General features: G+C 46.6%; 4 protein-coding genes across 4 annotated transcripts; 3 read left to right on the top strand and 1 right to left on the bottom strand.

The window, feature by feature from the left end:
• The first annotated feature begins 6,176 nt into the window (after positions 1-6,176).
• Positions 6,177-6,670, top strand: LOC129715428 (histone H4). The gene has a single exon (XM_055665319.1). The coding sequence runs from the start codon at positions 6,231-6,233 to the stop codon at positions 6,540-6,542; it is 312 nt and encodes a 103-aa protein (XP_055521294.1). The 5' UTR covers positions 6,177-6,230; the 3' UTR covers positions 6,543-6,670.
• Positions 6,671-33,244: 26,574 nt separating this feature from the next.
• LOC129715421 (histone H1-like) lies at positions 33,245-34,018 on the top strand. The gene has a single exon (XM_055665311.1). It carries the CDS (start codon positions 33,332-33,334, stop codon positions 34,001-34,003), a length of 672 nt encoding a protein of 223 aa, XP_055521286.1. The 5' UTR covers positions 33,245-33,331; the 3' UTR covers positions 34,004-34,018.
• Positions 34,019-34,595: 577 nt separating this feature from the next.
• On the top strand, positions 34,596-35,836 carry LOC129715430 (histone H4). The gene has a single exon (XM_055665321.1). It carries the CDS (start codon positions 34,720-34,722, stop codon positions 35,029-35,031), a length of 312 nt encoding a protein of 103 aa, XP_055521296.1. The 5' UTR covers positions 34,596-34,719; the 3' UTR covers positions 35,032-35,836.
• Positions 35,837-44,866: 9,030 nt separating this feature from the next.
• Positions 44,867-45,354, bottom strand: LOC129715425 (late histone H2B.L4-like). Its single transcript, XM_055665315.1, has one exon. The coding sequence runs from the start codon at positions 45,306-45,308 to the stop codon at positions 44,925-44,927; it is 384 nt and encodes a 127-aa protein (XP_055521290.1). The 5' UTR covers positions 45,309-45,354; the 3' UTR covers positions 44,867-44,924.
• Between the last annotated feature and the right edge of the window lie 26,735 nt (positions 45,355-72,089).

The following is a 72,089-nucleotide window of genomic DNA, read 5'->3' on the forward strand; positions in this document are numbered from 1 at the left end:
CAGGTAAAAGAAAGTAGTTTATTTTTATGTATAATAGTGTTTTTTAAGATGTAGTTAATTCTCATTTTAGGTTGTGAAATGGTGATTTTTCCCTCTGAAGAACAGGCAGTGTATTTGCTGCCAATATGGGGGACTAAAGTCACCGTCACCTCAACGTTCCAAATGGTCCCGTTCCAGAAAATCCCACTCGCAAGCTGATTTAAATGGCCATTAATTTACAGGTATTAAACATTAAATTCCTTTCATTTGGCCTATAAACCCATAACAATGAGATTTAAAAATTATGTTATATTGTGAATTCTTGTGTGAATGTTATTTGGACACTTAGGCTATTTAAAAATATTAATCTATTCTTAAGAAATGGATAGATGTTTAGATCTAGTAATTTAATTTTGTAATTAGCTACAATTAGGTAACTAACTAACTATATGCTTTAATTTCAAGTCATCTAAGTAAGATTGTTTCATATTTGTTTCAGAATGCTTCAATCTATAATAACAGAAACATTATTTCAGTTCTCTTAAATTTTAAGAAATTTATGGGCTTTAAAATGTTCTCGATCACAGCTTTTGTGTTAAGTCAATGAAAAAGCAATGGGGAACAAGGTGCCAATTTCCGAGTATGAAAATGGCCATAACCTTTTTAATACTGAAGATATGAAAGTGGATTAGGTGTCAAATTAAACTTCTTTTCATGCTTTTCCAGATGGGATAAATTAAAGACTTGATTTTTAAAATCTCAAAATTTTGTAACATTGCTATAACTACGCACTTCGTCCGAGTACACCATCGCACGCACCATGCAAGCCGTCTTAAATGACTACCTAAACTGTCATTTGGCAACCTAAAAAGCTGCCTAGGCTGCCATCAAAGAAAAAAAGTGAAAGCCCTGAGAACTGTGAACAACCAAAACTAGAGAGGCTTATCATTGGCTGAAATCCCTGTAGAGACTCAGAAGTGTACCAGTGGGACACATTTGCTTTGTACACAATGACAGCAGATAACTGGCACTCACTGTATGACTTACACACTGCACATTGGGCTGCTGTGGAAGTTAGATTACTTGGGATCCACAGGGAACTAGCTGACTGAATAGAGAATTGGTTTCATGGATGGAAGCAGAGGGTGATGGTGAAAGGATATTTAATGGGGCGGGAGGCCTATGATGAGTTGTGCAGAACATTGGCGAGGACGCATTAGAGGTATTGTGTTCAATTATGGTTCCCCTGTAATAGGAAGGATGTTATTCAGCTGGAAAGAGTGGTCAGAGGATTTATGAGTATGTTTCAAGGACATGAGGGCCTGAGCTATTGGGAAAGGTTACGCAGGCTAGGATCTTTATTCCTGAGAGCACAGGAAACTGAGGGATGATCTTATACAAATGTATAAGATCATGAGGAGTATGGACATGGTAAATGCACATTCCACAGAGAAGGGGATACAAGAACCAGGGGACATAGGTTTAAGCTGAGAGTGGACAGAAGTAATCAGAACCAGAGGGGCAACATTTTCCACACAGCGGGTGGTGGGTATATAGCACGAGCTGCCAGAGGAGGTAGTTATGGCAGGTACTATGACAATATTTAAAAAGCATTTGGACACATTCATGGATTGGAAAGATATGGGGCGGCATGGGCTTAACGCGAGCAGATGAAACTACTTCAGTTTAGTTTATTATGGTCACGTACCAGTGAAAAGCCTTTTGTTGCACGCTTTCCAGTCAACGATAAGTGTATAGATGATTACAATCAAGCATCACAGTGTACAGATACAGGATAAAGGGTGTAATGTTTAGTGTAAGATGAAGTCCAGTGTAGATGGGGCATCATAGTCAGCATGGGAAGTTGGGCCTGTTTCAATGCTGTATGATTTTATGAGTCCACTAGACAAAGTGGGACCCGTTGGCCCCATTCCCCCAACCCAATATTCCACCACTCACCCGTTCCCCGAACAAAATATTCCACCACACCCATAGCCCCCAACTGCGCAGGCATGGCTCATTTCCCCTCATCCCCCAACACTCCCTTTCCCTCCTCTTCAACCTCCCTCTTCTCTCCCCTCTCCTCATCCCATCCTCCACCCTCCCTCACCAGAGAGGGAAGGGGTTAGAGAGCGGGTGGTAGAGTGGGGGGGAGGGAGGGTAGAAAGGGAGGAGGGTAGATAGCAAGGGGTGTATTGAGGGGGGGGGGGAGGAGTGTAGAGGGGGGGAATAGACAATAGAAAATAGATAATAGGTGCAGGAGTAGGCCAGTCAGCCCTATGAGCCAGCAGCGCCATTCAATGTGATCATGGCTGATCATCCCCAATCAGTACCCCGTTCCTGCCTTCTCTCCATATCCCATGGATTGGATTGCTGGAGTGAACCTCTCACCCGGAGTTTGCGAGAGGATTGTGGAAAGAAGGTGTAGTGAAGGGGGAGGAGGGAGGATAGAGAGGGGGCGTGAGAAGTAGTGTAGAAGTTTGAGCAACTCTCAGAACCCCCTGCTCTTGCTCAATCCCTTCACTCTCCCTCCTCAAATCTCCAGGAATTGTTTCCTCTCCTCCTCTCCACAAATCCCTCCCGCACCTCTTCGAGTGGAGCCAATGGAGCTGGGCTTAGCGGGCCCGAGCCAATTGGGGCCGCGCCTGCTGGGCCGAGCGGGACGCCAGCGGGGCCGAACAGAGCCGTGCAGGGCCGAGCTGGTTGGAATGCTGTGGAGAGGGAGAGGAGGGGGGTAGAGAGGGAGGTGTGTGTGTGTGTGTGTGTGCACATATTCTAGATAAAAACGATGTGCTAACGGTAATATTGTTACATATTGCGGTAGGGATTTCTCCCATGGTGTCCGAAACTGCCTTATCTGAAAATTTCATGTTTTATTTCTCGAGTTATTAATGAAAATGTTAACAAATCTGAAAATAATTGTGTCTTTCGCTGATGACATCACAATGAGGCTTCGCTTTGTGTTCCACGCGTTGTGATTGAAGAACGAGCGCTCGGGTCCATCTCTGGTCGGGGCCGTCTTCCCCCCCCCACCACCACCCCCCCACATTATACAAATGATGCTCAGGGGTCCTTTTTTCTTGGGGATGGTTTTCTTTCGGCTCCACGGTTGGCTCCTCTCGCCTCCCCGACCTCTATTCCACCACCCCCCCCCCCCCCCCAGCATCCCATACTCCCACCCTCCCCCCTCCTCCCCCCCCCCTCCATTTCCCCCCCTCCATTTTCTCTCTCCCCCCCCCCCCTCCTCCTCTCTCCACCGGCCTCCACCTACCTGCTCCCTCTCTCTCTCTCTCTCTTTCTGCCCTCTCTCCCTCTCCCACCCCCCCCCCCCCCTCCCTCTCCACCCCTCCTCTCCCCCCCCCTCACCCCCCTTTTGCCCCCTCTCCTCTCCACCCTCCCCCTTCTCTCCCCCAGCATCTCTCCTATCTCCCCCCTCTCTCCCCCCCCCCTCTCTCCACCCCCCCCATCTCCACCCCATCTCTGCCTCTGCCCCTCACTCTGTCTCTGCCCTTTCTCTCTCTCTGCCCTCTCTCTCTCTCACTCACTGCCCTCTCTCTTGGTCTCTGCCTCACTCTCTTTCTCTGCCCCCTCTCTCTCTGCCCCCTTTATCTCTGCCCTCTCTCTCTCAAGATGCGAGTTGGGTGATCTGCATGAGTGGATAGGGCAGGGATGGGGTAAAAGGAGCAGATGAATAATATTAATATAATTTCAAGGGGGTGGTTAGTGTGTGTGTGTGTGTGTGTGTGTGTGTGTGTGTGTGTGTGTGTGTGTGACACCACAGGCCGCACCCCCCACAAGGGGTCGCTCTTTGTCTAGTAACTATTAAAACTGATCTTGTATTTGTGTGTGTTTGTGTATAATCACATCTTCTCGAAAAAACGACGCACTAACAGTAAAATGTATACATATTCCGATAGAGACTTATCCCGTGGAGTCCAAAACACCTTATCTGAAAAATTAATGCATTTTTTCTCGAGTTATTAGATTTAAAATTCAAGATAGTTTGGTGTCATGTGTCCCTGACAGGACAATTAAATTCTTGCTTTGCTTCAGCACAACAGAACATAGTAGGCATTGACTACAAAACAGATCAGTGTGTCCATATATCATCACATAAATATATATAAAAATGCACCAAGTTTTGTTCCGATCGGTTGAATGTTGTAAAAGTTAGCGAGGTTTAAAAATCATAAAAAACGTTTGTGCACAGATCAAACTCTTCTCCTGCCAGTCAGCTCCGCACGGATTCGTCTTTCCCCTGTCACTCTCCAGATGGTCCACCCCTTCCTGCTCCATTGCATCTTTACTGGAGCTGAGGATGGCCGGCTGAGGTTTCTAACCGGACACAATTTTCAGAGGGATCCGAAGGGACACTAAGCGACCCCAAGCAGCACAGCCCCAAGCAGCCCAGACCCTAGCAAATCATCGTCAGATACCCTGCCCAGCCCAGTGTCAGAGACCCAGCCCGGAGTCGTAGATGTAGCTGATGTTGCCAAACGGAAAGTGGGGACTCTGATCCCCGTGGAGGACCAGTGACCAGTGCCGACTGTGCATCTCCATCGCACCGCCAATTCCAGCCACGACCCATCTGGTTCCCCCTCGCTGGCTCCTCCCCTCCTCTCCTGTGGTGCCCCCGTGGCTCTTCCCCAAGCTCACTCCACCCCTCACCTGTGAGACGGTTACACTGATGATGAAACCCCGCTAACGACCCAAGCCCAATTCTGGAGGTTCCCCTAATTAGTGGGTTAAGGCGTCTCTAAACTACTGAAATGTTGGAGGAGGACAAAAAATCTGGAGCAAGTGAGGCAGCATCTATGGAGCGAAGGAATAGGCGACGTTTCCAGTCTAGACCCTTCTACAGACCGATGTAGGGGAAGGGGACGGGAAAAAGAAAGGAAGAGGCAGAGACATTAGGCTGTGGGAGAGCAGGGAAGTGGAGGGGAAGGAAGGAGAAAGCAAGGACTACCTGAAATTGAAGAAGCTAATGTTCATACCACTGGGGTGTAAACTACCCAAGCGAAATATGAGGTGCTGTTCCTCCAATTTGTGGTGCGACTCAATCTGGCCATGGAAGAGGCCCTGGACAGAAAGGTCGGATTCGGAATGGGAGGGGGAGAAGTGCTGTGCCAGTTTGTTATTGCGAACTGAGCGAAGGTATTGGGCGAAGCGCTCGCCAAGCCTGCGCTTGGTCTCACAGATGTAGAGCAGTTGACACCTGGAAAAGTGGATGCAATAGATGAGGTTGGAGGAGGTGCATGTGAATCTCTGCCTCTCCTGGAAAAACTGCTTGGGTCCTTGGATGGAGTCGAGAGGGGAGATAAAGGGACAAATGTAGCATTTCCTGTGGTTGCAAGGGAAAGTACCAGGGCAAGGGGTGCTTTGAGTGGGAAGGGACGAATTTGACCATGGAGTTATGGAAGGAACGGTCTCTTTGGAAAACTGAAAGTGGAGGAGATGGGAAGATGTGGCTAGTGGTGGGGTCCCGCAAAATGGCAGAGGATTACATTGTATGCAATGGCTGGTAGGGTGGAAGGCGAGGACAAGGGGTACATTGTCCTTGTTACGAGGAGGGGGATGGGGAGTGAGAGCAGAGCTCCGGGATATTGAGGAGACCCTGGTGTGAGAGCCTCTTCTATATTAGAAGAGGGAATCCCCCGTTTCCCTGAAGAATGAGGACATCTCCGATGCCTTGGTTTGGAACAGCTCATCCTGGGTGCAAATGCAGCGTAGACGGAGAAATTGGGAGCAGGAATTAGAGTGCTTACAGGAAACAGGGTGGGATGTGAAGTGTAGTCCAGTTCACACCATGGAAGTCAGTGGGTTTGTGGTAAATGTCGATCAGTAGCCTGTTACCTGCGATGGAGATAGTGAGGTCTAGGGAGAAGCGGTTTGGGGAAAGGGATCAGGTTCTGGAGATGAATGTGAAGGAGACGAAGTAACGTCACAGTATTTAGGCAGTAATGTTACTGATTGACCTTTAATGTGGAATCCGTGCCTGTGAAAGTTTGCGGGGCGCTGAGTCTCGGGTGTATTGTCAGCAAACCGTTGGAAATTGGCGGTTGCAGAAAACCGGGGGAGGAGCTGGGGGTGAGAGGCCGCTCTCTGCTCTGTCTGTCACTCTGACTCTGTCTCCTCCCCTTCTCGCCTCTCTCTTTCTCTCTGCGTTTCTCGACCAGGTCGGGGCGCTGTGTATAAAAGGAGACAGTAGCATTCGGCATTTTATTGTGCAGCGACTTCAGTGAAGAAACATCATGTCTGGCAGAGGTAAAGGAGGCAAAGGACTGGGCAAAGGCGGAGCCAAACGGCATCGCAAAGTACTTCGCGATAATATCCAAGGCATCACCAAACCAGCTATCCGCCGCCTGGCTCGGCGTGGCGGTGTCAAGCGAATCTCGGGTCTGATCTACGAGGAGACCCGTGGGGTGCTGAAGGTTTTCTTGGAGAATGTGATCAGGGATGCGGTCACCTACACCGAGCACGCCAAGCGTAAGACGGTCACTGCCATGGATGTGGTGTACGCTCTGAAACGCCAGGGCCGCACTCTGTATGGCTTCGGCGGTTAAACGATTCTTCCCGTTATCCAATCGACAAAACAAAGGCTCTTTTAAGAGCCACTCGCCATTTCACTGAGGGAGCAGTGACCGTGAACATGATCACATTATGTACTGGATGAACTTTTATTTATTGCCCGATCGCTGCATGCATTTGATTGATTGAAAAGCTAATCTTAGGCAGATATCCGGAAGGTTTAAACTGAGGAGGGGGTTATAGTAAACTATTCTCCAGGCCGACGATTAGAGGCTATCTCCGTTCTCCCCTTTGCCACTTAACGCTTTGTAAATCCAACAACACTAAGGTCGACTAGAAACTTCCCCGGAAAGCAGTGGTGTATCGCCAGTCTCATGTAGAACTGAATACCGTCAGTTTCCACATCGGGTCTGTAAATTCGCACCGCGTACTCGGACTTTGTGGTTTACGGACGTGATTTAAATTAATTCGAAATTAAGTTGGTTGGTACAAAATAGTGTTGCATTCACAATTACAAGCGAGTATTTACCTCGGTTCCCGCTTGCTGTTAAATTGGCGGGCAATTTGAAATTGAACCAGTAGCCAACCACACGACAGTGTGCCTGCCCTCACTGGTTGTCTGAGCTCCGCCCGCCGCTCACAAATCTCTGTATTTGGTCACAAATAATATTTTCCCCGCCGGCCTCAGACCTGAAACTGGCGGCCAGTTGCTGACTGAGCTGCTGCCAATCGCAGCGCGGGAACGACATGTTTGCATCTGTACTACAGCCAATCTCACGCTGTGGGCCGGCCCTTCACCAAGGCTTTAAAAGTCGGCTCCAGAGCCGGCTCCGTCATTCCAGTGCCTCTATTTCACGCTGTAATACAAGTATTGAAGCACAATGGCCCGGACCAAGCAGACAGCGCGCAAATCGACCGGAGGGAAAGCTCCTCGCAAACAACTGGCGACCAAAGCGGCGCGGAAGAGCGCTCCAGCCACGGGCGGAGTGAAGAAGCCTCACCGCTACCGGCCCGGCACCGTGGCTTTGCGGGAGATCCGGCGCTACCAGAAATCCACCGAGCTGCTCATCCGTAAACTGCCCTTCCAGCGCCTGGTGCGTGAGATCGCTCAGGACTTCAAGACAGACCTGCGCTTCCAGAGCTCGGCCGTCATGGCCCTGCAGGAGGCCAGCGAGGCTTACCTGGTGGGGCTCTTTGAGGACACCAACCTGTGCGCCATCCACGCCAAGCGAGTCACCATCATGCCCAAAGACATCCAGCTGGCCCGCCGCATCCGCGGGGAGCGCGCTTAAACTCGGAACCAAGGACAACAAAAGGCTCTTTTAAGAGCCACCAACCCGGCTGTGGAAAGAGCTGTGTCCTCCTGTTCATTGTCCTCTTACATTACGGTCCCGGCTTTTCTTACCACTACTGGCACCGCAGTCACAGCTGCCGAGCGGAGTCTGACCCCACGGGCTCCAGTGTCCCGGGCGGACCCGGTTACCATGTGAATCCCCTTGTGACGCGTTCTGACCTCAATAAAACGCCTTTATTGCGCCTTTTCCGCGGGTTCGGCGCTTCACAAAAACAGCGAGTGGCTCTGAAAGAGTCTGTGGGTCACTGGGTTGTATTGTCCTTCACTTGCTTTTCCCAGCTGTTTCTTATCCCTTCACAGCGGAGGCCCGGGCTATCAGCGGGACTATTTAGGAATGTTCCGCGCCCGCTGTTGCTGAACGGAATCACACGCCGCTGATCCAACGTCTCGGGTAGATCTATTTATGTTATAAATCTCATAACGACTCACAATGTGTGTGCACGACCCAAGCAAACCCCGCCAGCTGATTGCTCTTCGGCCCCATTATGAAGCCCTCTGCTTTCTTTCACCGGCACCATTAAAGCGCGAAAAATAACTCGGCCCCGCAGATATTGCACCAACACACTCAATTTTAAATAATGCAACATCGAAATTCATAAACAAGGATAACACTTTTTATTTCTGTCATTAATGGTAAGATTTATATAATTTAGGAGTTATGTGAAACACTGCAATCCCTGGATATCAGCTAACCAGTGAAAGTGATGTAGAATTCAACGTATTTCAAACAATGATAGTCCCACCTCTGTTTAACCTAAAGGACTAAATGTCCAACGTATAAACAATAATAAATAAATTGTCATTTGCAATATTTTGTGCGGCTAACAATCACAATTTCAGACTATGTATATAAACAAGTGTATTACTTCAAATAAATAATTAAAGAAAATTATGTACATTACTTATGTGCCACTTTTTGAACATTTTTACACTTCCTTTTAACGGTCATGTCCTGCATTTTTCTATTCTTAAATTTGAGTCCATAATGTATGTGAACACTCACAAAGATTGCTACAATTCTAGTCTTGATGTCATGTCAGCACAAGTTCATGCCCTTGTAATCCTGTGTATTGCTGTTTATTAGATGGGAAATGTTGTTCTTTGTCATTTTGACATCGTCAAATTCTGTGCGAAACACATTCTCACACACTTCACAGAATGCTAGAAAGTATTCAGAAGGCACCATCAATGAGCCAAAGTCGGATGTAGATGTGTCGTATGCTTTATGATGGATACGGTAGGCGGCGCAACTCTCGTCAGCAGCGGCCTCTGCAGCCCGTCCGCGTTTTTATTATTTTTTGTCTGTTTCTATGTAGTTTTTGTTGGGGTGTGTGTGTGGGGGGGTGGGACGGAGGGGGTAACTTTTAAATCTCTCCCTGCACGGGAGACCCGACCTTTTATTGTCGGGTCTCCGTTGTCGTTGGGGCTGCAACGTTGAGCGGCCTCCAACAGGAGAAGACCGGGGACTCTGGTGCCGACGACTCACCTCACCGCCGCGGAGCTGGCCGAGTCTGGAGCGGTGGTGGAGCGCTGCTACTGCTGCGGCCCGACCTCCGGAGATTCGGAGGCTGCAACTGCGGGTCTGGCGGACGGCGGCACCGGGAGCCCGCGGGTCCCTGGAGGGAGACCGCTTTTCAGGGCTCTCGCAACGGCGACTTCTCCCGCCCGAGCTGCGGGGTCGAAGAACTCCTGGAGCGGGGCATAACATCACCACCCCGCGCGGCTTGGAATGGCCACGGGACTCTGCGAGTGCACGCCGGGGGCTCTAACACCAAGACCCGGTGTGCGACCTTGCATCACCCGGCGTGGCTTTAATGGCCGCGGGACAATCGCCATCCGGGGGCTTTGACTTTGACTCTGACATGGGGGGGGGGGGGGGGGGGGGGGGCCGGGGGGGGTAGTGCAGTGGAGAGATAAGTTTTTTTGGCCTTCCATCACAGCGATGTGATGGATCTTTGTGTAAATTATGTTGTGTCTTGAGTCTATGTGTTTGTAATGTATGGCTGCAGAAACGGCATTTCGTTTGGACCTCAAGGGGTCCAAATGACAATAAATAGATGTGATGCACCAATTTCAGTACCAAAAGAAAATCATCATTTTGATTTTTTGAAGTCCGATTAAATCATTTAAATGTTGTCTAAATTATGCTGGAGAAAGCTTTATATGGATGTTCTTCCTTGAATTAAAAACAAAATACAAAATAGAGAGAGTACAGAGGAGATTTACTAGAATGTTGCCTGGGTTTCAGCAACTAAGTTACAGAGAAAGGTTGAACAAGTTAGGGCTTTATTCTTTGGAGCGCAGAAGGTTAAGGGGGGACTTGATAGAGGTTTTTAAAATGATGAGAGGGATAGACAGAGTTGACGTGGAAAAGCTTTTCCCACTGAGAGTAGGGAAGATTCAAACAAGGGGACATGACTTGTGAATTAAGGGACTGAAGTTTAGGGGTAACATGAGGGGAACTTCTTTACTCAGAGAGTGGTAGCTGTGTGGAATGAGCTTCCAGTGAAGGTGGTGGAGACAGGTTCGTTTTTATCATTTAAAAATAAATTGGATAGTTATATGGATGGGAAGGGAATGGAGGGTTATGGTCTGAGCGCAGGTATATGGGACTAGGGGAGATTATGTGTTCGGCACGGACTAGAAGGGTCGAAATGGCCTGTTTCCGTGCTATAATTGTTATATGGTTATATGGTTACAAGTACATATTCTATTAGCCTAAACTACAGCCTTATGTGTGATTATAGTTTTATGAATATTTCACAAATTAAAATAAAAGTGCCATACATACTATTGTGGTGCGTAGGTCTCGAAACGAAAGAGAGGATTCAGGTATTTGGAGGGGCACCTTTATTTGTGTTCCTCCCCGTTGTAGGGAAGTCCACACGAGAGAAAGATGGCACCCAAACCCCTGCCTTTAAACCCTCTGGTTAAGGGCCGCCTCTGGACTGCACCATTCCCGTGCCGAGGGGTTCGACAGTTAGGATGGCCCGACACTTGGGAGCCGCCTGAGGACCACCCCCCCCCAGAACCCGAGGCACGAATATTGTGCCATTATCAATTGTATCAGTTACAGGATACTGAGTTGGATGATCAGCCATGGTCATAATGAATGGCGGTGCCGGCTCGAAGGGCCGAATGGCCTACTCCTGCACCTATTTTCTGTTTCACAAATGATAATAAAAGTGCCATATATGCTATTACATATTGTGCCATTATCAATTGTATCAGTTAGGATACAAATTTGCTCTAGTATCTTTACATGTTACTGTCTCCGAGGAGATGGCGGGGGACACAGCATCATTGGCCTTCCAGCATCAGGGACAAGGGTATATATGTGTATAAATGCTTGTAGGAGGTGGGGCAGGTTGACATAGCAATTAATAAAGCAAATAGGATGCTGGACGTTTTAACAGATATATTAATATAAAAGTTAACAAATGATGTCTTATATATTAAGACATCTTGAGTATAGAAGCTGGGATGTAATGTTAAAATTGTACAAGGCATTGGTGAGACCAAATCTGGAGTATGGTGTACAATTTTGGTCGCCCAATTATAGGCAGGTGTCAACAAAATAGAGAGAGTACAGAGGAGATTTACTAGAATGTTGCCTGGGTTTCAACAACTAAGTTACAGAGATAGGTTGAATAAGTTAGGTCTTTATTCTCTGGAGCGCAGAAGGTTAAGGGGGGACCTGATAGAGGTCTTTAAAATGATGAGAGGGATAGACAGAGTTGATGTGGACAAGCTTTTCCCTTTGAGAATAGGGAAGATTCAAACAAGAGGACATGACTTCAGAATTAAGGGACAGAAGTTTACGGGTAATATGAGGGGGAACTTCTTTACTCAGAGAGTGGTAGCGGTGTGGAATGAGCTTCCAGTGGAAGTGGTGGAGGCAGGTTCATTGGTATCATTTAAAAATAATTTGGATAGGCATATGGATGAGAAGGGAATGGAGGGTTATGGTATGAGTGCAGGCAGGTGGGAATAAGGGGAAAAAAAAAATTGTTCGGCACGGACTTGTAGGGCCGAGATGGCCTGTTTCCGTGCTGTAATTGTTATATGGTTATATGGTTATATTACATTGTTGGGATCATAGGAATAGAATTGTATATGGTTACAGTCATCATACATTGGGATGGAAATTAAGGCTTTAATGGGTGCTCCTCATGGCACATTTTTGTTCCCTTCGATATGGAAGCTGCACATGTGCAACAGTCTAGATGTTCAGCTCAATTTGTATGAGATCACAGAGAGGCAGAAATAAATTATGTGACAACCTTTGTCCTTCCACGACAAAGCCCTCGTAAAAAAATGCTCTTGATGTCATTAAGTGAGAAAGTAATGAGAAGATTTACGAGGATGTTGCCAGGACTCGACTATCTGAGCTATACGGAGAGATTGGACAGGCTAAATAAAATTTCACTGCACGATTAAATGTAATAATTTTTTTTTCGCCTTTCGTTTTTAGTGGGGAACCTGAAGAAAGACAGGTTGGGTCGCCTGCATTGGCGATTTGAGCAATTTATAGCAGAACAGCATGCTACGCTTGTAGGTGTGGACACCATGACGGAAGTCAATTCCCAAGATGGCGCAAAAAAAGACCCATGACCTACTACTGCCTTTACGCCGAGTGGACCATCTTTCTCTTGCTCCAGTATCTTTGTTTTAACCAGGTTACCCCGATCATACAGTAGTCCTCATGGCCTTCTCCTCTCTGTACATCCACCATCCCTCCCACCAGATCTCACCTTGGCCTTTGTGTACTCCCCAGCCCTCCTCTGAACCCAACCCCCACTATTGTCGTGTCTTCAACACCCCCCCTGACTTTCCCCTTTCTGATATGGAACAGAAATATTTCAAATGTCATTAGAAACCTGAATGGTGCCGGAGGATTGGCGTAATGTGCATGTTGTTCCATTGTTTAAAAAGGGTTCTAAGAGTAAACCTAGCAATTATAAAGCTGTTAGTTTGACATCAGTGGTGGGCAAATGAATGGAAAGGATACTTAGAGATAATGTATATAAGCATATTGATAAACAAGGTCTGATTAGGAACAGTCAACATGGATTTGTGCCTGGAAGGTCATGTTTGACTAAATTTCTTGAATTTTTTGAAGAGGTTACTAGGGAAATTGATGAGGGTGAAGCGGTGGATGTTGTCTATATGCACTTCAGTAAGGCCTTTGACAAGGTTCCTCATGGAAGGTTGATAAAGAAGGTTCAATTGTTGGGTATTAATGGTGGAGTAGCAAGATGGATTCAACAGTGGCTGAATGGGAGATGCCAGAGAGTAATGGTGGATGGCTGTTTGTGTCAGATTGGAGGCTGGTGACTAGTGGGGTGCTTCAGGGATCTGCGTTGGGTCCACTGTTGTTTGTCATAAACATCAATGATCTGGATGATGGTGTGGTAAATTGGATTAGTAAGTATGCAGATTATACTAAGATAGGTGGTGTTGTGGATAATGAAATAGATTTTCAAAGTCTACAGAGAGATTTAGGCCATTTTGAAGAGTGGGCTGAAAGATGGCAGATGGAGTTTAGTGCTGATAAGTGTGAGGTGCTACATCTTGGCAGGACAAATCTAAATAGGACGTACATGGTAAATGGTAGCGAATTGAGGAATGCAGTTGAACAGAGGGATCTAGAAATAATGTTAACGAAAGAACTGCTGATGCTGGAAAACCGAAGGTACACAAAAATGCTGGAGAAACTCAGCGGGTGCAACAGCATCTATGGAGCGAAGTAGATAGGCTACGTTTCGGGCCAAAACCCTTCTTCAGCCTAGGAATAGCAATAGGGGATCTAGGAATAACTGTGCATAGTTCCCTGAAGGTGGAATCTCATGTAAATAGGGTGGTAAAGTAAGCTTTTGGTGTGCTGGCCTTTATAAATCAGAGCATTGAGTATAGAAGTTGGGATGTAATGTTACACAGAGAGTGGTGAATCTCTGGAAATCTCTGCCACAGAAGGTAGTTGAGGCCAGTTCATTGGCTATATTTAAGAGGGGGTTAGATGGGGCCCATGTGGCTAAAGGGATCAGGGGGTATGGAGAGAAGGCAGGTACAGGATACTGAGTTGGATGATCAGCCATGATCATATTGAATGGCGGTGCAGGGTCGAAGGGCTGAATGGCCTACTCCTGTACCTATTTTCTATGTTTCTATGAAAGGAATGGAGGGTTCTGGTCTGAGTGCAGTTTGTTGGGACTAGGTGAGAATAAGTATTTGGCACGGACTAGAAGGACCGAGGTGGCCTGTTTCCGTGCTGTAATAGCCTATTGAAGTGTAAGTAAATTCTGGTATGAAATATTTGATATTTTTTCAAAATTAAGCAAAATAAAACTGGTACCAAAACCAGAATGGATTATTTTTGGAATATCGGAAGGTAACCCTGAACTAAACGTGTTTCAGAAGAATGTATTTAATTAGGGCTAATAATGGGAAAAAAGCTTATACTTAAATTCTGGAAAAATGCGCCCACACCAACAATAAAAGTGTGGATATCAAATATGTTTGAAACATTACATCTGGAAGAGATGAGATTCCTCTTAGCAGGTAAAGCAGACCAATTCCAAAAGACGTGGTCTATGTTTCTGGACCTATTACAAGTATGAGGTGCAATAGTAATTTTAAAAATAAATAAATGGTATCAGGACCTGGTAACGGGAGGTAAAACAACAAAAACAGACTTGGTTGGTAGTCCCCTTTCTGCGGAGTTTAATGTTATAATAGAGTGATTGTTCCTATTTTCTTTTTCTTTATTTTCTAGGGTCTACTTTCTCACTTTACTTCCTTCTCTAACTTCTTTTCTAAGGGGCTTTCTTTTCCCAACACTCTTGCACTTCACGACTCTTGCGCACTTTCTTTACTTTCCTTACTTCTATCTTTTTCTTAAAGCTCAAAAAAAAATGAAGCGGTACAAAAAATGTATTAAGATATATATATGTGTTGTGTAGTATTGTAATTTACCGTACTTCTAATAAAAATAATTTTTTTTTAAAAAATAAATAAATAAAAGAAGTGTAAGTAAATTATTTTATATTTTTTATCAAGTTGGAGTTTATCTGGCGTTCCTTCAAGTTATTCTTGCAATCATCAATATTCATAATATGTGGTATATATGCGGCATAATATTTGGCACATAAAACGGATCTCTATTGGTAATGTTCGTAAAGTTGTTGGGTGTATGTTTTCCTGGATAAGATTTAAACATTGGAAATTGATGCGTTGGAAACAGCATTGCCAGTTAAGAGGCAGAGGAAGAAGAAAAGAATGGCAGATGAGCTTATTGATGATGAAAGAAATTCCTCAGATACTCTCTATCCTGGGTCTCCTCCATGGCCAGAGCGAGCAACACTGGAAATTGTAGGAACAGCACCTCATATATTTAGGGAGTTGGGGAGTCTGCATCCTGCGGGCATGAACATTGAATTCTCCCAATTTTGTTAGCCTTTGCTGTCCTTCCTCAGCCCTCGGGCTCCTCCTCCTCCTTTTTCCTTTCTTCTCCCCGCCACCCCCCATCAGTCTGAAGAAGGGTTTCGACCCGAATCGTTGCCTATTTCCTTCGCTCCCTAGATGCTGCTGCACCCGCTGAGTTTCTCCAGCATTTTTGTGTACCTCAGATTCTCTCGCTGATTTTCGATTAAATGTGTTTAACCCAATAATGGATCGCATTGTCCAGTCACTAGAAACACGCTTTGTACGACACAAACAGTTGAATAAAGATTTGCCCTGCTTGGACCCAGCAAAGTTTAAAACTATTGCAGAGAAGTGCCTTGAAAATGAAGCGTTGGATGGTATTATTAAGCTGTTTCCACAAATCTGCAAAGGTCAAGTAATATTGGAATTGTTTTCATTTGCTTCAAACTTTGATGTATTAAAGTTATTGCTTAATGATGCTGAGAATATGAATTCCAGTTGCAACAATTGTAAAATTTGCAGCACTTGCCCATCGTATGTACTAAACATTGCGGCATCCAACAGACTTCATGACAAGGCATATGATAACCTTTGTGAACTTAATAAAGTCATCTGCACACAATCAGTTACTCAAGTCCAATGTGAGAGGACATTTTCAAAGCTAAAGATCATAAAGACAAGGTTAAGAAATTTTTTTAGAGTCAATTTAATTGTCATTTGGACCCCTGGAGGTCCAAACGAAATGCCGTTTCTGCAGCCATACATTACACACAAATAGACCACAGACACAACATAATTACATTTAACATAAACATCCATCACATAGCTGTGATGAAGGCCAAATAAACTTATCTCTCCCCTGCACTCTCCCCCCCCCCCCCGATGTCAGAGTCAAAGTCATAGCCCCCGGCTGGCGATGGCGATTGTCCCGCGGCCATTGAAGCCACCCCGGGTGGTGCAAGGTCGCACACCGGGTCTTGGTGTTGGAGCCCCCGGTGTGCGCTCGCAGAGTCCGCGGCCATTCCAGCCGCGCGGGGCGGTGGTGTTAGGCCCCGCTCCAGGAGCTCTTCAACCCCGCAACTCGGGCGGGAGAAGTCGCCGTTGCAGGAGCCCCGAAAAGCGGTCTCCCTCCAGGGAGCCGTGGGCTCATGGTGCCGTCGTCCACAGACCCGTCGTTGGAGCCTCCGACTCTCCGGTAGCAGCAGCAGCAGCAGCAGCGCTCCTCCACCGCTCCACCCGCTCCGGACTCGGCCAGCTCCGCGACGGCAACGGTGAGTCGACACCTGAGTCCCCGGCTTCTTCCTGTTGGAGGCCGCTCCTCGTTGCGGCCTCAACGACACCTGAGACCCGACGAGAGAAAAGGTCGGGTCTCCAGTGCAGGGAGAGATTCAAAAAGTTTTCCCCCCCCCCTCCCACCCCCACCCCCGCCCCCCCCCACACACACACCCAACATAAAATAACAAAAACTACATAAAAACACAGACAAAAAATAATAAAAACGCGGACAGGCTGCAGAGGCCGCTGCTGGCCAGAGCCCCGCCGCCTACCGGAGTGAGGAGAATGTTGAATCATACATGTTGCTATCCATTCAAATGGAATTCTTAGATGAATTGGATGCAGAAGCAATTATTGGCTGATTCGCACAATCATCTAGCGAACACAAACGATTGCTCTTAATAATAATAATAATAATAATAATAATAATAATAATAATATATTTTTATTGTCATTGCACGGAGGACCACGTCACACAGCTTATTTATTTATCTTACTCTTCTTTTACATCGGTTGGAAGGTCTTAGTATGCAACTTCCAACCGATGTAAAAAAAGAGGAAATTATATAAGTAAGCTGTGTGATGTGGTCCTCCGAGGGAGACAGTCCAGTGGGGTCACTCAGCCGGGCCGGTTCAGTGTCGCTATAGCTCTGGGAATAAAGCTGAGTCTGGAGGTTTGGGCGTAGAAGGCCTTGTAACGTCTGCCAGTTGGAAGTAGTTCGAACAGTCCGTTACAAGGGTATGAGGAGTCTTTATGGATGCTGACGTCCTTCCTGAGGCACCGTGTGTGGTAGATGCCCTCCAAGGCTGGTAGCTGTGTCCCAATGATCCTCTGCGCTCTGTGGATGACACGCTGAAGAGCTCTCCTCTCCGCATCCATGCAGCTGAAATACCACACAGAGATGCCATACGTTAATATGCTCTCTGGTGCAGCGGTAGAAATTTAAAAATAAAAAAATCAATTATAACATTCTGTATTTACATTTGGTATCTACTGCCAATGATATGTACAGTACATGTACATTGTAATTACTAAGAAATACACATTTTTTCCACAGCAATTTTAATTGTACCCTTTTTTCCATATGTATTTTCTGAAATTTTTATTTATTCGTTACGAACATTAAATGATAGCATTGTAGTTGTGGGTGGGCCCCCTTTGTCTCCTGGCAAACAATATTTTTAGACCCAGTCCGCCACTGAGTGAGATCAATTGCAGACTGGGCGATCATTTTGTGGAACTGCTCAGTGACCTTGCTGGACATTTTAGTTCTCCTTCCCATTCCGACACAGACCTTTCTCTCCTCGGTCTCCTCCATTGTCAGAGTGAGGCTAAATGCAAATTGGACGAACAGTATTTCCTATTTTGCCTGTGGTATGAATATTGATTTATCTCACTTCAGGTCACCTTGTCATTCCCTCTCTCTCTATCCCACACACGTTGCACCAGATTCTCATTTACACCCTACAAACAGCTTCCAATGGCCTGTTTCCTATATCATCGGAACCTTTTTCCATATATTTCATTCATTGTTCTTTATCTCTCCTCATCACCGTCTATATCTCTCACTTCCCTTATCCCTAACCAGTCTGAAGAAGGGTCTCGACCCGAAACATAACCTATTCCTTCACTCCAATGATGCTGCTCATCCCGCTGAGTTACTCCAGCTTTTTGTGTCTATCTTTGGTTTTAACCAGTATCTGCAGTTCCTTCTTACACATTCATATAAGTCTCCTCTGCACTGATTCCAGCATAAGAACATCCTTCAAATAAAAGGGAGACCAAAACTGAACACAATACTCCAAGTTCGGCCTCATCAACGTCTTGTGCAACTGAAATGCAAGTTCCCACCATCTAAATACACTGATTAATGAAAGCCCCCCCCCCCCCAATCTCTATCTCTCTCTCTCTCTCTCTCTCTCTCTTTATCTCTCTCTCTCTCTCTCTCTCTCTCTCTCTCTCTCTCTCTTTTTTTTTTTCAAAGACTTTATTCAACACATCAAATACTACAACAGATCAAGTCATACACAAAACGGACTTACATTATATCGTGTCATTATAGTACAACATTACAATCATTATTCACAATACTCTCAACCCCACGCGGTGACCAGCGCCCACGGAATACCTCCAAAGTCCCCGTGAGCACCGCATGTTCCCTCTCCAGGGACACACGTGCACGGACGTAGGCCTGAAAGAGGGGTAGGCAGCCGACTCTTGCCTGACCATCCATCGCCTGCTGCCTGGATCCGCGTATGGCCATCTTGGCCAGGCCCAGGACCGACAGGTAGGTTCCACCCTCCCACTTGGCTCTCCCCACACCCTGCCTTGTGGCCAAACACAAGAATCGTAGGACTAAAATGTAACCAGAACTTTAGGAACAACCCCTTCAGATATTGATACAGGGGCAGTAGCCTCTCACACTCCATATAAATGTGGAACACGGTCTCTTCCTCGCCACAGAAAATACAGGCAGCGGACGAGTCCGTGAACCGACTCAAAAGTTTGTTACATGCCACCGCTCTGTGCAGCACTCTCCACCCCAGGTCCCCCACGTATAGGGGGACAACTCCCTTGTAGAGGGACCCCCACTGGGGACCTTCCCCTCCTTCAGGTGGTAACACCGTCCGCCATGGTGTGTCGGGACGGGAGACGAAGGCAAGGAGGTGCAGAATGTGCAGAATGTGCAGGAACATTCTATACAGTGAGCGTCTCTTCGCGTCACGAAACGGCACGCTGATCATCTCCGACAGGCGGCTCAGGTTGTGTGGAACCGGTGCCCGGGATATATCCCGGAACCGAGGCCCAAAGAGCAGATCTGACGGAGCGGGTAAGGGCTCATTTAAAACCACTCTGGGCGCACGCCTCTCCTCGACACCCACCATGATTTGTTGAGGACCGGCCACTCCCGCAGCCGCAACATCCCCCTCCCCTCGTGGAGCAACACGCTGGCTGAAAACAACCAGATTCCTCACTCTTAACACATCCCGGTAGAAAACAGGCAAGCCCCTTAGGGCAGGTCGACTGATGCCCGCCACCGGGAGCCGCGGACCCCCCTTAGACAACGACCCTGTCGCAAAAAATACGTGGCCAAAATGTGCCATCTGGGGGGGTTCTCTATATACATATACCTCCTCAGAGTCCTGAGGCGGAGAGCCACCACCTGGGTACGCACGCATACCAAGGACTGGCCGCCCTCCTCTAACGGGAGGCTCAGGACAGCTGCGGAAACCCAGTGCTTCCTATTTCCCCAAAAGAAGTCCACCAGCTTCATCTGTAAAGCATTTACAAAAATGGGAGGTGGGACAAGAGTAGCCAGCCGGTACCATAACATGGAGGCCACCAGCTGGTTTATGACCAACACCCTCCCCTGAAAAGAAAGAACTCCAAGCAGGCCTGACCAGCGCCCCAGCCTGGCAACCACTTTCGTCTCCAACTCCTGCCAATTTGCCGGCCAAGCATCCTCAGTGGGACTCAGGTACACCCCCAGATAGAGGAGGTGCGTGGTGCTCCACGCAAACATTGCCATCTCCTCTGGCAGGGAGTCCACCTGCCACTGGCCCACTAAAAGTCCAGAGCACTTGCTCCAATTAATCCTGGCAGAAGATGCAGCCGAGAAAATCTTCTGGCAATCACGCATCCTCCGCAGGTCACCAGGATCGGTGAACATAAGGAGTACATCATCGGCATAGGCCGAAAGAACCAACTCCACCCCTGGGCCCGGTAGGGCCAGGCCTGTCAACCTCCTCCGAAGAAGACACAGGAATGGCTCCACACAGACCGAGTACAACTGACCTGACATGGGGCACCCCTGACTGACCCCCCTCCCAAAATGAAAGGGAACCAACAACGCACCATTAACCTTCACAAGGCACTACACTGCAGCATACAAGAGGCGAACCCGGGCCACAAAATGCGGTCCAAATCCAAACGCTTGCAACGTTCCGAACAGGTATTCATGCTCTACCCTATCAAAAGCCTTCTACTGATCAAGAGACAGAAACGCAGCTGACTGACCAGTTCCCTGTGCTAGATGAATCAGGTCCCTAACCAGGTGGATGTTATCCTGAATGGACCGACCAGGGACTGTGTAGGACTGGTCATGGTGAATCAGCTGAGACAGCACAGAGCCCAGGTGATTTGCCATCGCCCGTGCAAATACTTTATACTCTGTGCATAGGAGAGAGACCATGCGCCAGTTTTTCAACAGGCGGTGTTCCCCCTTCTTGGGCAGCAGGACAACAACTGCTCTACGCCACGAGAGGGGCATCTCCCCTGTCGCCAGGCTCTCCCCCAGAACCAACATGTAATCACCCCCAGGATACCCCAGAAGGCTCTTACAAACTCTACCGTCAGCCCATCCAGCCCGGGGGACTTACCCCTCCTGAGCTGATGCAGTGCACGAGTCAACTCCTCCAAAGATAAAGGGCCATCAAGAAGATCGGCCACCTCCCTATCTATAATCGGTAGACTCTCCCACAGGTCCTGCTGAGCTTCCCCGCTGACTCCACCTGCGGAGAACAGGGAACCATAAAAGGACCTGACCAAGGCACTAATCCTCTCTGGATCCGTGACAGAGGAGCCATCATCTGCGAGCAGCTCCTGCCCTTTCTCCAGAGAGAAAAAGAAGGGCGATGCTCGATCCAGATCGTGCAGCATCTGGACCCGCGCACTCACGTAAGCGCCTCGGGACCGCTCAAGTTGCAGGTTCCTCAAGGCTTCCTTCTTCTCATGAAACACACCCCATTCGCAAGAGTCACCTCCAACCTGACCCAGGCGAGACTCTGCGTCCATCAGCTCCCTCTCAAGCTTCTCAACCGATGAGTCCCGCCGCCTGGTCGACCCCCACATGTATTCCTTACAAAAAATACAGATGTGTGCTTTCCCCACATCCCACCACTGCCTTAGGGAAGAGAAGCATCTCTGCCTCTCTCTCCACCGCACCCAAAACCGACTGAATGACTCCCGGAAACACCGATCCTCCAGCAGCCGGTTATTAAAGTGCCAGTATGCAGACCCGGCCCGAACGCGCGCTGGATTAAAATCCACACGCACCAGACAGTGGTCCGAGCATGGCACCAGCTGCATTGAGGCCGCTGAGACATGGGAAACAAACGCTCGGGAGATATATATTCGATTAATGCGGGATCCACCACCCTCAGACCTCCGCGAAAAAGCAGTGGAGTCTGGGTTGAGGTCCCGCCACGCATCAACCAACTCAAAAGAATCAATCAACCCTCTCAGCTTCTTTGCTACAGCAGGAGCACACTGAGTACCAGAACGATCTCGCACCTCAAGTGTGCAGTTAAAGTCCCCCCCAAGGAAGACACACTCTACCCTATCAACAGTGCTCAACAGAGCATTCACCTCCTGAAGTAGGCCGGCCTGCATCGTGCCGGAGCTGGGGGCATACACGTTAATGAAATGCAAAGGCATGCCATCCAGGCTCACGGCCAGATGGAGCAAACATCCTGGCACAACTTCTTGCACTTTTATAATATTGGGCAGGAAATCCTGAGCCAACAGAATGGCCACCCCACTCGAATTTGAGCTAAGATGACTCATATAGACCTCACCTTCCCACTCCAACCTCCAGGTGGGTTCATCACTCACAACAGTATGCATCTCCTGCAGAAAACACACTGCAGATTTTCTCTCCCTAAGGACCGATAAAAGCTGGAATCTGCGTAAACTCGCTCTACTCCCGTTTAAGTTTAGTGTGACTAGCGTGAAAGTACTGACACATTAAATTGAAATCCTCACACTTCTCCTCCTGGGCTCTGTAGCCCTCTCTCTTTTTAGGAACTCCAAAAAGTCCCTAAACTGACACTGCTCAGAGCCAAGAAGTTCACTTCCTTGGTCGCAAGGATAGCCTCGAGAGTTTTAACTAAGGACGACAGATCAGCCCACCATCTCTTAGCAGCTTCGATCTTTGTCCTGCTGGGGCGGCTTGTTTTTAAAAACTCCTGCACCTCACAGATAACAATTGCATGAGACTCGTCCTTGGTTCCTGGGCTATCGTCCAAGTTACTTGCACCTGACACAACACGCTCAGCATCACCAAGGTCATTTTCAGAAGTCGAAAAACCAGAGCTCTCTGGAATTTCGCCAACCCCTCCACACAAACTGGCCCCATCATTCTCCCTCTCCTCCGGCATGACACCACCCCCCACGATCAATGCCGGGGTAGGGTCCCAAAGCCCCTATCCGCATCACACAGCCCACTGACTGGCTGGGCTCCTGCGCTCTGTCCTCACCCTCTATATCTGGGCCTGGGGAAGAGAAAACAAGAGGCATTCCCAGGGTCTGTGGTAAACTGGCACCCCCAGAATCTGAAAGAAGGTCGCTGCCTGAAGTAACTCCGACCTCCACAGCACCGAAAGCACCCCCTCCACTGGCAACACCCAGAGGCTCTCCACTAGTTATTTTCCTCTCCCCTACCAAATCAGCCAGCAATACAATACACACCTCAGAACCTCCATTGGCTCTAAAATTGAGCACTAATTGGAACACCAATCCCCCCGACCCCCCCCCCCCCCCCCCCCCCTGGGCTGACTCTGCTCATCCCCCGTCTCAGGGTCCACACTACCAGGGGAGCTTACCCCCACCCTCCTGCATGCTAACACCCTCAGTAGGCCTCTGAAACGAGGGGACCTCCTCCGACCCAGAAGACACACCCCCAGGTGAGCCAAGATGAACACACGATGAGATTCCCCCCCTCGGAGGGCCCCTGAGACAAAACGACATCCCCCCCGCCCAGAGGACACAACTCCAGAGGGGTCTACCCCATCACCTGACCCTGTGGTTCCCTCGAGAGATACCTGAGGTGGATGCTCAATCTCCAACCCAGACAACGTCATTTCCTGACCTCCAACCACATCGGTGGTGGAAGATCTGGAAAAATCCACCCCCTAACTTTGGACTCACGTCCCTGCTCTTCCTCACCAGGCCCAATCCTCCTTTTTGTCCCACTAGCATGCGGCGGTGTGGTAACCTCCATAAGGAGAGGGTCTTCCTCCTCCACACTACCCCCCGCCTCCTTACCACCCGCGCGTTTTACCTTCCCTACCCCCTTCAGAGCCACCTCAGCTCCTTGCTGGGCCACGGCAGTTTCACTCTGGACCCCCCTGGAGCTGACAGGCGCCCCTTGGGTGATCTCCGCACTCGGCAGTAGCACACCCGCTTGCTTTTGACTCGCTTGGGTGATCTTTTTCTGCTTATTCTTCTTCTTCTGCTGCTGCTCCCATTTATCTCCCCCCTCACCCTGTGCCTCACCTTCAGCCACCCCCTCAGGTTCAGGATGTGGGGGGCAGGGGCCCTTGCTGCCCCGGGTCCCCAAGGCTGAAACTGCAGACCCAGAAGGGCTATCCCCGCTGCCCCGGATCACCGAGGCAGAGCCGGCAGCCCCAGCCAGGTCAGCGATTCCTAGCAGCGACCCCTTGATTAGGACATTCCCTACGGAGATGTCCATAACCACCGCACGCATGACACCGTGCCTTTCCCCAACTCCAATGCACGCTTCTGGGGAGACCCCTACACTCCACCTCGAAAATCCCCTCATCACCTTCCCCCTCCCCCACCTTCACGAACACCCTTCTTTTGAAACTGAGAATCCCTTTTTCCTCCGGGTCCCCTCCAAGCACTAAAGCACTTAGACCGCACCTCCCCAATCTGAGACAGGTGTGGAATGAGAGTCGCATCCGGAATACATGTGGGGCAACTCCGCAGGAGAACCGGTCTCACCCTGGACATCCATGGGTCCACCTGTATATGGACCCCCCCCCCCCCACTGAAATCCCCCTCTCCACCACTGTGGCCACATCCTCCCGGTTCTTCAATATCATCTCAACCTTTCCCCTCTCGAGCTCGGAAGAGACAATAGCCCCCCTACCAAGAAGGGCATTCATAGCCTTCTGCCGCGCCCCCGCCATCGCCATCCGGGCAGAGGCACAAACCGGCTCCAGGCACCCCAGCAGCTCAGCAAATTAATTCCCAGGGAAAGTCACAGTCCAAAGCAATCATCAAAAAGCAAAGTCCTCCAGCTGATGAAAGAAAATTCCCAAACTCGTCCACATCAGAAAGCAGCTCACCCTGTCTTGCCGAACGCAAAAGCACCTTCTTCACATTAAGCCAGGCAGCCGCACTGTGCAAAATGACTTTAGGGCAGAGAAACAGTGCCAAAAAACACGACAAAGGCACCGAAACACTTCAAACCCTCGATGTCCAGGCACTCTTGGCAGTCTCTCTCTTTCTCCCTCTCCTCTCCCTCTCCCTCTCCCTCTCCCTCTCTCTCCTCTCCCTCTCCCTCTCCCCTCTCCCTCTCCCTCTCCCTCTCCCTCTCCCTCTCCCTCTCCCTCTCTCTCTCTCTCTCTCCTCTCTCTCTCTCTCTCTCTCTCTCTCTCTCTCTCTCTCTCTCTCTCTCTCTCTCTCTCTCTCTCTCTCTCTCTCCGACCAACATGTCCCATCTACACTGGTCCCACCTGTCCACATTTGACCCATATCCCTCCAAACCTTTCCTATCAATGTACTGTTGACGTGCCTTTTGAACGTGATAGTACCTGTCTGAACTACCTCCTCTGGCTGCTCATTCCATATACCGACCATATACTGAGAAAAGCTGCCCCTCATGTTCCTATTACATTCTTCACCCTCTCACAAACCTATGTGCATTGATTCTTGATTCCCCTAGCCTGGGGGTATAAGAGTGTGCATTCACCATATCTAATTCCCTTGTGATCTTATACATTTCTGTAAGATCACCCCTCATCCTCCTGAATTCCAAGGAATAAAGTCCTAGCCTGCCTAACCTCTCCCTGTAGCTCAGGCCCTCGATTCTTGGTAACATCCTCGTAAATCGTCTGAGTATAGAAGTTGGGAGATCATGTTACAATTGCACGAGACATTGGTGAGCCCACACGTGGAGTATTATATTCAATTTGGTCACCGTGCTATAGGAAGGATGTCGTTAAATTGGAAAAGGTACAGAGAAGATTAACAAGGATGGTGACAGGGATCGAAGGGTCCCAATCTAAAACATCACCTGTCCTTTTTCACCAAAGATGTGCTCTGGGCCTCCGAGTTACTCCATCACTTTGTGTCCTTTTTCTACTAAATGAGCATCCGCAGTTAGGAGGTCTCTACAACTTTTTCCAACTGTCTAGTCTGCATTCATTATTTTCACATGTACCGAGGAACAGTGAAAAGCTTTTTTTATCTTACTATCCATTCAGCGGAAAGAAGATACGTGATTACAAGTGAGCTGTCCGCAGTGTACAGATACAGGATAAAGAGAATAACATTTAGTGGAAGATAAAGTCCAGTGATTTCCGATTAAAGATAATCCTCGGATCTCCAAAGAGGTAGCTGCGAAGTCAGGACCGCTCTCTTGTTAGTGAGTGGATGGTTCAGTTGGCTGATAACAGCCAGGAAAAAACTGTCCCTGAAACTGGAGGTGCCCCTGTTTCTGGACTCCCCCAACATCGGGAACATGTTTCCTGCCTCTAGCGTGTCCAAACCCTTAATAATCTTATATGTTTCAATAAGATACCCTCTCATCCTTCTAAATTTCATAATATACAAACCTAGCCACTCCATTCTATCAACATATGACAGTCCCGCCATCTTGGGAATTAACCTTGTGAACCTACATTGCACTCCCTCAATACCAAGAATGTCCTTCCTCAAATTTGGAGGACAAAACTGCATACAATACTCTAGAGTTTTTGACTGTGAAATGCAGGCCATTATATCTGCCACGGGAGTTTACTGTGGTTAGCATTACTGTTGTATACATGCCCCCCACAGCCAACTCTAAGGATGCTCTGCGTATTCTCTACCGTTCCATCAGTGAGTTGCAAAGAAATCATCCAGAGGGCGTTGTCATTGTTGCTGGGGACTTTAACCAGGCCAACATGAAGACTGTCCTCCCTCATTTCCATCAATATGTGGACTTTGTTACACGTGGAGAGAATACGCTGGACCGGGTCTACAGTAATATCAAGCAGGCTTTCAGAGCAGTACCCCGGCCTCACCTCGGCTCCTCTGACCACCTCTCTGTAATGCTTAATGAATTACAAACTAGTTAGCCTGACTTCGGTGGTGGGAAACGTGCTGGAGTCAATTATTAAAGACGTAATAATGGGGCATTTGGATAGCAGTAAAATGATTAGTCCAAGTCAACGTGGATTTATGAAAGTGGATTTCAGCAACTAAGTTACAGAGTTGAACAAGTTAAGGCTTTATTCTTTGGAGCGCAGAAGGTTAAGGGGGGACTTGATAGAGGTTTTTAAAATGATGAGAGGGATAGACAGAGTTGACGTGGAAAAGCTTTTCCCACTGAGAGTAGGGAAGATTCAAACAAGGGGACATGACATGAGAATTAAGGGACTGAAGTTTAGGGGTAACATGAGGGGGAACTTCTTTACTCAGAGAGTGGTAGCTGTGTGGAATGAGCTTCCAGTGAAGGTGGTGGAGGCAGGTTCGTTTTTATCATTTAAAAATAAATTGGATAGTTATATGGATGGGAAGGGAATGGAGGGTTATGGTCTGAGCGCAGGTATATGGGACTAGGGGAGATTATGTGTTCGGCACGGACTAGAAGGGTCGAGATGGCCTGTTTCCGTGCTGTAATTGTTATACGGTTATATGGTTATATGGTTAAATCATGCTGGATTAATCTTCTGCAATTTTTTGAGGATGTGTCAAGTAAAATGGATGAAGGGGTGCCAGTGGATGTAGTGTATCTAGACGTTCAGAAAGTCTTTGATAAGGTCCCGCACAGGAGACTGGTGACTAAAATTAGAGCACATGGCAATGGGGGTAGGGTGTTCACATGGATAAAAAATTGGTTGGCAGTGTGGAAGCAACAAGTAGGAGTGAACGGGTCCTGTTCAGAATGGCATGCAGTGGCGAGTGGAGTACCGCAAGGCTCGGTGTTGGGGCCGCAACTGTTTACCATATATATTAATGATTTGGAAGAGGGAATTAGGAGCAACACTAGCAAGTTTGCGGATGATACAAAGCTGGATGGCAGTGTGAACTGTGAAGAGGATGTTAGGAGGATGCAGTGTGACCTGGACAGGTTGAGTGAGTGGGCAGATGCGTGGCAGATGCAGAATAATATAGATAAATGTGAGGTTACCCACTTTGGTGGCATAAATACAAGGGGGCAGATTATTATCTCAATGGGGTTAGGTTAGGTAAGGGGGAGGTGCAGCGAGACCTGGGCGTCCTTGTACACCGGTCACTGAAAGTTGGCTTACAGGTACAGCAGGCAGTGAAGAAAGCTAATGGAATGCTGGCCTTCATAACAAGAGGATTTTAGTATAGGAGTAAAGAGGTTCTTCTGCAGTTGTATTGGGCTCTGCTGAGACTACATCTGGAGTATTGTGTACTGTTTTGGTCTGTTAATTTGAGGAAGGACATCCTTGTGATTGAGGCAGTGCAGCATAGGTTCACGAGATTGATCCCTGGGATGGCAGGACTGTCATATGAGGAAAGATTGAAAAGACTAGGCTGGTATTCACTGGAGTTTAGAAGGATGAGGGGATATCTTATAGAAACATATAAAATTGTAAAAGGACTAGACAAGCTAGATGCAGGAAAAATGTTCCTAATGTTGGGTGAGTCCAGAACCAGGGGTCACAGTCTTAGAATAAAGGGGAGGTAATTTAAGAGGTGAGAAAAAATGTTTTCACCCAGAGAGTTGTGAATTTATGGAATTTCCTGCCACAGAGGGCAGTGGAGTCCAAGTCACGGTATGGATTTAAGAGATGGTTAGATAGAGCTCTAGGGGCTAGTGGAGTCAAGGGATATGGGGAGAAGGCAGGCACGGGTTATTGATAGGGGACGATCAGCCATGATCACAATCAATGGCGGTGCTGGCTCAAAGGGCCGAATGGCCTTCTACTGCATCTATTTTCTATGTTTGTATATTTCTATCTGCCCATTCACCCAACCTGTCCAAGTCACCCTACATCCTCTTAGCATCCCCCTCACAGTTCACACTGCCACCCAGCTTTGTGTCATCTGCAAATTGGCATCCACGATTTCTAGGGCCACATCCTTGAATGTACAAATTTTGTGCAGACACCTCCCATAGTTATGATCGAACCTGGGTCTCTGGCGCTTGAAGGCAGCAACTCTACCACTGTGCCACCGTGCCATGGCACATTGGCCTTCATCAGTCAGGGTACTGGGTATAGAAGTTGGGATTTCATGTTACAGTTGTACAATATGTTGCCAATCTTGCAGTGGGGTATTATGTTCAGTTTTAAACAACCTGTTATAGGATGGATGTCTTTAAGCTGGAAGTGCAGTGAAGATTCACAAGTGTGTTGTCATGTCTTGAGGGGCTGAGCTACAGTGAGGCCCAGGTTAGGATTTTGTTCCTTGGTGTGAAGGAGGCTGAAGGGTGATCTTATTGAGGTGTATAAAATGATGAGAGGAACAGATAAAATGTACAATACTTTTACATCAAGATGAATGCAAAATACCTTAACATCAACAATTAAGAATGGGACTAGTGTATGAGGGTCATATTGGTCGGCAGGATTAAGTTGGGCCAAAGGGCCTTGATCATGCTATATGTCTCCATGTGAACATTGCGACAGAGGGAGCATATTAAAGGCACGAAAGTCTGAAGTGTATCTTGAACCGAAACATCACTTATCCATTTTCTCCATGCAGACCAATTGAATAACTACTTTGGTTCTGTCTTCACTAAGGAACACATAAATAATCTTCCGGAAATAGCAGGGAACCGGGGGTCAAATGAGATGGAGGAACTGAGTGAAATCCAGGTTAGCCAGGATGTGGTGTTAAGTAAATTGAATGGATTAAAGACCGATAAATCCCCAGGGCCAGGTAAGTTGCATCCCAGAGTACTTAAGGAAGTAGCCCCAGAAATAGTGGATGCCTTAGTGATAATTTGTCAAAACTCTTTAGATTCTGTAGTAGTTCCTGAAGATTGGAGGGTAGCTAATGTAACCCCACTTTTTAAAAAGGAAGTGAGAGAGAAAACGGGGAATTACAGACCAGTTACTCTAACATCAGTAGTGGGGAAAATGCTACAGTCAGTTATTAAAGATGGGATAGCAGCACATTTGGAAAGTGGTGTATTCATTGGACAAAGTCAGCATGGATTTATGAAAGGTAAATCATGTCTGACGAATCTTATAGAATTTTTCGAGGAAGTAACTAGTAGAGTGGATAAGGGAGAACCAGTGGATGTGTTATATCTGAACTTTCAGAAGGTTCAAGGTCCCACATAAGAGATTAGTATGCAAACTTAAAGCACACGGTATTGGGGTTCAGTATTGATGTGGATAGAGAACTGGCTGGCAGACAGGAAGCAAAGAGTAGGAGTAAACGGGTCCTTTTCAGAATGGCAGACAGTGACTAGTGGGGTACCGCAAGGCTCAGTGCTGGAACCCCAGCTATTTACAATATATATTAATGATCAGAATGAGGGAATTGAATGCAACATCTCCAAGTTGCTGATGACAGGAAGCTGGGGGGCAGTGTTAGCTGTGAGGAGATTGCTAGGAGGCTGCAAGGTGACTTGGATCGGTTGGGTGAGTGGGCAAATGCAGGGCAGATGCAGTATAATGTGGATAAATGTGAGGTTATCCACTTTGCTGGCAAAAACAGGAAAGTATCTAATTATCTGAATGGTGGCCGATTAGGATAAGGGGAGATGCAGCGAGACCTGGGTGTCATGGTACACCAGTCATTGAAAGTAGGCATGCAGGTGCAGCAGGCAGTGAAGAAAGCGAATGGTATGTTAGCATTCATAGCAAGAGGATTTGAGTATAAGAGCAGGGAGGTTCCACTGCAGTTGTACAGGGTCTTGGTGAGACCACACCTGGAGTATTGCATAAAGTTTTGTTCTCCTAATCTAAGGAAAGACATTATTTCCATAGAGGGAGTACAGAGAAGGTTCTCCAGACTGATTCCTGGGATCGCAGGACTTTCATATGAAGAAAGACTGGATAGACACGGCTTGTACTCGGCTAGAATTTAGTAGATTGAGGGGGGATCTTATAGAAACTTACAAAATTCTTAAGGTTGGACAGGCTAGATGCAGGAAGATTATTCCCGATGCTGGGAACGTTCAGAATAAGGGGTCACAGTTTGAGGATAAGTGAGAAGTCTTTTAAGACCGAAATGAGAAAAACATTTTTTACACAGAGAGTTGTGAATCTGTGGAATTCTCTTCCACAGAAGGTAGTTGAGGCCAGTTCATTGGGTATATTGGACATCTGGTGGCGCTGTTGCTAGCTGACTCCGCATTCAGTCAGGTATCTTTCTGTTATGTTTGAAGTGCGTTTTTTGTGGGGTTTTTAATGTCTTTATGTGGGGGAAGAGGCTACGGTACATCCCAGGAGATACCGTCCTACAGTCACTTCCTGGAGAGTATGCGACTACTATTCGAGTCGCGTCCTCGCTCCCCCCCCCCCCCCCCCCCCGGCCTACCTACTGGACCAGAGCTCCAGCAGCGGCGGCGCAGCGTTTGATACATCGCGGAGCGGGCGATGCCTTTCGGGGATTGCCGTTTGGAGCCCCGGAGTGCTGGGCCTGCTGCACCAACATCGCGGAGCTGTGGTTCGCGGAGCTCCCAACGCGGGCGAGGCTGATCATCATCGCGGAGTCCTGCGACTACGCCCGGCTCGGCCTGTGGACTTCAGGAGCCGCGTACTCCGGTGGGAGGTGGCTGATCTGGAGGTCTGGGCCGCTGAGGATGTTCTCCGTTGGGGTTCCATCATTCCCGGCGAGAGGACCTGAGCATCGGGCTGCCCGTGGCGGCGACTGCGGGTGCTCGGGAGGCCCCGACCATGGGTGAACATCTAGGAAGATCGGCAGGGAGTCTGGCTGGACTATGGCACCTTCCTCCACTTTGGTGCCGCTGTGGGGTTATGTTGTGTCATGGACTTCTGTGTTTGTGCTTTAAAAAAAAAATGTTTTATTTATTAATTAATTATTTTTTAATGTTTCTTGACTGTAAGGAAAATCCATTTTGTTGTCTCTTATGAGATATTGACAATAAATTGAATACAATACAAAACAATATTTAAGAGGGAGTTAGATGTGGCCCTTGTGGCTAAAGGGATCAGGGGGTGCAGAGAGAAGGTATGTACAGGATACTGAGTTGGATGATCAGCCATGATCATATTGAATGTCTCGAAGGGCCAAAAGGCTTACTCCTGCACCTATTTTCTATGTTTCTATGTGTAAATACACTCTTCTCCAACTTACCCCACTAGTCTTGTTCAGTAAAAAACATTGATTCAGGCACTGGACCAACTGAACTTTATTTTTAGAATGAATAGAAAATTCCTCTATACGATACATAAACCACCACAGGTTAGATCCTCGTCTCTGCCTGGCCAAGCCCTTCAGCCTCATGCAAGCAGACACACACCAAAAGGTCACGCAGTCCCAAGCGGCCCTCCAGAAGATCGACACCTATCTAAAATGAGGCTACCTTTTCTAGGTCCATGAACCTTAAGAGGCCGAACTACATAGCGTTGGTCTCTTTACAGTCAAATCAATCATATTAATTACATCAATACATTTTTGACAGTTCTGCCAACCAATTACAGTATTTCTAAAACAATGTTTCTTGCAGAAATGTTTTATCATTTGGTGTTTTATTACTATTAATGTTTGGTGTTTTCTGAGTCATTCGTAACTGTCACTGTATGTCATGTTGTTACTTGTGGGCGGAGCACCAAGGCAAATTCCTTGTATGTGAATACTTGGCCAATAAACTTACTTAGTCCATTGAATAATACAACATTTACCCTGGAACTCAAAACAATTCTGCTCGGGCTTAACACTTTCGCCAATCAACAAACAGCAGGGGAACTGTCTTGCAACATTATTTACATATCTTTTGCAGCAAACCAATCAAACTCATGCATTTACAATAAGGTGGTGGTCCTCTGCAAGAATCTCATAATATTGACAATTGAAGAGATACTTATACATGTCTTATCTGAAACACTGATCTGGGACCTAAACTTCCTGGCACGAGCCAGCAGCTTGTGGGTTCTTATACTGAAATACAGACTTGGCCAAAAAGGCCTTTGCAATGCATGAATCCTCTGCTAAATGTTGGTTCTATTCTGCCTCTATTTTGGCCTGGATTTACACATGGATGCTGTCTGAGTCGTTGAGTTAAACAAGTACATGTTGTCTATTTTTGTAAACCAGCAACTGCAGTTCCTCGTTTCTACATGTTAAAGGGACCCGCGATTTAGACTGATTTCACTGTGTTTGTGGGTGCCATCATATCGCCGGATTTCCCAGCCCCCCCGGTGGAAAATTAAAATGTTTCCCTGTCACAAGTTCGCCCCGCCAGTGATCTCAATCCTGGGGTGCGAACGAAGCGCAACTTGTTAGTTAGTTTTAACATTTCAGTCGAAAAGTGGCGAGAATGTCAGCGATCGGGGCAGAGAACTCGCTCAGCGCGGCAATGAAACCAGTTTAAATGGAAAATGCTGTATTTAATTTGGGTCAAACTTTCTCTAAAACAAACCTTCCGGGCTCCAGGACGGACAAGGGGCGGTCTGGGACACAAAGGTGTCCGATTTTCATGAGAATCGGAGACTTTTTGAGGAGAGAGAAACACAGTGGCGCCGGGAGCTGACAACAGGATGTTTCCGCCCCGTCCGCTCTCTGCCTTTAAGATGCTCTGAGCCGCCGCCTCTCGTTTCATTTCTCACCCAGTCCTGACTGTGAGAGATAACTTTTGCAGAGTTGCTGATATGAGCGAGACCGCAGTCGTTGAAGCGGCTCCTCCGCCCGCCCAAACCAAGGCTCCCAGGAAGAAGGCGGCGGCCACCCGGAAAAAGACCGCCGGTCCCAAGCTGGGGGAACGGATCGACAAGATTGTTGCGGATTGCCACGAACGGCGAGGAATGTCCCTGGTGGCGGTATCGAAGGGACTGGCCGCCAGCGGTATCGATGTTGAAAAGTACCACAAGCTCATCAAGGTGACCATCAAGAGGAAATTGGAAACCGGTTCCCTGGTTCAGACCAAGGGCAAGGGCGCCTCGGGCTCCTTCAAGGCCGCTGCGAAAGAAGGCGCCGTGAAAATGGCAAAGAAAGCCAAGAAACCAGCGTCCAAGGTTTCGAAGACCAAAAATCTGACCGTCAAAAAAACCCCGTCCAAGAAACCACCGGCAAAGAAAATGTCCAAGAAAACTGTAAACAAGAAATCTCCCGCCAAGAGAGTTGGGGTCAAGAAATCGCCCGCCAAGAAAGTTGGGGTCAAGAAACCAACACCAAAGAGGCCGGCGGCTAAGAAATCAGTGGCCAAGAAGGCCAAGAGCCCCAGGAAGGCCCCAGTAACAAAGGTGAAAGTGGTCAAGACGCCGAGAAAAGCGCCGAAGCCGAAACCAGCGGCGAAAGTCCTGAAGAAAACGACAAGAAAATGAATTGAAACGATCAACTTGTAAATACCTAAACCCAACGGCTCTTCTCAGAGCCACTCACATCTCCCCGGAAAGAGCTGATCCTGAATCAAGGGTTACAGTCCCAGGACGAGGCTCAGTGCCAACGGGAAATAATTCCCATTAAACTTGGGGTCCTCGGTAATTCGCTGCCCCGTCCCTTGTGTCTGAAATAAACACAGACATTGGGCTCAGTTTAAGGCTTCTCTGTGAAACTGCAACACTTGATGGTGAATTCCCGCTCACAGACCAAAGTCCAACTAGGAGGATCCCCAGATCAGCGGGTTAATAACACTGCATTGTGTTGGAGGGGAGATATGGGGAGAGGGAACGGGCTCTGAAGATGATTGGGAAATAGACTCATTAGTTGTCAATACATTTAGACAGAAATATTACTGATTGCTCTTTAATTTTGGATCCGTGCCTGTGAAAGTTTGCGGGGCGCTGAGTCTTGGGTGTATTGTCAGCAAACCGTTGAAGTTTGGCGGTTGCAGAAAACTGGGGGAGGAGCTGGGGATGAGAGGCCGCTCTCTGCTCTGTCTGTCACTCTGACAGTCTCCTCCCCTTCTCGCCCCTCTCTCTCTCTCTGCGTTTCTCGAGTAGGTCGGGACGCTGTGTATAAAAGGAGACAGTAGAGCAGCTATAGGATCTTTGGTAGCATTCGTCCTTTTATTGTGCAGCGACTTTAGTGAAGAAACATCATGTCTGGCAGAGGAAAAGGAGGTAAAGGACTGGGTAAAGGCGGAGCAAAACGGCATCGCAAAGTACTTCGCGATAATATCCAAGGCATCACCAAACCAGCTATCCGCCGCCTGGCTCGGCGTGGCGGTGTCAAGCGAATCTCGGGTCTGATCTACGAGGAGACCCGTGGGGTGCTGAAGGTTTTCTTGGAGAATGTGATCAGGGATGCGGTCACCTACACCGAGCACGCCAAGCGTAAGACGGTCACTGCCATGGATGTGGTGTACGCTCTGAAACGCCAGGGCCGCACTCTGTATGGCTTCGGCGGTTGAAGAATTCTTCCCTTTATCCAATCGACAAAACAAAGGCTCTTTTAAGAGCCACCCACCATTTCACAAAGGGAGCAGTGACCGGGAGCATGATCACATTATGTACTGAATGAACTTTTAGTTATTGCCCGATCGCCGCATGCATTTGATTGATTCTTGCTTTCAGCGGTTGTGATGAAGAAAGGTGATGTTAGCCAGATATTCTGAAGGTTTAAACTGAAGAGGTGCTTATAGTAGACTATTCTCCAGGCCAAAGATCATAAAGGCTATCCCCGTTTTCCCCTTTGCTATTTAACACTTTGTAAATCCAGCAACACAAAGGTCGACTCGAAACTTTCCCGGCAAGCAGTAGTATATATCCAGTCTATTCAGACTTGGCGGTTTACCGACGTGATTTGAATTAATTCGAAATTATGTTGGTAGGAACAGAATAATGCTGCATTCACAATTGCAAGGGAGTATGTACCTCGGTTCCCGCTTGCCGTTAAATTGGCGGGCGATTTCAAATTGAACCAGTAGCCAACCACACGACAGTGTGCCTGCCCTCACTGGTTGTCTGAGCTCCGCCCGCCGCTCACAAATCTCTAATTGGTCACAAATAATATTTTCCCCGCCGGCCTCAGACCTGAAACTGGCGTCCAGTTACTGACTGAGCTGCTGCCAATCGCAGCGCGGGAACGACATGTTTGCATCTGTACTACAGCCAATCTCACGCTGTGGGCCGGCCCTTCACCAAGGCTTTAAAAGTCGGCTCCAGAGCCGGCTCCGTCATTCCAGTGCCTCTATTTCACGCTGTAATACAAGTGTTGAAGCACAATGGCCCGGACCAAGCAGACAGCGCGCAAATCGACCGGAGGGAAAGCTCCTCGCAAACAACTGGCGACCAAAGCGGCGCGGAAGAGCGCTCCAGCCACGGGCGGAGTGAAGAAGCCTCACCGCTACCGGCCCGGCACCGTGGCTTTGCGGGAGATCCGGCGCTACCAGAAATCCACCGAGCTGCTCATCCGTAAACTGCCCTTCCAGCGCCTGGTGCGTGAGATCGCTCAGGACTTCAAGACAGACCTGCGCTTCCAGAGCTCGGCCGTCATGGCCCTGCAGGAGGCCAGCGAGGCTTACCTGGTGGGGCTCTTTGAGGACACCAACCTGTGCGCCATCCACGCCAAGCGAGTCACCATCATGCCCAAAGACATCCAGCTGGCCCGCCGCATCCGCGGGGAGCGCGCTTAAACTCGGAACCAAGGACAACAAAAGGCTCTTTTCAGAGCCACCAACCCGGCTGTGGAAAGAGCTGTGTCCTCCTGTTCATTGTCCTCTTACATTACGGTCCCGGCCTTTCTTACCACAACTGGCACCGCAGTCACAGCTGCCGAGCGGAGTCTGACCCCACGGGCTCCAGTGTCCCGGGCGGACCCGGTTACCATGTGAATCCCCTTGTGACGCGTTCTCGTCTCCTCAAGAACAAACTCCTTTATTGATCAGTTTCCCCGCGTCACATGTCATTATTCGGCCCTTCCACAGACACCGTGAGTTGTCCTGAATTAATGTCCGGGTCACTGGGTTGTTTTATCCTTCACATGCTCTACCCAGCTGTTCATTATATCATTACAGTGGCGGCCCGGGCTATCAGCGGGACTTTATTTAGCAACGTTCCACGCTCGCTATTACTGAGCGGAATCTCACGCCGCTGATCCAATGTCTCGGGTAGATCTGTTTATGTTGTACATCTCATAGCGACTATGTGTAAACGACCCGAGAAAACCGCGCCAGCTGTTTGCTCTTCGCCTCCTTTGTGAAGTACGCTGCTTTCACCGACAACATATGTCTGTAGTACGCACAGAAAATGGCGCGAAAAACAACTGTCGGCCCTGCAGTAAACCAGATTGTTTCTGGTTTATATTCTATATCCTTACCTAGGAGAGTGAGCACGTCATATACCTTCCTCACCAGTGTATTCCACAGGGCTGCATCCTATGTCAGACCCCAATGTCTGTTCATCAACATTCCTTGTAATCCCTGTTATGTCCAGGCCCCGTACACCTCAATACTCCTCCAGGAAGGTCGTGAGGCTCTCTGGTTTTCCCTGAACATAGACCCAATTAGTTTTCTTTATTGTCCTTCTTGTCCAGTCCCTCCCGACCACCATTGGAGACACCTGACACGTCCACCTCTTGAATAACTTGCAATTTCTAGGACCCCATTGGCTCATCTAAATTATGTTTTATTTTTAATTGTCTACTGTATATTATGTTGATACTTGTGGGCAAAGCACCAAGGCAAATTCCTTGTATGTATACATAATACTTGGCTAATATCAACATCCAGTCTATTTACACCTCCATCACCCACCAGGAAAGGCCTTACAGTTCTTCTTTGAACAGAGGCCCAATCAGTTCCACTCTATGAACAACCTTGTCTGCCTGGCAGAAGCTGTCCTCCCCTCAATAATTTCTCTTTTGTCTTCTCACGTTCTTCAGGTTAAACATGTAGCCATGAGTACTTGCACGGACCCAAGCTATTCCGCCTTTTTGTTGGTTATGTCAAACAATTCTTGTTCCAAATGTGCACTGGCACCATGCCCCAAATGTTTCCCTGCCGCATCAATAATTGCATCGGGACCATTGATACCATTAATTCTACCCTGCCCTCTTTCACGTGGCATACCTCTGACCCCTCTCCTTCTTCTTGCTCTCTCTGTCTCCCTCAAAGAGGACAGGCAATAGTCTGGCATCTGCTGCAAACCTACTGACTTCCAATGTTATCTGTCCACCTCCTTCAATCCTGCCCCTATATCCTTTGTGTCCTGTAGTTCTGCACTCACTCCCCTGCCCCCAGAAAGAACAGATCCATTAATTCTCATCTTTCACCCCACCAGCATCTACATACAACACATCATCCTCTGCCATTTCCGCTACCATCACCATTTTTTTCACTTAAATTTTGATTGATTTTTCAGGGATATATACAAAACAGTGCAACACCATCACCATAAATAAAACAAAATTAGAAAAACAACAATTAAAATAAAAAAAATAAGTAGATAAAAAAAATAGGAATTACCGTGTGGTTCATTTACCAAATTAAAATAAAACCCATTACATTGATTAATTATCTGGAGATAATTCAATATTCACACAAACATACCATCTAGTTCTATATAACACAATCTTCCCATATCTAGCTCGGCATTTCTCTAATTGGTGTCATGGCTCAAATAAACAGTCCATTTTTCCCAGATCTTCTCAAATGAATTCTCCTTGACTCAAGGAATATGTCAATTTCTCCATATTAAAGATGTCTCGCACAATTTCTAACCACTGATCCTGTTTTGGACTTTTTTCATAAAGCCACTGCCTGGTAATGGCCTTCTTACTTGCTGCAATCAAATATGTATCTTCTATTTTTACAATATATTTAATACGCCCCAGATACATCACAGGGCAGGTATTTGGGATTTTATAACCCAAGATATTTTTTACAACTGCATTAACACTTTCCCAGTATGGCCTTATCTTTACACAGTTGCAGAAAATATGCGAGTGGTCTGCCTCCGTACTCCCACACAGCCTCCAACAGTGTTGTCGGACAGCAAGTTGCCTACTATCACCTCAAAAACGTAGCAAGATTAAGAGGACTCATGTCAACTCAAGACTTAGAAAAACTTGTACATGCCTTTATTAATAGCAGGCTAGATTATTGTAACAGTCTCCTTGCAGGCCTTCCTAAAAAAACTGTCAGGCAGCTACAGCTTGTTCAGAACGCTGTTGCTAGAGTTCTAACAAAGACCAAAAAATTTGAACACATTACACCAATTCTTAAATCCTTACATTGGCTCCCTGTATGTGAGAGAATTGCTTTTAAAATCCTGCTGCTCACCTATAAATCACTACATGGTTTAGGACCAAAGTATATCATTGACATGCTTCCACTATATAAGCCTTCTAGATCTTCTGAAACCAATCTGTTAGTGATTCCCAGAGTAAATACAAAACATGGGAAAGCAGGATTTAGTTACTATGCAACAAATAGCTGGAATAAACTTCCTGAAGATTTAAGACTTGCCTCAACTTTGACCACTTTTAAAACAAGACTGAAAACTTTTATGTTTACTTTAGCTTTCAGCTAAATCTTAACTACACTGCACTTTTAACTTTTGCACTTTTTATAATGCATTTTTAATTTTGCTTTTCTTTTCTTTTAGTTCTATTTTATTTTATTATTTCATTTTATTGTATGACATGTTTTTATGTGAAGCACTTTGAGTCTGCCTAGTGTATGAAATGTGCTATATAAATAAAGTTGCCTTGCCTTGCCTTGCTTTTTATTTTGGGTGTTATAAAAAAGTGAGATAGATTCTTCCAGCAAAAATTCTCGCCATACAAGTGAGCTTGTTGATGAGCACTGTGTTTCACACAATTAATACCATTCTTCTTCTGTTATTTAGATCTTTAATTCTGCTTCCCATTTTGTTTTGATGTAGAGCGTTGATTCTCCCCGCTTCCCACCAGCGCTTGGTAGAAAGCAGAGATGACCCGAGACCCCTTCTGTTTATATGCATCCACAATCACCTTGATCACATTATTTGAACTTTCATCTAATTCTGGCCTTATCTCTTTTGTAAAGTAGTCTCTTCATTGCAAGTATCTAAAAAAATCTTTGTTTTCAAGACCATACTTTGACTTTAAATCTTGGAAGCTCATAAACTCGCCATTTTCTGAAACTGTATACATTGCCGTTATGCCTTTTTGTGTCCATTCTTTGAATCTTGAATCATACACCCCCGGCTTAAACTTTGAGTCATATGCGAACCACTTCAATGCGTAAACCCCGCTTTTTAATTTGTTTTTTTCCACTATAACATTACATATTTCTAACGTAAATGCTACTATTGGATTCATAGCATGTTTCAAAGCCCCTCTCAGATATTTGTCTCCCACCAAAATCTTGGACTGGTAACCCTGTATCTCCGTTTCCATTTCTTTCCATCGAGATTCATAGTCAAGTCTATACCAACAAGCCAGAAGTCTGAGTTGAGCAGCAAAAAGTATTTCCTCAGATTTGGTAAAGCCATTCCACCCTTGCTTTTCAGCACTTGAAGTGTTGTTAGTTTTATTCTTGTTGTTTTGCTATTCCAAATGAATCTAGAGATCATTTTATCCCAGGCTATGAATTTATCTTGGGGAACATTAATTGGGAGAGATTGGAATAAATATAGTAGTTTAGGTAGAATATTCATTTTTACTGTTTGTATTCTGGCACTGAAGTCTAGAGGAAGGGTAAACCACCTTTCAACATCCTTTTTGATGTTTTCTTCAATTTTGTTATAATTAGTTTCAAACAAGTTGGAACGTGTTTTGGTTATAGTTACACGAAGATACTGCATTGTTTTAGAATTCCATTTCAGATTATATGCATCTCTGATTTGTTGGGATGGAGAATAATTGAATGAAATCATTTGTGTTTTTGTTATATTCAGTTTATACCCTTAGTAGTATCCATATGTTTCAAATAGGTTCATTAGATTTGGGAGACAGATATCTGGTTGTTCAACAAAAATAATGATATCATCAGCAAAAAGACCAATGATATGTTCTTTCCCCCCTATTTTGACCCCTGCAGGTCTTCTCTCTGCCTTATTGCTTGTGCTAAGGGTTCAATATACAAAACGAAGAGAGTAGGAGAAAGACAGCATCCTTGCCTTGTGCCCCTCTCTAACTGGATCCTTTTTGATATGTTTCCATTTACCTTAATCCTAGCTGTAGCCTAATGATATATTGTTTTAATACACCGAATTACATCTTCATTGAAACCAAATCTCCTTAGTACTTCATATAACAACACCCAACTAACACAATCAAAGACTTTATCTGCATCTAAACTAACCAGAACCATATTTGTATCCTTTTTTTGAGCATTATCCACAATGTGGAGGGTTCTTCTAATATTATCCTATGTTTGACGTCCCCGAATAAATCCAGTTTGGTCTTCATTAATCAGATCTGGTACAAAAGTCTCGAGTCTATTGCAAATGATTGAGGTAAATAATTTGTAGTCTCACCTTAAGTCTACTGATTGCAGCTTCCAGCTCCTTAACTATAAATGGTGACGTAATAATATTATATTGTGTCTCACCAATGGATGGCAGGTTGAGTTAGTTAAGAAAACTTCTCATTGTCCTTTCGTCAGCTGATGGTTGTTTAGAATAGAGTTTCTTATAGTATTCTTCAAATATTCTTTCTATCTCATCTGGCTCATGTGATTATTGATTGGTATTAGGATCTATTATTTTATGAATTGTATTAGAGGCCTGCTGTTTACGCAGGTGCCTGGCCAGGAGTCTAGTTGCTTTTGGTCCTGTTTCATAGTAGGTCTGCTTTACAAATCTTGTCCTTTTTTCCATATCTCCCCCGAGGATCTCATCTCCCCCCTTATCTCCTTAATCTGTTTTACTACCAACTGATCCTGTATGTTTTTATGTTTTTTCTCCAATTCTTTCAATTTTTATACTTTATGTTCATACGTAGCCAGCCGGGCCTTTTTATGTGATGATGTCAGGGCGATCAGCTTTCCACGTATAACTGCCTTCATAGCATCCCACAGTATTACAGGATCCACATCCCCATTATCATTCTCTTCTATGTACCTTTTTATCTCTTCCCTTATTTGTTCCACATTTGCTTTATTATTCAAAATACCCACATTGAGCCTCCAAACAGTATTTATTTTTCTACTATTCAGGTGTACTGTCAAGCTGATTGCACTGTGATCAGATACATCTGCCATCCCGATTTTACACTCTGTGATCCTGTGGCTTTCATCTGTATTCATTAAAAAGTAGTCAATCCTGGAGTAGGCTGAGTGAGGAATTGATTAGTGTGTGTAGTCCCTTTCTAAAGGGTGAGGTTCTCTGCAAACATCAATTAGGCCCATTTCCTGCACTAATGTGTTAATAAACATGGTCAGATGCATCTTGGTTTTTTTTAGGCTTGTTGTATCCAAATTATGATTCATGACCACATTGAAGTCCCCTCCACATATCAAAATACCTTCAGTCTCTAAAGCAATAATGTCAAACAGAGTTTTGAAAAAACATTTGGTACTCTCTGGGGGGGGGGGGGGGGGGGGGGGGGGCATATACATTGATCGGTGTCACTACTTTGTTTTCCAGCTTTCATTTAACTAATACGTCATCGTGATCCCACCACCGGTCACAGCTTCCCATCTTCATCTTTCATAGCAAAAGGATTTTAGTATAGGAGCAGGGAGGTTCTACTGCAGTTGTACAGGGTGTAGGTGAGACCACACCTGGAGTATTGCGTGCAGTTTTGGTCTCCTAATCTGAGAAAATACATTCTTGCCATAGAGGGAGTGCAGAGAAGATTCACCAGACTGATTCCTGGGATGTCAGGACTTTCATATGAAGAAAGACTGGATAGACTTGGCTTGTACTCGCTAGAATTTAGAAGATTGTGGGGGGATCTTATAGAAATTTACAAAATTCTTAAGGGGTTGGACAGGCTAGATGCAGGAAGATTGTTCCCGATGTTGGGGAAGTCCAGAACAAGGGTTCACAGTTTAAGGATAAGGGGGAAATCTTTAAGGACCGAGATGAGAAAAACATTTTTCTCACAGAGAGTGGTGGATCTCTGGAATTCTCTGCCACAGAAGGTAGTTGAGGCCAGTTCATAGGCTATATTTAAGAGGGAGTTAGATGTGGCCCTTGTGGCTAAAGGGATCAGGGGGTATGGAGAGAAGGCAGGTACAGGATACTGAGTTGGATGATCAGCCATGATCATATTGAATGGCGGTGCAGGCTCGAAGGGCCGAATGGCCTACTCCTGCACCTAATTTCTATGTTTCTATCCCTTTCTGCCTTCAACAGACCACACAATCTGCAACTTCTTGTTTCAGTCATCCCTTCCCACCCAAACCACCCCTTCTCCAGCTACTTTCCTCTGCAACCACAGGAGATGTAACACCTGTGCCTTGAACTCTTCCTTCACATTTACCCAAGGATCTCAGCTGTCCTTAACATGAGACAAAGATTCATGTACATGTCCTTTAACCACCTCTGTTGTATTTGGTGTTCCTGCTGTGGCTTCCTGTATGGCAAGACCAGGTGTAGACTCGGTGACCGTTTCACTGAAGACTTGCGCTCAATCCACCAAGGCCTGGAGTTCCCAGTGACTAACCATTTTAACTCCCCCTCCAATTCCCATATTGACCTTTCTGTGCTGGGCCTCCTCTATTGCCACAGTGAGGCCACACACAAACTGGAGGAACAGTACTTTATATTCTGCTTGGGCAGCCTACAACCTGATGGTATGAACATTGAATTCACCAGTTTAAGGTAACTAATCTACAAACAATTCCCAAACTCACCCCTTCATTTTCTTTCATCACAACCTCTATCACAATCCGCACATCCTCTGTCCTTATCACTCACCTTTTCTTATTTTAATATTTCAATGGTGAAGCCATCTGCCCACCAACCATCCCCACCTGTATCTACCTATCACTCAACAGGTCTTGCCCTGTTCCAGTTTTCTCCCCTCCCCACTCTAATCAGCCCAAATGCAGGTAGACCCTGTTTCTCAAAATCCCCCGCAGCAAATTCGCCAATACATGACCTGTGCCTAACAATGATGCAAGTATATCTCCCAGATCCACTGCAATTTTACCCTGGCTTCACACAATGTCCTGGGATACACCTGGTCAGGAATCAGGGATTTAGCCCCCTTAGAAAGACATAGAAAATATAAAAAATAGGTGCAGGAGTAGGCCATTTGGCCCTTCAACCCAGCACCGCCATTCAATATGATCATGGCTGATCATCTAAAATCAGTACCCCATTCCTGCTTTTTCCCCTTATCCTTTGCTTTATTTAGCATTAAGACCGAAATGTAACTCTCTTTTGGAGAGAATTCCACAGATTCAGTCAGATTGGAAGTGTGACCATCGAATATGGGGGGGTGCTGCCGCTCAAGAGGACCAGCGCGAACAGTAAGAGCAAGTAACATGGGGAAATATTAATATAATGACCCAAAGGCTCTTTTCAGAGCCACCTACAGTGACCGGAAGAGCTAAGTACCGGCGGGTGTGGGATATTTCCGTTAATTACAACCGTTCTGTGTATCTACCACAGACGAGTCTCCGTATGTCCGTTTTAGTCTAAAGCCCGCAGATAAAAATACTATTTATCTGCGTACGAAGAGCTCCGTCTAAACAGGACCCCTTACCATTTTCCTCTGTCTTTTCTCAACAGATATTTTACCAGAAATAGAGAAATCACCACCCCTCCTCCTTGTACTTCCCGGATGAATCTCTGGTGAGAGGAACAGCCCAATCAGAGTGTAGTCGTACACTAGTGAACGGGCGGCAACAAGAGAAGCGCGGAAACCAACCGTCGTTCCCCAAGAGTTTGAGAAAGTCCGCCAAAAATGTTTTTCCCAATAATCTCCAAAAACAAATACATTTTAAACTCAGATCTTGCGTACCCCATTTCGCCTATCAATTTAATTTTATATCTCCATTAATTGGTAATCGAACGGAGCAAATGCGTCTCACGGATTATAGCAGCGGGTGGGTTTGTGGTTAAATAACACAGCGTTAAATTATGTCCGGTAAATTCATAAAGTGCGGTCGGATGCGAGATTACGGCGTCAAGTGGTTATGTGCCTGAACCTGTTGTGATCTCAGTAAAAGCGGCATTCAGGGAACAATCCGGCCGCAGTTTGTTAAACAATCACAATTCACCATATTGTACCGGTGTTCCAAAAGTCCCCATACAATTTTACAGCAATTCGATGTCGAAATAATGCTACAACTCTTTTCAGTGAAATTGTGGGTGGCTCTTAAAAGAGCCTTTGGGTTTTCGGTTTAATGAGGATTGAGAATGTTTACTTCGAACTGGTATACTTGGTCACCGCCTTTGTCCCTTCCGACACGGCGTGCTTGGCCAGCTCCCCGGGCAGCAGCAGGCGCACGGCGGTCTGGATCTCCCGGGAGCTGATGGTCGACCGCTTGTTGTAATGAGCCAAGCGGGAAGCCTCACCCGCGATGCGCTCGAAAATATCGTTGACGAACGAGTTCATGATGCTCATGGCCTTGGAGGAGATGCCGGTGTCGGGGTGAACCTGCTTCATCACTTTGTAAATGTAGATGCCGTAACTCTCCTTCCTCGACCTCCTACGCTTCTTACCCGCCTTGCCTGCAGGTTTGGACACGGCTTTCTTGGCGCCCTTCTTGGCCACTGCCACTTTCACTTTCGGTGCGTCAGGCATTTCGTCTGTCGGCTTTGGAAACACAAATGTAGAGAACTCAACCGGAGCGCGGATTAAATAGGCTGCACCACCGCCCTATGCAAATGAGGGATTGGGGAAAGCGAACATTGTCATTGGATGGTGTCAATCAACCATTTGATTGGACCTTGAAGTAACCAATCACAGTGCTTCACTTCCACCAATCATAGAGCGCGCCCACTGCCCCGTGTCCGGTAACACTTGACCGGACGGGGAGGCGGAGTTCGGTGGAGCCGCTGCTGTCAATCATTTTTTTAAAATTTCAAAATAGACTTTATTAAGGTAATAAATATATACGATATTCTCTACTTTTGACTTAAAAAGTGCTTACTGCCAAATTCCTTTGAAGGAATCAGAGAAGAAATACACTGCGTTTGAAGCAAATGGGAAATGATATCACTACTGCAGTTTCTTTTGGTGTAACTAATGGCGTGGCTGTTTTTCAGAGATGGACAAACTTGTTGAACAGGAAAACCTTAAAGATACTTTCCCTTATCTTGAGATTATAACTATTGCAGGAAAAGACCAAGCTGAACATGATGAAAATGTACAACGGTTTTTAGATGTCGTACATTCCAAAAATCTAACATTAAATCAAGGAGGGCGACCAGTAGCTTTCATGTCTCGTACTCTCCAAGGTAGTGAATTGCAATACCCACCCGTCGAAAAGGAAGTTACAGCAATTATTGCAGTGAGGAAATGGAGTGAGGAAATTGCAGTGAGGAAATCCTTGCTCGCCAGCACTTCACTTTGATAACAGATCAGCATTCAGTAGCTTTTATGCTGGATAATCGGAAACGAACGAAGATTAAAAACAGTAAAATTCATGAATGGAGGATTGAATTATCTGCATATAGTTATTCAATTGAGTACCGCTCTGGTCAGGATAATGTTGCACCGGATTCATTAACTCGAGCATTTTGTGCCTCTGTTAATTCTTCTGCACTCACTGATCTTCACAATGGGCTGTGTCATCCTGGAGTCACTCGTTTGTTACACTATGTTCATTCCAAAAACTTACCTTTCTCGACAGAAAATGTGAAGATGATGTGTGCTTCATGTAGAATCTGTGCTGATTTGAAACCAAGGTTCTTCTGTCCTGAAGAAGGAAGAGTGATCAAAGCTACTCACACTATGGAATGTTTGAGTATTGACTTCAAAGGGCCTTTACCATCCTTCTCTCAAAATGTTAATATACTTACCTTAGTTGACGAATATTCGAGGTTTCCATTTGCTTTCCTTGTCCAAATATGTCAGCGGCTATGGTTATCAAATGTTTAGATCAACTGTTTTCACTCTGGATGTCCAAGTTACATACATTATGATAGGGGCACCTCATTCATGTCAAATGATTTAAAAGTTTTTTCACACAGAGAGTGGTGAATCTCTGGAGCTCTCTGCCACAGAGGGTAGTTGAGGCCATTTCATTGGCTATATTTAAGAGGGAGTTAGATGTGGCCCTTGTGGCTAAGAGGATCAGGGGGTATGGAGAGAAGGCAGGTACGGGATACTGAGTTGGATGATCAGCCATGATCATATTGAATGGCGGTGCAGGCTCGAAGGGCCGAATGACCTACTCCTGCACCTAATTTCTATGTTTCTATGTTTCTAAAAGACTACCTTTCTAATAGAGGAAATGCAACAAGTAAAACAACACCATATCATCCTATTGGAAATGGTCAGGTTGAGAGGTATAACTGATTCATTTGGAAAGCAGTGAAACTGGCTTTAAAGTCTAATGATATACGAGATCAGCATTGGGAATGTGTTCTACCAGATGCATTACACTCCATCAGATCTCTACTGTCAACTGCTACCAATACTACTCCACAGTTAAGGGACAGAAGTTTAGGGGTAATATGAGGGGGAACTTCTTTACTCAGAGAGTGGTAGCGGTGTGGAATGAGCTTCCAGTGGAAGTGGTGGAGGCAGGTTCATTGGTATCATTTAAAAATAAATTGGATAGGCATATGGATGAGAAGGGAATGGAGGGTTATGGTATGAGTGCAGGCAGGTGGGACCAAGGGAAAAAAAGTTATTTGGCACGGACTTGTAGGGCCGAGATGGCCTGTTTCCGTGCTGTAATTGTTATATGGTTACATGAGCGGTTCTTTAACTTCAAACGGTGTCCTTCTAGTGGTACTTCTCTCCCATCATGGTTGACGAGCCCTGGGCATGTGTTGCTTTGTCGTTATGTCCGATCAAATAAGAATTAACCTTTTGTTGATGAAGTTGAACTGTCTGGTCAACCTCTCTTATGCAGCTATCAATGTATCGGGATGGACGTCAGTCAACTGTCTCACTTCGTGACCTTGTACCATGTCCGTCTACTCCATCAGCCCCTTCACTTCTTTATAACTCTAATCAAGAAGTTCCTCCATCAGCTCCTTCAATTCATGATAACACTAATCGAGAACCTCCTCCAACACTTCCAGCATCCCCTATGGAAATTTCTATAAGAAATTCTAAAATTATAAATCTAAATAACAATTTGAGTGAAGTTGATGACCAAGCAATATATCTACCCCCAGCTATTGAAACACCATTATCTCCTGAAGCTCCAGTGCTGCGCTGGTCATCAAAACATATTAAACCTCCTGACCGTTTCAATTGATAAATAGGAGGGGAGAATGAAGTGGGCGCATGTGCGGGGCTCTTCTATAGTGTGTGCATATGCAGGACTTTTCCGGAGTGTGCGCAAGTGCGAAGTATTTCGGGCAGGAAAGGCCTGCGGAATCAGCCATGTTTGCCAGACGTTTCTGAGTTGATGTATTAAAGAAATAAGTTGCTTAAAGCTTTAATAAAGTGAAGTAGTTTACGAGTAAAGTTTAATTTGCCTCTCAACATACAATACATGAACCGTGCGAAAATTTCATCCGACATTTTCGGGGACTATAAAAATTATTCCATAGAGTCAACATACATTGCTCAAAGTTAACAAATCTGTCCCCCACCCTTGCCACTCAAGTGGCCCCCTGGCATGGGATACCTTCCCTTATTTTGAGGGGCATCTCCACCACATCCTGCCCCACATGTCCAGCAGCGGAAGGACCCTAGATGGTGGTCCTCCCCCACCGAGCCTTGGCGTTGGCTGCACCGAGCTTCAGTGCGTCCCTCAGCATGCACTCCTGCAGTCTGCAGCAGGCCAGTCGGCACCATTCTCTGACGGAAATCTCTCTTTGCTGGGTGGTGAACAATGCTCGGGCTGACCAAAGAGTGTCTTTCACTGAGTTGATGACCTTCCAACAGCACTCGATATTAGTCTCTGAATGTGTCCCTGGGAACAGTCCATAAATCACAGAGTCCTCTGTGCCGGAGCTGTTTGGGATAAAGCATCCCAGGGATCCCTGCATACTTCTCCAGACTCTCTTTGCAAACCCACACTCTGCGAAGAAGTGGGCAACCGGCTCCACCCCATAGCAGCCGTCCCGAGGGCAGTGTGCGCTGGTAGTGAGGTTCTGATGGTGCAGGAAGGATCTGACTGGGAAGGTTCCCCTCACCGCCAGATCTTGGTGCTTGTTGGTGAGTTCTGCCGATGGGGCATTTTGCCAGTCAAGCTGGGAAGTCTGCTCTGGGAACCACGCCACAGGATCCATGGAGTCCTTTCCCTGCAGGACATTCCGTGCTGACCACTGCCCGATGGACTTGTGGTCAAAGGTGTTGGTCTGGAAGAACTTTTCCACAAACGACAGATGGTGCACAATGTCCAGCTGACTGGCATATTTCATGGCATCTACGCCAGGCCCATCCTTCACAACACCGGGGACAGGTAGAACCTCAGCAGTTAATGACACTTGGTGCCCACGTGCCTTGGCTCTACACTCCGCCTGATGCAGCCACACATGAAGGTGGCCATCAGGGTGAGGGCGACGTTGGGAACGCATTTACCCCCATTGTCTGCAGAACTGTGCATTGTGGCCCATTGCACCCGATCTATCCTCGACCCCCAGATGAACTGGAAGACGGCCCGAGTGCTCCCTGTGGTGTAGGAGGGAGGGCCAGGCCACACTTACTCCAAGTACTGTAGCCCCAAGAGCACCTCACACCTGATGACCCCATTTTTCCTGTTATGGAGAGGGAGCGTTGCCTCCACAGCTCCAGCTTCTTCCAAACCTTGGCTATCCACCCCAGCACCTTCAAGAAGTCAGGCTTGATGGTGAAGGGGACGGAAGAACGGTTGGGCCAGTTGCCAAAGAGCAAGGCCTCGCTCTTCCTGCGGTTCACCCTGGCTCCCGTGGCCGACACAAACTGGTCGCAGATGTTCATCAATCAGTGGACCGACCCTGGATCCGAGCAGAAGATGGCGACATCATCCATGTACAGGGAGGTTTTGACCTGAGTGCCCCCACTGCCTGGCAATGTCACTCCTCTTATGCTCACATTCTTTCTGATGAACTCGGCAAAAGTTTCAATACAGCAGACGAACAAGACAGTGGAGAGAGGACAACCCTGCCTGACTCCAGACCTGACGGGGAAGCTGTCTCATTCCTACCCATTGATTTGCGCTGCACTACAGATATCGGTGTAGAGCAGTTTGATCCCATTTTGGTGAGCACGTCCCTCATGTACGTGTGTGATATCCTGTCGAAGGCCTTCTCCTGGTCCAAGCTGACTAGGCAGGCATCCACCCGCCTGTCCTGCACGTAAGTAATGGTATCTCTCATCAGCGCTAGGCTGTCTGAGATTTTCCTGCCAGATACAGCACAGGTTTAGTCCAGGTGAATCACCCGTCCCAGAGCAGACTTGACCCAGTTGGCGATGGCCTTAGACAGGAGCTTGTAATCAACATTCAACAATGTAATGGGTCTCCAATTCCTTATATCCTTCATCTCCCCCTTCTGCTTGTAGATTAGGGTGATGCTGCCCTTCCTCATGGAGTCTGACATGCTGCCGGCTAGAAGCATGTGGTTGTACACTTCCAGCAGGTCCGGGCCCACCCAGTCCCACAGAGCCGAATACAACTTGGCCGGTAGCTGACAATCATCGCTTGGACGTAGACATCAAAGATTCGAGGGCGGATCTTTGGTAGACATAGCTTCTGTCATTGGAACATTGGTTGCGATGAAGTCACACAGAGGCCAGGCTGGGGAAGGACGGCAGATGGGCTTTTACCACCGGCCAGGTCCCGTGGGACTCTACAATCTGCCGGAGTGAAAGGCACGTTCTCAGTTCCACAACAGGACAGCCGTCACCACACATGGAATATCAGTGAGAGCTGACAGACATGGATAATCAGGATCCCAGTCTGGTTCCCAAAAATTCACTCAATCCTTGTTCATGTGAGTTTAGAAGGATGAGAGGGGCTCATTGAAACTTACAGAATAGTGAAAGGCCTGGATAGATTGAACATGGAGGGGATGTTTCCACTTGTCTTGGACACAAGGTCATAGCCTCAGAATAGAAAGGATGTACCTTTAGAAGGGAGATGAGAAGGAATTTCTTTAGTTAGAGGGTGGTGAATGTGGAATGTGGAATGTGGCCAAGTCAATGGATATTTTTAAGGTGGAGATTGACAGATTCTTTATTAGTTAGGGTGTCAGGGGTTTTGGAGTGAAGGCAGGAGAATAGAGAGTTCAGTCATGATTGAATGGCAGAGTAGACTTGATGGGCCGAATGGCCTTATTCTACTCGTTATGAACTCACGTGTGTATTGGATTTAATGCGGGTTTCATCTGTCCCAATCAGAGACTCAGCACAAAGACCGAAGGCTTAACCTGCAGTCAGGTAGAGAGATGGCGACAGAAGAGATCAGAGACTGAGTGATACAGAGTAAGGTCACTCGCCCAAAGGATGTCCCATCAGGCGCTAGGCAGAGAGACAGCTAACAGAGATGGTGTGGGACTCTTGATGTTTATGATGTAAAGACTTGGAGGTGAATGTGGGCAGCATAATTCGTATGTTTACAGATTATATGAGAATGTGTGGTTTTGTAGAGAGTAAGGATTATCAAAGGCAACAATAGAATATAGATCCGTTGGAATGTCAGACAGTGGAATAGCAGATGGAATTTAATCCTGTCACCTCTGATGTTCAACCTCTCACTTCTGAGGTCTGAGGTTCCCACCTGCTTTAAAAGGGCATCAATTATATTCGTGCCCAAGAAGAGCAAGAGTTGGGACTATGACTATCGACCAGTGGCACTAACATCTGTGGTGATGAAGTGCTTTGAGAGGTTGATCATGGCGCAAATCAACTCTTACCTCGACAAAAACCTGGACCCTCTGTAGTTCGCTTACCGCCACAACAGATCAATGGTGGATGTGCTCTCGCTGGCTCTCCACTCCGCTCTGGACCACTTGGACATCAAAAACTCATATGTCAGGCTGTTATTCATTGATACCAGCTCGGCATTTAATACAATCATCCCCTCCTAGCTGGTTACCAAACTCGCAGAACTTGGTCTCTGCGCATCCCTCTGCAATTGTATCCTTGACTTCCTCATTCCAGCGTAATGGTGAAAACGTGTCAGCCTTAATAGCAATCAGCACTTGAGCACCTCAAGGCTGCGTGCTTAGCCCTCTGCTGTACTCACTCCATACGCATGACTGCGTAGCCACGAACTCCATCATCATGTTCGCTAACGATACCACTGTTGTGGGACGTAGCACTGATGGGGATGAGTCAGAGTACAGAAGTGAGATCAGCCGACTGACAAAATGGTGCCAGCACAATTTCCAGGCCCTCAACAGCAACAAAACCAAGGAACTGATTGTGGACTTTGGAAGTGATAGGATGGGGACCCACAGTCCCGTTTATATCAACGGGTCGATGGAAAGGGTCAAGCTTCAAATTCCTGGGCGTGCATATCTCTGGAGATCTTTACTGGTCCGAGAACACTGAAGCCATCATAGTGAAAGCACATCAATGCCTCTACTTCCTGAAAAGATGACGGAGAGTCGGTATGTCAAGGAGGACTCTCTCTAACTTCTATAGGTGCACAGTAGAGAGCATGCTGACCTGGTTGCATCGTGGCTTGGTTCGGAAACTTGAGCGCCCTGGAGCGGAAAGGAGTATAAAAAGAAGTAAACACTGCCCAGTCCATCATCGGCTCTGACCTCTCTTCCATCGAAAAGTCGCTGCCTCAAAAAGGCTGGCAGTATCATCGAGGACCCAAATCATCCGGGCCATACACTCATCTCCCCCACTACCTTCAAGTAGAAGGTGCAGGAGCCTGAAGACTGCAACGTCCAGGTTCAGGAATAGCTACTTCCTCGGCTCGGACAAAACTCTGAACATTAATAGCCCATAATCTGTTTATTTGCACTTTATCAGTTTACTAGAATAATGCATTAATGCATTTCGTTGTAATGCGTTTCATTGTCTCTGTACTGTACACTGACAATAACAATTAAAATTGAATCTGAATCTGAATCTGAATCTGAATCTGAATAAGTGGGACCCGTTGGGTCCCATGTTCACACGGGAGGGCTGGTCCCCTGACGCAATATTCCACATCTACACCAATTCCAATATTGGTGGCCAGTGGGGGGGGGGGCTTTCTGGAGTGCTGGTATGGGTTCTTGGGGTGGCAGCTCAGTCCCTCAAGCCTGATCTGCTGGCAGCTCACTCAAGGCTGGTGGGCTGGCAGTTGACTCATGACTATTCCTTGAAATTCCATTTCAAGCAGGGTGCAAGGCCACCAAATTCAAATCCATGTTCCTACGATTTCAAGCAGGGTGCAAGGCCACTAAATTCAAGTGCAGTTTCTTACCACTACGAGCAGGGTGCAAGGCCAACGAATTCAAGTGCAGTTTCCTACCACTTCAAGCAGGGTGCAAGGCCACCGAATTCAAGTGCCGTTCCCAACCACTTCAAGCTGGATCCAAGGCCACCAAATTCAAGTGCAGTTTCATACCACTTTCAACAGGGTGCAAGGTCACCAGATTCAGTGCAGTTTCATACCATTTCATCCAGGGTGAAACCTCCATAAAACCACACAAAACACCAAACTCACAGTTCAGTAGACATTTAGTGTGTTCAGTTGATTCACAGCTCAGACAAAGTCGTGACCTCTCCCTCCCCCATCATGCAGAGACTGAGCCACACCCACACCTCCGGGTTTTATAACCCCTCCCCCTCCCACCGGAAAAGGTGTGGATTTCTTGGCGTAAAAATAAATTGGATAGTTATATGGATGGGAAGGGAATGGAGGGTTATGGTCTGAGCGCAGGTATATGGGACTAGGGGAGATTGCGTGTTCGGCACGGACTAGAAGGGTCGAGATGGCCTGTTTCCGTGCTGTAATTGTTATATGGCTATATGTTATATGGTTATTCAGAGGTCAGAGAGACTTTACCCTTGTCTCCATCCGTCTTGCAGACACTGAGTGAGGCACACCACTTCCTGGTTTTATAATCCCTCCCACTCCCTCCCTCCCACTCCCTCCAGCATTTGCAGTAAGTAGTGCCTTTGAACTTAAAGTCAAAGCACCCAAGCCACCATTTGCAGTAAGTAGTGCCTTTCAACTTCAAACCAAAGCACCCAAGCCACTATTTGCAGTAAGTAGTGCCTTTCAACTTCATGCCACCATTTGCAGTAAGTTGTGCCTTTCAACTTCAAGCCAAAGCACCCAAGCCACCATGTGCAGTAAGTAATGCCTTTCAACTTCAAGCCAAAACGCCCAAGCCACCATTTGCAGTAAGTAGTGCCTTTCAACCTCAAGCAAAAGCACCCAAGCCACTATGTGCAGTAAATAGTGCCTTTCAACTACAAGCAAAACACCCAAGCCACCATTTGCAGTAGGTGGTGCCATTCAACTTCGAGCCAAAGCACCCAAGCCACCATTTACACTAAGTAGTGCCTTTTTACTTCAAGCAAAACACCCAAGCCACCATTTGCAGTAAGTAGTGCCTTTCAACTTCAAGCCAATGCTCCCAAGCTACCATTTGCAGTAAGTAGTGCCTTGCAAATTCAAGCCAAAACACCCAAGCCACCATTTGCAGTAAATAGTGACTTTCAACTTCATGCTATCATTTGCAGTAAGTAGTGCCTTTCAAATTCATGCCAATGCACCCGCGCCACCATTTGCAGTAAGTAGTGCCTTTCAGCTTCAAACCAAAATCCCAAGCCACCATTTGCAGTAAGTAGTGCCTTTCAACTTCAAGCCAAAGCACCCAAACAACCATTTGCAGGCAGTGCCTTTCTACTTCAAACAAACCATATTTTCATTTTCAAAACACTTTAAGGGGACTCACAGTTGTGTAGAAATTTGTTCAGTGTTATTCAGAGGTCAGAGAGACATTACCCTTGTCTCCATCCATCTTGCAGAAACTGGGTGAGGCACACCACTTCCTGGTTTTATAGTCCCTCCCCCTCCCTCCAGCCAAAGCCAAAGCACCCAAGCCACCATTTGCAGTAAGTAGTGCCTTTCAACTTCATGCCACCATTTGCAGTAAGTAGTGCCTTTCAAATTCAAGGCAAAGCACCCAAGCCACCATTTGCAGTAAGAAGTGCCTTTCAACTTCAAGCCAAACACCCAAGCCACCATTTGCAGTAAGTAGTGTCATTCAACTTCAAGCCAAAGCACCCACGCCACCATTTGCAGTAAGTAGTGCCTTTCAACTTCAAGCCAAAACACACAAGCCACCATTTGCCGCATGTAGTGCCTTTCAACTTCAAGCCAAAGCACTCAAGCCACCAATTGTAGCAAGAAGTGCCTTTCAACTTAAAGCTAAAGCACCCAAGCCACCATGTGCAGTAAGTTGTGCCTTTCAACTTCAAGCAAAACACCCAAGCCACCATTTGCAGTAAGTAGTGCCTTTCAACTTCAAGCCAATGCTCCCAAGCCACCATTTGCAGTAAGTAGTGCCTTTCAAATTTAAGCCAAACCACCCAAGCCACCCAAGCCACCATTTGCAGTAAATAGTGCCTTTCAACTTCATGCTTTCATTTGCAGTAAGTAGTGCCTTTCAAATTCAAGCCAATGCACCCGCGCAACTATTTGCAGTAAGTAGTGCCTTTCAGCTTCAAACCAAAATCCCAAGCCATCATTTGCAGTAAGTAGTGCCTTTCAATCTCAAGCCAAAGCACCCATGCCACCATGTGCAGTAAGTAGTGCCTTTCAACTCGGGCGGGTGAAGTCGCCATTGCGGAAGCCCTAAAAAGCGGTCTCCCAGCAGGGACCCACGGGCTCCCGGTATTACTGTCCACCAGACCTGCGGTAAGCCTCCGAATCTCCGTTCGCAGCAGCGCACCACCACCGCTCCTCCCGCTCCGAACTCGGCCAGATGGTGAATAGGTCAGCAGCTCCGCGACTAGAGCCCTAGGTCGTTCCTGCTGGAGGCCACTCCACGTTGCTCAGCCCCAACGACAACGGAGACCCGACAAAGAAACGGTCGGGTTCTCAGTGCAGGGGAAAGACTTTAAGTTTCCCCACCCCCCGCTCGCCACACACACGTACCCTGCCAAAAAAAATAAAAACTACATTGAAACAAGACAAAACATAATAAAAAAGACAGACGGACTGCAGCGGCCGCTGCGACGTGAGTCGCGCCGCCCATTTCAAACAAACCACATTTTCATTTTCAAACCACATTAACGGGACTCACAGTTGTGTAGGCATTTGTTCAGTGTTATTCAGAGCTCAGAGAGACATTACGCTTGGCTTCATCCATCTTGCAGACTGAGTGAGTCACACCACTTCCTGGTTTTATAGTTCCTCCCCCTCCCTCCAGAGACAATGGTGATTTTTTTTAAACATTAATATATCTCTGATTTGTCATCAATGGGAAATATCCTCTGCACCCGTATGGCAGAGGGGGGCTCTGAGGGAGGTGGCCAAAAATGACAGCCGTAGGTGGCAGCTTTCTGTCAGAAATCGCAGCACAGTGGGCCAAAAGCGGTCAAGATCAGAGTTTTAGTAATATAGATTTATTCATGTGTGTATATTTTTATTCAATGGTAAATGGACACACTGATCAGTTCTGTATTCGTGCCCACCATGTTCAGGTGTGCTAAAACAAAGCAAGAATTACATTGTCCTATCAGGTACACATGACAATAAACATAGAAACATAGAAATTAGGTGCAGGAGTAGGCCATTCGGCCCTTCGAGCCTGCACCGCCATTCAATATGATCATGGCTGATCATCCAACTCAGTATCCTGTACCTGCCTTCTCTCCATACCCTCTGATCCCCTTAGCCACAAGGGCCACATCTAACTCCCTCTTAAATATAGCCAATGAACTGGCCTTGACTACCCTCTGCGGCAGAGAGTTCCAGAGATTCACCACTCTCTGTGTGAAAAAAGTTCTTCTCATCTCGGTTTTAAAGGATTTCCCCCTTATCCTTAAGCTGTGACCCCTTGTCCTGGACTTCGCCAACATCGGGAGCAATCTTCCTGCATCTAGCCTGTCCAACCCCTTAAGAATTTTGTAAGTTTCTTTAAGATCTCCTCTCCATGTCCTAAATTCTAGAGAGTATAAACCAAGTCTATCCAGTCTTTCTTCATAAGACAGTCCTGACATCCCAGGAATCAGTCTGGTGAACCTTTTCTGCACTCCCTCTATGGCAATAAAGTCCTTCCTCAAATGTGGAGACCAAAACTGTACGCAATACTCCAGGTGTGGTCTCACCAAGACCCTGTACAACTGCAGTAGAACCTCCCTGCTCCTATACTCAAATCCTTTTGCTATGAAAGCTAACATACCATTCGCTTTCTTTGCTGCCTGCTGCACCTGCATGCCTACTTTCAATGACTGGTGTACCATGACACCCAGGTCTCGCTGCATCTCCACTTTTCCTAATCGGCCACCATTTAGATAATAGTCTGCTTTCCTGTTTTTGCCACCAAAATGGATAACCTCACATTTATCCACATTATACTGCATCTGCCAAACATTTGCCCACTCACCCAGCCTATCCAAGTCACCCTGCAGTCTCCTAGCATCCTCCTCACAGCTAACACTGCCCCCCAGCTTAGTGTCATCCGCAAACTTGGAGATATTGCCTTAAATTCCCTCATCCAGATCATTAATATATATTGTAAATAGCTGGGGTCCCAGCACTGTGCCTTGCGGTACCCCACTAGTCACTGCCTGCCATTGTGAAAAGGACCCGTTTACTCCTACTCTTTGCTTCCTGTTTGCCAGCCAGTTCTCTATCCACATCAATACTGAACCCCCAATGCCGTGTACTTTAAGTTTGTATACAAATCTCTTATGTGGGACCTTGTCAAAAGCCTTCTGGAAGTCCAGATACACCACAATCACTGGTTCTCCCCTATCCACGCTACTAGTTACATCCTCGAAAAATTATATAAGATTCGTCAGACATGATTTACCTTTCGTAAATCCATGCTGACTTTGTCCAATGATTTCACCACTTTCCAAATGTGCTGCTATCCCATCTTTAATAACTGACTCTAGCAGTTTCCTCACTACCGATGTTAGACTAACTGGTCTGTAATTCCCCGTTTTCTCTCTCCCTCCTTAAAAAGTGGGGTTACGTTTGCTACCCGCCAATCCTCAGGAACTACTCCAGAATCTAAAGAGTTTTGAAAGATTATTACTAATGCATCCACTATTTCTGGAGCTACTTCCTTAAGTACTATGGGATGCAGCCTATCTGGCCCTGGGGATTTATCGGCCTTTAATCCATTCAATTTACCCAACACCACTTCCCGGCTAACCTGGATTTCACTCAATTCCTCCAACTCCTTTGACCCACGGTCCCCTGCTATTTCCGGCAAATTATTTATGTCTTCCTTAGTGAAGACGGAACCAAAGTAGTTATTCAATTGGTCCGCCATATCCTTGATCCCCATGATCAACTCACCTGTTTCTGACTGCAAGGGACCTACATTTGTTTTAACTAATCTCTTTCTTTTCACATATCTATTAAAACTTTTGCAGTCAGTTTTTATGTTCCCTGCCAGTTTTCTTTCATAATCTATTTTTCCTTTCCTAATTAAGCCCTTTGTCCTCCTCTGCTGGTCTCTGAATTTCTCACAGTCCACAGTATGCTGCTTTTTTTGGCTAATTTGGCTAATTTGGCTAATTTGTACACATCATCCTTCGCTTAGATACTATCCCTGATTTCCCTTGTTATCCACGGATGTACTACCTTCCCTGATTTATTCTTTTGCCAAACTGGGATGAACAATTTTTGTAGTTCATCCATGCAGTTTTTAAATGTCTTCCATTGCATATCCACCGTCAACCCTTTTAGAATTAATTGCCAGTCAATCTTGGCCAATTCACGTCTCATACCCTCAAAGTTACCTTTCTTTAAGTTCAGAACCATTGTTTCTGAATTAACAATGTCACTCTCCATCCTAATGAAGAACTCAACCATATTATGGTCACTCTTGCCCAAGGGGGCACGTACAACAAGATTGCTAACTAACCCTTCCTCATTACTCAATACCCAGTCTAAAATAGCCTGCTCTCTCGTTGGTTCCTCTACATGTTGATTTAGATAACTATCCCGCATACATTCCAAGAAATCCTCTTCCTCAGCACCCTTGCCAATTTGACTCGCCCAATCTATATGTAGATTGAAGTCACCCATTATAACTGTTAAACTCTCTTGAATTCTCTCATGATGCAATTTGGAAGGTGTAATAGTGTCAGACTAAATGGTATGGCCTCAGGGAGAGTCGATAAACAGAGCAATCATGGGGCAAATCTTTCCTGAAAGTGGCAATACATGTCACATGTTGTAACAATTGTCAGTCATGTTATAACTTAATTTAACATTAGCTAACCCATTTTTGTTGGACTGGGCCCTCAATTATTAACTGTCTATATTAATTACCTTGAGGAGAGGGCAGAGTATAAGGATGCATCTTGGCTGGGGGCAAAGTACAGAGGGAACAAGGTATTCTTGTGTACTCATTGCATAGGGTAGGTGCAGCAAGTGGTGTGGGAGGGAAATGGTATTTACTGCAAGAGGGTTGAAGTTTAGAAATAGGGAAGTATTACAGTTGTGCAGGGATATGGTGAGTACTGGACACAGTTCTGCACCCTGTACTGAAGAATGGATACACTGGGATGCAGCGTCAATTTAAAAGTGATATTTCCTGGGAGGAGAGGGTTGTTCTATAACTGGAGTGAGAGAATCAAGGTCAGAATTTTGAGATTAGGAAAATGAAGGGTGAATTTACTTAGAAAAAAAGATCCTTCAGGGTCGTGACAGAGTATTGATGGAGATGCTTCCACAAGTGCAAGAAATTGGAATGTGCGGACAGGGTTACATGATCAGGGAGTGGCCATTCAAAACTGAGGGTTGAAACAAGTCCTCTGAGGGTGGGGTTTCTGAAGAATATGGCTCCCTGGAGATGTCGAGGCTGGATCACTGGAGAGAATTACAGAGGTGGAGAAGTTAAGGTGGTTGATGCCCCGCCGGCAGTTTTGGATAAAATGGTCTAAAGCCGGAAGATGGCAATGAGGGGGGGTCCACGAGGAGGGGGTTCGTTGGAGAAGGGAAAAGGGATCATCAATAGGGGGTGAGGACTCCTTCCCGTGGAAGAACGCTGTGAGGCGGAGGCGACGGTAGAAGAGCTCCAAGTCATGGTGGGCGCGGAACTCATTGAGGTGGGGACGGAGGGAGACAAAGTTAGCGCCTCTGCTGAGGACCGACCGTTGGATGTCGGAGAGATGGAGGTCAGGGGGGATGGTGAACACACGGCAGGGATGGGGGTTGGGGCCGGAGGGAGGCAGGTGAATGAACTGAGGCCGAGGTGATGTCTGATGGAGTGGTGGTGGGTGGCCATGGGGTAGGGGGGGTATGAGGACTGTAGTGTGGACGGGGAAGAGCAGGGGTCACATAGTTTGAGGGGCATGGGGAAGACCCAGTGGACCAGCGGCTGGAGCTGCGGCCTGGCCTCGGAGCAGGGATAGCGACAGCGGCCACACGGCATCGGAGCTGGAGCAGCCACAGTGGCGACCTAGCCTCGGAGTTGGGACAACGGCGATCAGAACTCGGAGCTGGTCGGGCCTCTGTATAAGCAAGCCCCGCGCTGTTTTTATACTCAGAGCTCCAGGTAACCCCTCCTCGCTCCAACGGCTCCCCGGGCCTATGTAGAAGCAAGCCCCGCGCTGTTTTTATACTCACAGCTCCAGGTAACTCCTCCTCACTCCAATGGCTCCCCGGGCCACTTAATTTTATAAAAAAATGTTATCCAACAATTTTTTTGCACCCCTAAAAATTTAGCGCCCGGGGCAACCGCCCCTCTGACCCCCCCCCCCCCCCACGCTACGCCACTGCGTCTATCCCAACGGTATCCTGCCGACTACAGCCAAAATGTTAAAGTTTGTCGGACTCGAAGTGTAGAATCATTCAAAGAATCAAAGTCTCAGTGAAAAAGTCTTTACTAAGTCACACTGGTGAAATTAGAATTCAGCCAGCTGTGTGCACTAACTGTCCACACCTCTAAGCTATCAATGTTCTACTGGCGATACAGAGAAAGTACAAGCATATTTATACTGATAAAACGTCCTTAGCCACATGGTTAGTAGACATAAATGGCCAAAGGAGCTCAGTTAAATACAAAGAAGCCCCTTAATTAAATTGGAGAGATATGGGAGAGATAGACCAGCTGTACAAGCAAGAAGGCTCTGTTGTATTTATTAGAACTCACAGACAGAATGTTGATATTCCAATGGAATGCTAGAAGGCCGGGAACGGCTCTTATCTCAGTTCCCGCTGCAAAGTACACTATTATCTGAATGGTGGCCGATTAGGAAAATGGGAGATGCAACGAGACCTGGGTGTCATGGTACACCGGTCATTGAAAGTAGGCAGTGTTTCAGAGGGAACTGCAGAGATGCTGGAGAATCGAAGGTTACACAAAAAAGCTGGAGAAACTCAGCGGGTGCAGCAGCATCTATGGAGCGAAGGAAATAGGCAACGTTTCGGGCCAAAACCCTTCTTCAGACTGATCGGGGGCGGGGGTGGGTGGGGACAAGAAAGGGAAAAGGAGGAGTAGCCAGAAGGCTGGGGGATGGGAGGAGACAGCAGGGGGGCTGAGGAAGGGGAGGAGACAGCAAGGACTAACAAAATTGGGAGAATTCGATGTTCATGCCCCCGGGGTGCAGACTCCCCAAACGGAATATGAGGTGCTGTTCCTCCAATTTCCGGTGCTGCTCGCTGTGGCCATGGAGGAGACCCAGGACAGAGAGGTCGGAGGCGGAGTGGGAGGGGGAGTTGAAGTGCTGAGCCACCGGGAGGTCAGCTTGGTTATTGCGGACCGAGCGGAGGTGTTCGGCGAAACGATCGCCCAACCTCCGCTTGGTCTCACCGATATAGATCTGCTGACATCTAGAGCAGCGGACGCAATAGATGAGGTTGGAAGAGATGCAGGTAAACCTCTGTCGCACCTGGAACGATTGCTTGGGTCCTTGAACGGAGTCGAGGGGGGAGGTAAAGGGACAAGTGTTGCATCTCTTGCGGTTGCAAGGGAAAGTGCCCGGGGAGGGGGTGGACCGAGAGGGAAGGGAAGAATTGACAAGGGAGTTATGGAGGGAGCGGTCTTTGTGGAAGGCAGATATGGGGGGAGATGGGAAGATGTGGCGAGTAGTGGGGTCACGTTGGAGGTGGCGAAACTGACGGAGGATTACTTTTTGTATGTGACGGCTGATGGGTCTCCAGGGGAGTGGAGAAGTTGAGGCGGTTGATGTCGCGACGGCAGTTATTGATCCTGACTGTCCCGGAAGACCCATTGTCTCCGCCTGTTCGTGCCCCACCGAACTCATTTCCAAATACCTTGACTCCATCCTATCACCCTTGGTTAAATCCCTCCCTACCTATGTTCAAGACACCTCAGACACTCTCCGTCGTCTCCGCGCATTCAATTCTCTAGGCCCTCACCCCCTCATCTTCACCATGGACGTCCAATCACTCTACACCTCCATCCCCCACCACGATGGTCTCACAGCCCTCCGGTTCTTCCTCGACCAGAGAAGCAACCCATACCCAGCCACTGACACTCTCCTCCGCCTATCGGAGCTGGTCCTTACCCTCAATAACTTCACGTTCGACTCCTCCCACTTCCTCCAAATACAAGGCGTAGCTATGGGCACACGCATGGGCCCCAGCTATGCCTGCCTATTTGTAGGTTACGTCGAGAAATTGGAGGAACAGCACCTCATATTCCGTTTGGGGAGTCTGCACCCCGGGGGCATGAACATCGAATTCTCCCAATTTTGTTAGTCCTTGCTGTCTCCTCCCCTTCCTCAGCCCCCCTGCTGTCTCCTCCCATCCCCCAGCCTTCTGGCTACTCCTCCTTTTCCCTTTCTTGTCCCCACCCACCCCCGCCCCCGATCAGTCTGAAGAAGGGTTTTGGCCCGAAACGTTGCCTATTTCCTTCGCTCCATAGATGCTGCTGCACCCGCTGAGTTTCTCCAGCTTTTTTGTGTAACCATTGAAAGTAGGCATGCAGGTGCAGCAGGCAGTAAAGAAAGCAAATGGTATGTCAGTAGTCATAGCAAAAGGATTTGAGTATAAGAGCAGGGAGGTTCTACTGGAGTTGTACAGGGTCTTGGTGAGACCACACCTGGAGTATTGCGTACAGTTTTGGTCTCCTAATCTGAGGAAAGATATTCTTGCCATAGAGGGAGTGCAGAGAAGGTTCACCAGACTGATTCCTGGGATGTCAGGACTTTCATATGAAGAAAGACTGGATAGACTCTGTTTGTACTCGCTAGAATTTAGAAGATTGAAGGGGGTCCTTATAAAAACTTACAAAATTCTTCAGGGGTTGGACATGCTAGATGCAGGAAGATTGTTCCCGATGTTGGGGAAGTCCAGACAAGGGGTCACAGTTTAAGGATAAGGGGGTAAAACATTTTTCACACAGAGAATGTTGAATCTCCGGAATTCTCAGCCACAGAAGGTAGTTCAGGCCAGTTCTTTGGCTATATTTAAGAGGGAGTTAGATGTGGCCCTTGTTGCTAAATGTATCAGGGGGTATGGAGAGAAGGCAGGTACAGGATAATGAGTTGGATGATCAGCCATGATCATATTGAATGGCGGTGCCGGCATCTTATATAATATAATACATTGTTGGGATCATAGGAATAGAATTGTATATGGTTACAATCATCATACATTGGGAAGGAAATTAAGGCTTTGATGGGTGCTCCTCGTGGCACGTTTTTGTTCCCTTCGATATGGAAGCTGCACATGTGCAACAGTTTAGATGTTCAGCTGAATCTGTATGAGATCACAGAGAGGCAGAAATAAATTATGTGACAACCTTTGTCCTTCCACAACAACGACCTGAAATTAAAGCATATAATTAGTTAGTTACACAATTGTAGCTAATTCCAAAATTCAATTACTCGATCTAAACATCTATCCATTTCTTAAGAAAAGATTTATATTTTTAAATAGCTCAAATGTCCAAATAACATTCACACAAGAATTCACAATATAACATGATTTTAAAATCTCATTGTCATAAATTTATAGGCCAAATGGAAGGAATTTAGTGTTTAATTGCTGTAAATTAATGGCCATTTAAATCATCTTGCGAGTAGGATTTTGTGAAACGCACCGGTTTGGAACGTTGCGGTTGCAGTCAATTTGACCCCATGTCGGCATGAAAAATACTGCTGATTCTGATGGGCTCCAAGTCACCTTCTCGCAACTTAAAATGTTGATTAAAGGCATCTTTAGAAGCCCTTTTTAAGGTAAAAATAAACAGCCTACCTTGCCTTGTCCCCTAAGTGAGATCTGTCCCGTTGTCAGCGTTCTGGCTTTAGAAGATAATTTTTAATTTACTCTAACAATTAAATGGTCCAGCGCTAATTTTAATAAACTTAATAAAACGGCAGTCGAAACGATTTTTCTTTAGCAAAAGATACAGCCTAACAGAGATCGTTTTGAATAGGCTGCAGAAAAATCACATTTTAAACCCGCCCCCCTCTCAAAGGTGCCAAAGTACGGGCAGCGGCAGAACTGCAGCGCCACTGAAGGTAAGTTTTGTAACATACCTACTTGTTGTATCCAAATTATGATTCATGACCACATTGAAGTCCCCTCCACATATCAAAATAACTTCAGTCTCTAAAGCAATAATGTCAAACAGAGTTTTTTGAAAAAACATTTGGTACTACTGGGGGGGGGGGGGGGGGGGGGGGGGGCATATACATTGATCAGTGTCACTACTTTATTTTCCAGCTTTCCTTTAACAAATACATACTGTCACCATGATCCCACCACTGGTCACAGCTTCCCATCTTCATCCCTTTCTGCTTTCAACAGACCACACCTTCTGCAACTTCTTGTGTCAGTCATCCCTTCCCAACCAAGCCTCTGCTTTTCCAGTTACTTTCCTCTGCAACCGCAGGAGATGTAACACCTGTGCCTTGACCTCTTCCCTCACATTTACCCAAGGATCTCAGCTGTCCTAAACATGAGACAAAGATTCATGTGCGTGTCCTTTAACCACCTCTGTTGTATTTGTTGTTCCTGCTGTGGCTTCCTGTATTTCAAGACCAGGTGTAGACTCGGTGACCGTTTCACTGAAGACTTGCGCTCAATCCACCAAGGCCTGGAGTTCCCAGTGACTAACCATTTCAACTCCCCCTCCAATTCCCATATTGACCTTTCTGTGCTGGGCCTCCTCTATTGCCACAGTGAGGCCACACACAAACTGGAGGAACAGTACTTTATATTCTGCTTGGGCAGCCTACAACCTGATGGTATGAACATTCAATTCACCAGGTTTAGGTAACTAATCTACAAACAATTCCCATACTCACAACTTCTTTTTCTCCTTCCCCCATTACAACCTCTATCACAATCCACACATCCTCTGTCCTTATCACTCATCTTTTGTTTTATTTTCATATCTGACCAAAGTGAAACCATCTGCCTATCAACCATCCCCACTTGTATCTACCTATCACTCAACAGGTCTTGTCCTGATCCAGTTTTCTCCCCACTCTAATCAGTCTAAATGTAGGTAGACCCAGTTTCTCAAAATCCCCCGCAGTAACTTCCCCAATACATGATCTGTGCCTAACAATGATGCAAGTATATCTCCCAGATCCACTGCAATTTTACCCTGGCTTCCCACAATATCCTGGGAACACATAGTTAGGCCTCAGGGAATTATCCACCTTAGATGGACATAGAAAACATTTTTAAAATAGGTGCAGGAGTAGGGCATTTGGCCCTTCGACCAAGCACCACCATTCAATATGATCATGGCTGATCATCTAAAATCAGTACCCAATTCCTGCTTTTTCCATAAATCCTTTGATTTCTTTAGCCCTAAGATCGAAATCTAACGCTCTCTTGGATACATCCAGTGAATTGGCCTCCACTGCCTTCTGTGGCAGCGAATTCCACAGATTCACAACTCTCTGGATGAAAAAGGTTTTCATAATCTCAGTCCCAAATGGCCTACCCCTTATTCTCAAACAGTGATCCCTGTTTCTTGACTCCTCCAACATCGGGAACATTTTCCTGCATCAAGCCTGTCGAATCCGTTTAGAACTTTATATGTTTCTATAAGATGCCCTCTCATCCTTCTAAATTCCAGTGAATATGAGCCCAGTCGACCAATTTCTTCCATTCTATGTCAGTACCGCCATCCCGGGAATTAGCCAAGTGAACCTATGCTGCACTCCCTCAATAGCAATAATGTACTTCCACAAATTAGGAGAACCAAAAATGCACATAATACTCCAGGTGCGGTCTCAACAGGGCCATGTACAACTGCAGTAGGACCGCCTTGTTCGTAAATTCAAATCCTCACAATGAAGGCCAAAATGTCATTAGCTTTCTTCACTGCTTGCTGTACGAGCATGCTTACTTTCAGTAACTGATATACAAGCACACCCAGGTCTCCTTGCATCTCTCATTTTCCTAATCTGACGCCATTCAGATAATAATCTGTTTTCCTGTTCTGGCTACCGAAGTGGATAATCTCACATTTATCCACATTATACTGCACCTGCCATGCATCTGCCCACTCACCCAACGTATCCAAGTAACTCTGCAGCATCATAGCATCTTCCTCGCAGCTCACACTTCTGCCCATAGAAACATAGAAAATAGGTGCAGGAGGAGGCAATTTGGTTCTTCGAGCCAGCACCGCCATTCATTGTGATCATGGCTGATCATCCCAAATCAATAACCCGTGCCTGATGTCTCCCCATATCCCTTCATCCCACTAGCTCCTAGGCAGGGAATTCCACAAATTCACAAATCTCTGGGTGAAAACGTTTTTTCTCACCTCAGTCTTAAATGGCCCCCTCGTTATTCTAAGACTGTGGTCCCTGGTTCTGGATTCGCCCAACATTGGGAACATTTTTTTCCGGCATCTATCTTGTCCAGTCCTTTTATAATTTTATATGTTTCTATAAGAACCCCCCCCCCCCCCCCCCTCCCCCCCATCCTTCTAAACTCCAGTGAATACAAGCCTAGTCTTTTCAATCTTTCCTCATATGACATTCCCGCCATCCCAGGGATCAATCTCGTAAACCTACGCTGCACTGCCTCAATCACAAGAATGTCCTCCCTCAAATTAGGAGTCCAAAACTGTACACAATACTCCAGAAGTGGTCTTACCAGAGCCCTATACAACTGCAGAAGAACCTCTTTACTCCTAAACTGAAATCCTCTTGTTATGAAGGTCAACATTCCATTAGCTTTCCTCATTGCCTGCTGTTCCTGCTTTCAGTGACTGGTGTACAAGGACACCCAAATCTCACTGCACCTCCACCTTACCTAACCTAACCCCATTGAGATAATAATCTGCCCCCTTGTTTTTACCGCCAAAGTGGATAACCTCACATTTATCTATATTACTAGACTAAGTGGGACCCATTGGGTCCCAGCATCACACGGCCAGGCTGGTCACCAATGCAATATTCCACCTCCCCACCAATTCCAATATTGCTCGCCAGTGGGTGGGGGGGGGGGTTCTGTTGCGCTAGTATGGGTGTTGTGGGCTGAAGGTACTTGTTTCCAGAGGGCTAGTATTGACATTGTGGGCCGAATGGATTCTTGGGCTGGCAGCCAACTGTTGCAATGATTTTAAAAGCCAAGCCAAGGCAAACAATTTGGCTGCAGCCACCCGACAACCAAGATTCATTTTGTGAACACAAACTTGTTAAAAAGGCGAGGCAAACAATTGGGCAGCAGCCACCTTACAGCCGCATCGAGGGGACTCACGTGGAGTAGACATGCGTTCAAAGGAGGAGGAGCCATCTTGGGGAACGGCTGCTAACCAGCAGCCGTCCGTTTAATTCATTTTTTTAAGTTTTTAGTTAGTCTTGTTCTTGTTTGTTCGGAGAAATGGACTTCTTAATGTGGGGGGTAAGGAGGTAATTTTACTTCTAGGTCCCTACCTGGTCGGTGGCAGCACAGCGCTGAAGCGATATCGCGGAGCGGGGCAGGCGATGCCTTGCCTGGGTCGCCGCGCTGGATCGACGCGCTGGAGCTCTGGTGAGCTGGACCGCCGTGATCAACACCTCTGGGCTGCTGGTCTGCGGAGCGGAGCGGGCGGCGCCGACATTAACATCGGGAGCCTGGGAGCTCCAACTCGGTGCGTCCTTGTCGGCTTCGGGAGCCGACAATCCCTTGCTAGGAAGCGGCCGTTCCAGATGGCCCAGCCGCTGTGAGGACTCTCCCGATGCCGGGGCAACACCACCCGGCCATAACTGCCAGGAATATCGGGCCTCCGTAGAGGCAACAGTGGTGGCCTCAATAGGCCTGACTTTTGGAGGAACTGGGGTTGGGGACTGGATTTTGAGCCTTCCCCCACAATGGTAACCACTGTGGGGGGATGATTTTTCTGTGTGTAAGTTACTTTGATAGCCTGTGTCCAGGATGGCTGGCAGAAGGGAGAGTGGACGCTGGCGCGCTTTAGCTGCCGCTGCTCTCTCTTCACATTGTGTTTTTTTATTTTTTTTTATTTTGTGTCTTTGGAGCGATTTCTATCTTTAATGTGTGTATTGATGATGTCCTTATCATTTATTTTCCTCCGACTATATGATTTTTTCTCTTCTGTTAATCTTTGTATGGTATCCTTGAGATTTGAAAGGCGCCCGAAAATAAAATTTATTATTATTATTATTAGTGTGTTTCGCAGCTCAGAGAGGCATGACCCTCTCGCTTCCTGGGTCTGGCAGAGACTGAGTGAGGATCTACTCTTCCGGGTTTTATAGTCCCGCCCCCCCTGCTACCAACCGGGGCATCAGAGAGAATAGGGATTTTTTTAAAAAAAACATTAATATATCTCTGATTTTTCATGGATGGGAAAAATCCCCCAGTCCCGGAAGGCGAGGGGGGCTCTGAGCGAGGAGGCTATAAATGACGGCCGTAGGTGGCGGCGTTCTCTCGGAAATCACACCACAGCGATCCAGAAGCAGTCAAGATCAGACTTTTAGTAATAGATACTGCACCTGCCCCCGCATATACTGCATCTAACACAACTTTGTGTCATCCGCAAACATGGAGATGTTACATTTATTTCCGTTGTCAAAATCATTAATATATATTTAAATAACTGGGGTCCCAGCATCGAGCCTTGCAGCACCCTACTAAACACTGCCTGCCATTCCGAAAATGACCCATTAATTCCTACTCTTTGATTCCTGTCTGCCAACCAGAAGATTATTCAAGCATGATTTCCCCTTCATAAATCCATGCTGACTAACTGAACCTGTCTCTGCTTTCCAAATGTGCTGCTAGAAATCTTTCATAATCGACTCAAGAATCTTCCCTACTCCCAATGTATGGCTAACTGGTCTGTAATTTCCCTCCTTTCTTTAAACGTGGAGATACATTAGCTACCCTTCAGTCCACAGGAACTGACCCAGAGTCTATAGAACATTGGAGAATGATCACCAATGCATCCATGATTTCTAAAGCCTTCTCCCTGAGTACTCTGTGATGCAGACCATCAGGCTCTGTAGATTTATCAGCCTTCAGTCCCAACAGATTAACTAATACCATTTCCTGACTAATGTGGATTCCCTTTAGTTCCTCCCTCCCACTAGATCCTCGGCCTCCTAGTATTCCTGGGAGATTGGTTCTGTCTTCACCAAGGAAGATACAAAGTATTTCCCTGTTTCACGTTATAAATTATCCCATTTCCCTGTTTCCCATTATAAATTCACCTGTCTCTGATTGTAAGGGACCTACATTTGTCTTCACTAATCTTTTCCTTTTTACATATCTAAATGAGCTTTTACAGTCAGTTGTTTATACCCCGCAAGCTTTTTTTCATGCTCTTATTCCCATTTTTATTTAACCCCTTTGTCCTCCCCTGTTGAATTCTAAATGTAGATGCCTTTTGCTTGATTTCCCTCGTTTGCCACGGTTCAGCCGCCTTCCCCGTTTTATTTTTTCGTCAGACAGGGATGAACAATTTTTTGGAGTCATCCATTCGATCTTTAAATCTTTCGATTGCATCTTCACCGTCAACACTTCAAGTATAATTTGCCCGTCTATCCTAGCCAATTCCCGTCTCAAACCATCAATGTCTCCTTTCTTAAAGTTCAGGACCCTAGTCTCCAAATTAACCGTGTCACTCTCTATCCTAGGTCAAGTTTAAGTGACTCTAGTGTCATGTGTCTCTGATAGGACAATGACATTCTTGCTTTGCTTCAGCGCAACAGTACATAGTTGGCATGGACAACAAAACAGATCAGTGTGTCCATATACCATTATATAAATATATACACACATGAATAAATAAACTGATGAAGTGCAAATAACAGATAATGGGCTATTAATGTTCAGAGTTTTGTCTGAGCCAAGTTTAATAGCCTGATGGCTGTGGGGAAGTAGCTATTCCTTAACCTAGTCATTGCAGTCTTCAGGCTCCTGTACCTTCTACCTGAAAGTATCAGCAGGGCTGCCAACATTGGGTGTGAGTTGGGAGTGAGAAATTGCGAGAGACCAAGCCCGAGGGAACATAGCGACCGGGGGGTGAGGTGGGGAGGAGGGTCTCCCCCTCCCATTGGAATTGTGCAATATGGTGCATACAGGTGGCAAAAACAGGAAAGCAGACTATTATCTAAATGGTGGCCGACTAGGAAAAGGGGAGATGCAGCGAGACCTGGGTGTCATGGTACACCAGTCATTGAAAGTAAGCATGCAGGTGCAGCAGGCAGTGAAGAAAGCAAATGGTATGTTAGCTTTCATAGCAAAAGGATTTGAGTATAGGAGCAGGGAGGTTCTACTGCAGTTGTACAGGGTCTTGGTGAGACCACACCTGCAGTATTGTGTACAGTTTTGGTCTCCAAATCTGAGGAGGTACATTATTGACATAGAGGGAGTGCAGAGAAGGTTCACCAGACTGATTCCTGGGATGTCAGGACTGTCTTATGAAGAAAGACTGGATAGACTTTGTTTATACTCGCTGGAATTTAGGAGATTGAGGGGGGATCTTATAGAAACTTACAAAATTCTTAAGGGGTTGGACAGGCTAGATGCAGGAAGATTGTTCCCGATTTTGGGGAAGTCCAGGACAAGGGGTCACAGCTTAAGGATAAGAGGGAAATCCTTTAAAACCGAGATGAGAAGAACTTCTTTCACACAGAGTGGTGAATCTCTGGAACTCACTGCCACAGAGGGTAGTCGAGGCCAGTTCATTGGCTATATTTAAGAGGGAGTTAGATGTGGCCCTTGTGGCTACGGGGATCAGAGGGTATGGAGAGAAGGCAGGTACGGGATACTGAGTTGGATGATCAGCCATGATCATATTGAATGGCGGTGCAGGCTTGAAGGGCCGAATGGCCTACTCCTGCACCTAATTTCTATGTTTCTATGTTTCTATGAGTCTGCAGCGAGTCTTTTAACTTACACTTGAATACAATATATATGCTTTAAATTGGATTGGAGCTCTGCGATCACTGACCACTGGCCTTGGGGATACCCGGTGATGGAGTGGAGCAACCGAATGGGGAGAGGGTGTGGAAGAAGGGGGTCGCCCCTCCAAGGATAGGACCTTTTTGAAATTTGATGTATTAAAATCATGTTTTAGTGCACTGTAGAAGTATGATTTCAATGTTTTTTGTATGAAGTATTTTTAAGAGGTAACTTTTTAAGGGGTAACTTTATCCACACAAAGGGTGATGGGTGTATGGAACAAGCTGCCAGAGGAGGTAGTTGAGGCAGGGACCATCCCAACATTTAAGAAAAAGTTAGACTGCTACATGGATAGGACAGGTTTGGAGGTATGGACCAAAAGCAGGTAGCGTAGCTGGGACATGTTGGTGGGTGTGGGCAAGTTGCGCCAAAGGGTCTGTTTTCACACTGTATCACTCTATGACTACATTATACCTCCACCATGCATGAATGCTTCAAAATCAAGTGATCGAGTTTTATTGCCATATACTCAAGCATAGAAATATAGAAAATAGGTGCAGGAATAGTCCATCGGCCCTTCGAGCCAGCACTGCCATTCAATATGATCATGGCTATTCATTTAAAATCAGTACCTCTTTCCTGTCTTTTCCCCATATCCCTTAATGTTGTTAGCCCCAAGAATTAAATGTAACTCTCTCTTGAAAACATCCAGTGAATTGGCCTGCACTGCCTTCTGTGGCAGAGAATTCCACAGATTCACAACTCTCTGCGTGAAGAAAGTTTGTTCTCATCTCAGTCCTAACTGGCCCCCCCTTTATTCTTAAACTGTGACCCATGGTTCTGAACGCCCCCAACATCGGGAACATTTTTCCTGCAGTTACAGTAAGTGAAAATCTAGCAGGCAAGCAGGATGCTTTCACCAACCACCCCCATTTGAAGTCCACAATCTTCCACCGTTTCTACCCAGTGCTTGGTACTTACTTCCAGCA

Source organism: Leucoraja erinacea, unplaced genomic scaffold (assembly GCF_028641065.1).
Source record: "Leucoraja erinacea ecotype New England unplaced genomic scaffold, Leri_hhj_1 Leri_116S, whole genome shotgun sequence".
NCBI lineage: Eukaryota > Metazoa > Chordata > Chondrichthyes > Rajiformes > Rajidae > Leucoraja > Leucoraja erinaceus.

What these genes read in the sequence shown, in the direction of transcription:
- LOC129715428 (XM_055665319.1), top strand. Translation starts at nt 6,231, where the DNA reads ATGTCTGGCAGAGGTAAAGGAGGCAAAGGACTGGGCAAAGGCGGAGCC.
- LOC129715421 (XM_055665311.1), top strand. Translation starts at nt 33,332, where the DNA reads ATGAGCGAGACCGCAGTCGTTGAAGCGGCTCCTCCGCCCGCCCAAACC.
- LOC129715430 (XM_055665321.1), top strand. Translation starts at nt 34,720, where the DNA reads ATGTCTGGCAGAGGAAAAGGAGGTAAAGGACTGGGTAAAGGCGGAGCA.
- LOC129715425 (XM_055665315.1), bottom strand. Translation starts at nt 45,308, where the DNA reads ATGCCTGACGCACCGAAAGTGAAAGTGGCAGTGGCCAAGAAGGGCGCC.